Below are 72089 nucleotides of genomic sequence, written 5' to 3'. Positions count from 1 at the left end.
TTTTGATAATATAGGCGGGAAATAAGTCGGAGGGTTGCTGAAGAGTTGCCACGTGTCATTAAAGGTACTATTTTATTATAATAGGGGATTATATTCAATCTTTCATAATGTGTTGTCTTGAAGAGACGATGTACACAGAAGTTATAGAGATATGGTAATATAACTTTAGTCGTATATAAAGATAAGATAAATGACTTAAAGTTAATTGACATTTGGTTAATTTGTTTTTGCTTTTTAATACAAAATATAAAACAAATATAAATTTATAATGGTTAATAACTAAATAATAAGCTATGAAAATCTTAGTAACTAATCAATAAATTTATATATAAAATGTTTATATATATTAAATAACTTATTCGGTTTTAACCAAAACAATTAAAATTTAACCAAAAATCAAACAAAATAAGTATATTTATTCGGTTAACCAAACCGAATTAAAACCAAATAACCCAAACAAAATAAACCAAACATCATTTGGTTTGTTTTGGTTTTTTATCATGCCCCTGATTGCCATCATTGCTTACTACCTAACTTATACCTTGTCCATCATGACATTCACTAGTCACTCGATGATCTATATCGAGTTATCAAAATACAACCCTTACTCAAACCCCTTAGTGATGAAAGGTTTTTATCAAAATCATTCCAAATATTTAGTTTTGGTAATTACAAATTTACAATGATTTATAATTTGTTAAGTTTATTGACACAATTCTAAATGAAACAAAAAATGTTTTAAATTCTAGCCACACCAAATGATTACATCAACAATCTTGTAACATCCACAAAATTTCAAAAATTTTAAACTTTTCAAAACAACCCTTTTTCTAAAGAAGTGTTTACAAAAACCAATGTTTCCAGAACATTATTTAAAAATCAGAATGTGTTTCGACATAGTTTTCAAAACATTCACATTATCAGAGTTTTCCATAAAATCATAAGTCCAAAACGCGAGGATGTGTACGGTCACGCCTTCACCTTGACATGGTCCACTGAAGTACATGAAAACATAAAACCAAAACTGTAAGCACGAAGCTTGGTGAGTTTCCCCAAAAATACCAACACCTAAACAAATAACAGCATGCAATAGGTCCACAGCTAAAAGACAGGATTACCCCTGAGCCCACAATATGAGTCTAGCTTGCCTATCGGCCACACAGCTTATATCTGGCTTGCTCCTGAGCCCATAGCATAAGTTTGGCTTGCCCTCAGGACCCACGACTTATGTCTAGCTTGCTCCCTATACCGATCAGTCATCAAACTGAAATGTTAATGTCCAGCCTTCAATATGAGTCTGGCATACCAACCGGGTCCTCAGCTCATATCTAGAATGCTATTAAGCCCTCAGTATGAGTCCGGTATGTCCTACCCGACTCTCAGCTCATATCTGGATTGCTCCAATACCCCTAAGCCCTCAGTACGATCCTAGCATACCAACCGGGTCCTCAGCTCATATCTAGAATGCTATTGAGCCCTCAGTATGAGTCTGGCATGACCTACCCCGCCCTCGGCTCATATCTTGAATGCCCCATGGTTTGTTGGCTACAACACAAAGCAATACAGCCTCAACCCAACACAATATGCTGATAGATAACCATATGCACAGAGAATCATGTAGAAGGAATCATAGGTAATCCTACAGATCTACCAGACTAACATATCAAGAACTAGCATACTCATGCATATATTTTCCATACTAGGCATATCAGCAAATAGCAGAATATCAAGCCAATGGGCCAGCCCTGGTGCCTTCAACCTGAAAGTACCGTGAGGAAAACTCACCTCGAATGCAGAAGCTCCCTGAACGAAAATCCTTAGTTGTTGCCCTATCGGCTTCCCGAGCTATCAATACCAACAACACACCCAGTTAGCAATTGGGTTACATGCTATAATCCATAATCCATACTTGGGGTAAAATGATCATTTTACCCCTGACCCAACATGAACTAAAACTGAGTCCCAAAACTAAAAGATCCACAAAGGCCCGCTAATGGCCAAATTTTCCAAATTGAACCCAAACCCATATGGACCTTATCCTAAGCCCATAATTTTCCTTGTTACAATCCAGATTATTTCAAGTACCCCTTGGGAAATACTTGGTCAAATACGTCAATCAAAAGCCAAAGTCAACGGTCCAAGTTGACCCAACTCACCGATTTGTCCTTCAACTGGTCAAGTTTCTCCATAAATCCGCACAGATCGGGAAACACCAAGTCAACTCGCCGAGTTGACCAACTAACTTGTCGAGTTCCTTTATCAATCTGAAAATGTCGGTGAAAACCGAGCCAACTCGTCGAGTTTATCCAACAAACTCGCAGAGTTCGCCAGAAACCCACCTCTTAACACATTAGGCACTTAATCTATGAGGACATGAATCCAAAACATATATATGAGTTCCTTGAGCTAGAAAACCACGTAAAGTTTCCAACTTTACATTCATACATGTCTAAATGAAGCTCTTAAGCTTCGAATGGACTTAATAATTGACTTAATGCATGCATGACACCAAAATCCTCATAAAGTTTGCACCTTAAGCTCAAGGGTACCAAAACCAACTCAGATCTGAAGGAACAACCCCTAAAATGACTTTACTCCATCATCATCCCCAAAAAGAGGCCAAAACACAACAAACCCTAAAATAAGGAGATCTAATCATCCAAAAGTCAAGGTATGAACTTGATACCATAAAGTGACTGCAAGAAATAAAGTGATTCTGGATCCAAGACTTCCTTCTCCAAGCGTTCCCAACAATGTCATCAACACGACCTGGCTTAGAAACAACTTCATTGCACTTAATACCTAGACAAACGTCGACATCCAAACGATCGCCAAAACCACCACCGACATCACTCTCATTAACAAATCCCTCGCCACCACCAATAGTGCTCTTACCATGATCAATCCCATTGTTGCCATTCACCACATCTTCAGGAGTACCATCGGAACCAGAGAAAGCACAAAGATAACGAACCCCTTGTATGTCGAATTCGCCTAAAGCTAGCAATGAAGCGTGATCCATGCTAGTAAAGGCTAATAAGAGAGCCTCGTTGAAACTAGTAACGAGGCCAGCAACAGGGGTATCCACAATACCTGGGTGACCAGCAGCAACCAGAGTAGCACACACAGATTCCGCTCGAGCAACAAAGGTGGCGTGACGAATAAGACCCACCGCCCCCGTAAACTTCGGATGCTCGATTATCTTATCAACAACTCGCACAAGCCCCACCTGTAATAACCAGTTCAGGTCGCATTGCGTAGCGGTCACATTTGATTGCAAGTCAACAACCACCCTATCATGATCAACTGCGTCGCGTTCAAGACTCTCGACCTGAATCATTAAACCATCGTTAAACTGAGTAAAGGAATCAACTTTGGCTTCCAAACCGGACCTGAGTTCCTCCATCGCAGCCTTCTCAGAGGCCAGAAGTTGATACCTTTGCTCTGCATACTGCAGATCACCAGTAAGTTCTGAAATACACCGCTCTAACTCGGTTACGCGAGCCCCATAACCGGCATGCGAAACTTCCATCTTATTAAGCATCTAAATACGTCGAGCCCCGACAACAAGATAAAACATGGATTGCGCATCACCGCAGGTCATGTTATGGGACAGGGTAGGACTACCCATAGCCTCCATATCAGCAGCAGTGGCATGAGTAAAGGCATGTCGGGCGAAATCTAAAGCATTAGCACGAACGGAGAGATGAGACTCGTTGTGAAGATTCCAAGTGGGAACAAAGGGAGAGGGTCCTGAAGAGCCTCCACATAAGTTTTTGATGGCAGAAACAGGGGTGGGGTCTGGGTCACGAATATCCTTTGAAGGAGAAGAACGGACAGAAACAGGGTGAACAACTGAAGCAGGAACTATGGGCTGTTTACACGCCCCATCAATCCATTCAGACTGTTGAGTGTCATCATCAGGGATAACAACCACGGGTGCCGTCAGCAAGGAGATTAAGCTTAGAAGGCACGAGAAACTACGTTGGGTTTGAACTCGCTTGGCGACGTTAGGTGCACTACTCATAGTCTCCCCCATGGCCAGAACGGCCTTCTGCTTGGCCTGCAATCGCCGAACATCGGCAATGACGCCATATTTTCTGTCTTTGTCACTCTCGGTGAGAGTAGTATGAACGCCACCTAAAGGAATGACAGAATAAAGTGGGCGGACAACAAGGGGATCCACCCCGACAGACGGCGGATCCACGCTTGTCGTCCGAGGAGTAGGAATAGTGGTAGTAATAGCAAGCTGGTCCAAATGGCGAGGGGGGGGGGATAATCAACTAAATTTGTTTCCCAATGATCCAATTTACCCATGTATTGTTTGCGAAGCACCTCATCCATAGTCAAAAAAGACTCGTTACCTGGGGAATTTAAGGTATTAAAAGAAAGGCAAAAAGGGAAGATTTCTAGATAATAAAACCCTAGCATCAATGCAAAACGATAACACAAACACTTACCATCCATGACACAAAAGAAAACCGCCATTTTACCACGACGTCTCCAAGACGGGCTCATTCCTACGCCGGAGAGAAGAGCCTCAGAGTAGTCTTCGGGAGACACTTGGATGTTCTTGAGAAAATCAGCCACACCCTGGTTATGGGGGAAGAGCTTAGGGATAGTATCAGCAAAAGTGTTGGCTCGGTAGCGTCCGCTACCCACCAAACCCTGATTAACCCAAAACCACTTATCTTGCCATTTTTTGGGCATTCGGCCGTCAGGCACTAGGGTATGTCCCCCCCGGCGAACAGAAAACGTGAACTTATCACCAGTGCAACAAAAGCAGAAGAAGTATTTAAACACAAAATAATCAGGAAGATAACCGTTAGCCCAACATATCATCTCAAAAGCAACAACCTTGTTTACAGCATCGGGTGTTAGCATTTGAATGCTACAACCGTCTCTCTGGAGCACCTCTACCTGGAAATCAGTCAAGGGGAGACGAAGGCCGACATCTAGGGTTTTCTGGTAGATTCCGACTTTTCTAGGAGGGGGGAAAGGGTAGAATAATTTGGTGAAGGAAACTCCACACCATCAAGAGAAGTAAGGCCATAAGTGGTTTCGAGAAATGAATACTTAGAAGCAGAAGGCACAATGCCTGGGGGACTCTCCATGAAAAGAAAGGAGAGAAAATACAGTTGAGGAAGAAGGATAGAAAGGAAGAGGAAATGTAGATAAGAAGGCATAACAAGTACCCTTATAAGAAAATGGAAAGGGCGGGATGTTCAAAATGACTGACACGCTGACGTAACCGCCAGCCATCATGAACGGTCACGTTTCCATTAAAACTGGAACGGCGAACGAACAGGGAAGTAATGCGTGTAAAGTAGCAACACAATGCTACGACTACTAGACTGGGGGACTTGATGACGTGCCTAAGTCAGCACGGAAGAGTCACGCCTGCCCAAGACACCTGGCGCCCTGGACGAGCCAAGAGGAGCGGGCTCAGCGCCTGCCAGCGCCCCTAAGAGCAGGGCGCCCCGGCAAAAGGCTCACACCCGCTAGAGGCGCTCCCAGCATAAGGAAAAAGTATACGGTCAAGCGACAAGGCAGAGAGTCGGAGCATTACCACTGGAGCCAATGGTAACATTCTGACATAAAGAGGCGCACAACCCTCTAATCAGCACCTCTGACCTTGTCCCCTGAAAAGCGATCATGTCCCGTACGGACAAGCAGGATCGCTAGGTATAAAAGGGCGCACTCAGGAGCCCTAAAGGTAAGCCATCTTTTCTAAGAGCAATTCCCTTAAGAAGCACCTAAAACCCCATCTAACTTGACCGTCAGAGCGTTCTTCTAGGAGCCTCCTCCTGGGAAACGGCTGGCGGCTGTTCTTTCATGTGACCTTGCAAATACCTTCTAACACCGTACCGGAGAATAAGTAGAAGATCAAGGTCAAGGTCGCATCAGTACCAGGACCTCAAATCAATCTTGGAGAACCACGATGCCCCTGCAACTGATCAGAAAGGTCGTCTATCCTTGGGAGTGGGTAACGGTTCTTCACCGTTAACTTGTTAAACTCCCTGTAGTCTATGCACATCCGGTGTGATCCATCCTTCTTCTTCACGAAGACGATCGGTGCTCCCCATGGGAAACTGCTCGGATGAAAGAAATGCTTGCCCAGCAGTTCCTGCAGCTGTAACGACAACTCCCGCATCTCCAGTGGTGCCAACCGGTACGGCGCCTTGGAGACAGGGGCCGCACCAGGCACTAAGTCAATCCTAAACTCGACTTGTCTCTCCGGGGGAACTCCGGGCAACTCCTCCGGAAACACGTTATTAAACTCCCTGACCACTGGGACCTCTGCAACTGATAGTTGATCGTCGAATCATGTATCCACCACATACGCTAGATAACCCGCACACCCATGCTGAATGTACCGCCGAGCCCTGGCAGCTGAACAAAACCCGGAACCCTGTTGGATTAGTGTCTAAGTCCATAACTATTTTGGTATGTACTTGATCCGATGGTGCATGGTCCTTTTGGGTTGCCTTCACCAAAGCAACTTGATAGGATGAATTATGGAGAGAAAGGATTAAATATAATTTATTAATATATTATGAGAATAATATATTAAAGGAGAAATCATATTGTTTAATTAATATTAGTCAAGAATTAATTGGTAATTAGTTTTGTGACTAAAAGAGATTAATTAAACTTAAGGGACTGGAATTATAATTATAAGATAATTGCAATTTGGGCCATGGATTGCCTTATATTAAGGAGTGGACGAATTCTATGGGGAAGCCCATATGAAATCGTCCAAGGCCTTAAGGAAATGGATCCATGGGTTGCTTAGGGCTTAAGCATCCAAATTAGGGGTTCCTTGTTAGATAACCCTAATAGCCTCACTATATATATGACCCTTATGACCCAAAAACGTGGTGAAGCATTCTTCTAGGGTTAGAACACGTTTTGGGCAGCCTCGATCCTCTCTCCTCTTCATCCTCTTGCTTATGGTGTTTGTGAACCATTAGAGGAGTGACAATTGTGACTCTAAGCTTTCTAAAGTCAATACAAGGAGATTTGGGATTGTTATTGCTACATAACAATCAAGGTAATATATTAAACCCATTCTTATGTTAATATGATTACTTGTATGCTAGAATTAGGGTTTATAGTCTTGGATAACTTGCATGTACAATAGAGAAACCTAGATCCAAGCATTAGGGTTTGTATGAGCACATAGGATGTTCTTAGGACCAAAACCCATTAGTGGTATCAGAGCCTAGATTGGTTTTTATTGTATTGATGCTTTGCATGATTAAAAAATTCGATTTTTGTGATTCTGGAGGTTGGACTCACCGAGTCCATAGATGAACTCGCCGAGTCCATGCTGACTCGACGAGTCCATGCCTGACTCGACGAGTCGGCTCGTCAGAAGGAGGGAAAACCGGGATTTCTTGTTGTTTTTGCTTAAGGATAGTTGCCTTATCATATTAGATCAATATAAATCCGAATTTATGATATATTTGACTATATTCTTGATCTAATTGAAGATATTTATCAATTAATAAAATTTTTGTTTCCTTATGTGATAATTGATTAATTATTTTGATTAAATTGGTAAATTGTTTTACAAGAAATCATTAAATAAATCAAATATGGATAATTATGTGATTAAATGTTAATTTAGATTATTTGTTATTTGATTCTTGTGCTTTGAAAAGTCTTCATATTTTCCCCTTTAGGTTTTATAGTTTAAATTTGAACCCAAAAGTTTTGTTGTTTTGAGTTAAAACCCTAATGTTTTGAAAAAGGTTTCAAAACTTGCCCTCAAGTTTTGGAATTTAAAAGTTGATTAAAAGTTTAATTAGGAATGTTAAATTCTAAAACCCTAGTATTGTTTTGAAAAAGTTCAAATCACACCCTTATGGTTTTATTAATTAATCAAGGTGTATAATTAAAAGAGGTTTACTAAATCCATAAAAGCTTAGGTTTACAATTTAATTGAATTAAAAGTATAATTGTTAAATTAAACCACCTAGTATTTTAAAAGTGTAAAATACACCATATACTATATATAACATTAAAAGTCTAACATTATATATATATATATATATATATATATATATATATATATATATATATATATATGTATGAGTAAAAGTCAGTCTTACCATTAGTAGGCCTCATTCACGAAGCTGGTCTATAAGGGTGTTTAAGGAAATTGCCTATAAAATGGCGATTGAATGGGTATCCACTCTTACCCACCGCACTCTTGACTAGTGGAGGATCGTTAGCCGAACGGGTTGTATAGGACGAAACCTTCCATTATAAGTATAAAGAATTACTAAAGTAACTAAATGTTTTTCAAATTCCCAATCTTAGTTACTTAGGCAAAGTGAATTGATGTAATTCCATGAAATTACACTTTGTACCCTTGCGAAGATGTTATTGGAGCGTGTGTGGTTTACCGACACACTAAATGGTTCTAAGCAAAGGTAGCAAAGGGTGACTCAATGTTTGTCATAGTTCGGTGGAGCGTGTGTGGTTTACTGGCACATCGAATAGGTGACTGTAACATGTGAGGGCACCATGTAAGTTTGCATGGTTATTCACACCCGCTTTGTGATCCTCGGCATCCCAGTCACAAACTAGAGGGGCATATCGAGATTAAACATGCCATTGAAAGTTCAATGAATCTCAAAGGATCTAGGAGTTTTCATAGATTTAAAACTTAAATGTCTTTTTCGTTTTTCATGGTGGAAATTAGTGAATCGTCATTCACTTACCTTCAAATGTTCTGCAATTTGGGTTACAACATCCCTCTCCCGAGTTGTAGAATATTGTGTTGGGTCCTAGCCTTAGTAGTTCATTTGGGTGATTTACTAAGGACTCAATCAATCAACTAACTTGAGTTTGTTTTCTCCCATTTTGTAGATGTCAAAGTTCGACAACTATGGTCTTCCTAAATCCCGTGGAACAAGCATTCCACATGAAAATGGTATTCCACGATTCGATCAAGGAACAAGAAATCATGCTTCACTTCCTCCACCTCCTCCAATTATTCTCCCTAACCCACAAGTTCAAAGGCTTGAAAAGTTCAAGATCACTCAAGCCCTTTTGGCAAGTAAACATAAAGAAGGAAAGCCGGTGTGTGCACACGTCCTAGGGATGAAGTCACACATTGATAGGTTAATAATGTTGGGATCCGTCGTCTGTGAGAAAATGGCTGTTGATTGGGTTCTTCAGTCACTTCCTAACTCATATAGTGAGTTCGTAAGAGAGTACTATATGATGAACTGCGACGTGACCCTTATAGATCTCACCTATATGCTTATTGCTGCTGAATCAGCAATGGTTTAGCGCAATAGAAAAGCAAAGTTGATTGGTGAATCTGCCTTCAAGATCTCTATGGATATAGACAATGGCAACGAAAGACATGCTATCATCGAAAAGTTTGATCATAAGAGAAAGACAATGTCTGAAGTAGTTCCATGTCATGTTCCAAAAGAGTCAATTTGCTTTTATTGCCAAGAGAAAGGGCATTGGAGACGAAGCTGCCCCATTTACCTAAGAGATCTAAGAGATGGGAGAGTCGAAACGTATGGCTCTAATATAGGTAAAATCCATTAACTAACTCTTCTAAGCTTCTATTCTAGATTCTTAATATATAATGTGATAAGATTGCAATTGATGTTTTGTAGGATCGAAGAAAAGAAAGGAAGCTTAAGGGAATAAGTAAGCAGAATCTAACCGTGAAGGAATGGATTTTGATCGCATTTCTCGAAGATTAGATTATTGAGCTACTACTTAGAGTTAGAATTAGATAGCTAAGAAAGATGTATTATCATAGTTTTTCAATGAATTGCATTGTAAGGACAAAATTTTTCCGCAATAAAATAAATTTTGATTTTATATTATTTATTTATCCTTGCAATGGCGTATATGAAAAAAATTGATGTTTGAATTATTAGCAATAATGGATTTGGTTCTTATTATGTTATTTATGGAAAGTCGAGAGTTTATCAAATAGGGAGAGTTTCTCATCGCCCAAGTTTGAATTGGACAGAAACTTGGAATCATGCAACTTGGTTTCACGATGAATGAGAAATTTCATATTTGGAAATTAGACTAATTCATTGACAAAGTGTCAAGTGAAGGACTAGGAGATCGAGCACACAAAGTTGCGTGTTAATCAAATCCCACATAAGAGTAACAATGATATTCGTCATGATTTACTTAAGGTTTAGTAAATATGATTATACTTACAAGATTAAGTGTAATTATGAATTGATTAAAAAAAAGTTTAAATCAATAGCAAAACGAATAAGAAGAATCATGTAAGCAGAAAGATAAAAGTTTCTCCATTATAAGAAGGGAGAGTAGTTTTTATGCTTTATGATAGGTCTTAATGATTAAGAACCATATCTCAATTGATCCTCTAAGTGAGTCTTATGGTTAAGAAGAGGAATCAAGAATTGAAGAAATGGTTAAATCAAGAAGTCAATCATACTTCGTTCAAAAACAAGTCTTTGAGTAAAGATTATGACACTGAGTGACAAGAATTAGAAAGGTTTATAACATTCATCAAATGTGGAAAGTTGTGATGTCTTGGATAAGACAAAGACCAACTAGGACCCATTTATGAAGTGTTTTGATAAAAGCTACACTAACTCTTGAATATTTGTTTGTCAAGAAATGGTTGTTGACAAGAGATTCTTATATGTCAAGGAGTTAGTGGGAGTCTTATTGGTCTTGAAAGGTTTCAAGAACAAATCAAATAGACCTTATCGATCATCACTAGCACAAGAGTTGAGTTTTACAACCCATCGCGTTGACATTATTTTGTTTATGTGCCGATCCAATCGAGTTAATTATGCATGTGAGTCCTATGAGTTCTCATTTGAATGCATAAAAGGCAAGGACCTTGATCAATGAAAAGTACATTGATAAGAAAAGGTGAGCTGCTTAACTACTTGGAAGACGTGGTGGGCAGTTGTGCTACCATAAGGCAAGAAATCGAGATTAAGAAAGTTCGGTCCATATGAGTTTGAATTTGTCGTAAACCTTGGTTTTAACAAATTCACATGGATAGGAACACATACACCGTTTAAATCTAAGTGTCATAAGATTTCCTCCTTCATGAAAATGATTGTGAGGAAATGATTTCACTAAGAAAGATTTTAAGAAGATAGTGATTGTAAAATTGCATTCTTGAATTCGATTATGGTTACGGTATCCCTTTCCATAATTTGAATTGTGAGGTTTGGCAATTAGTCCTAATTGTTTAGACACACATATGAACTATCTAAGGCAAAGGTGTATAAGTTTAAGAGGCCTTGATAAAAGATTATCAAAGCATTAAGTATTAGAAACATGGACTTAAGAAATTCAATAGGTATTGTTTTTTCTGGAAGTTAGCTGTTTCTGAATACATGTCGAAGCTAGTGGGAGCATAAGTGTTATGTTTATAATAATCATCATGATAGTGGGAACATAAAAGTTATGATTGTATGATTATTAAGGCACGTATTGCAAGTTGTCAATATTAATTATAGAAAACAAGAGTTATACCTTGCAAAGTCGTAAGGGTTGTAAAGTTGTTTTGCTATAATTAAGGGAGAGAATATTATGCTTCATTTCAAATCTAAAGGATTAGGTTGAGAAATGTTAATAAAATTAGTCAAGGGTACATAGTGTGTTCTTAAAATTTCAATTAGTCAAGGGTACATAGTGTGTTCTTAAAATTTCAATTATGATTACGACATTCCTCTTCACAATTCGAATTTTGAGAACATAGCAAATAAAATATTATGGCAGAAGATTGATGAAGTATCAAATCTTTATGCATCGTGTCCCATACGCTTCGGGTATTGGATCGATTACAAATGCTATGATATTTGACCATTCTAAAATTTTCCAAATGTCTAGCACATTTAGAGGGAAAAAGGACAAGAATCGGTTTTGACTAAAATAATTAAACAACTATCAAAGGACAATCCAAAGTTAGCCGAGGATTGGTCGCTTGTGAGTAGTTGGAAGTATAGTATTGGAAAATATGGAAATGTTTCCATATTGGATGGATCATATCGACATTATTATGAGTAGATGAGATTCTATTAAGAATGAGTTGTCATATGGAAAATATGGAAACGTGTCCATATTGGGAATTGAATATTGAAAATCTATGTCTAGATTAGAAACTTTTATGCAAAAGGATGTTCAAAGGAATGTACTTTGAGTGAGAGACATCATATCTAAGGAATTGTCTTGTAACAATGTCCAATAGAGGACTTTGTAATATCATTGACAATAGTCTTTGTGACTTTGGTGCAGTGACATTACGAAAGGATCATTGCATAGAATGTTAGAATCTAGCATATTTTATAAGTAACAAGAATTTGATATTCTCACACTTATGAAAAAGGATTTGGAGTTGTGAAATGAGTATGATTGGAAATGTGTTCAATGTGATCTATTTCACAAAGTAAGAACCATAGGTAAACATTGTGTGCATACTAGGAGCATGGGACACGTGTAATAATTCAAGTAAGAAGTTGATTGCCTGAAACAACAAATAATGAGTAATCGATATGGTGATAAATAAAAGGTGTTTTATTTATGCTCAAAGGTTGAGGCCATATGGGATTAGTATTATTCTTGTGTTTCACTTTGCATGTTTTGACTTCCTGAATAATTTAATTGGTTAAGAACAGTCAAATTATTCGAATGGGCCACAGTCGTTCATATGTTGGAAGTAGGTATGAATAAAGACTGTCGTGAATTGGTGTGTGGATTGTCTAAAAAAGTATTAGACATAAGCAAATGTTTGCTGCAACGTTCATGAGTGCTTATGAATATGAATTTGAGCATTGGATTAAACCCACGCTCACTTGGATCACTCCATGGATTATGTCACGAGTGATTGGTGAGACGATAACATTTTATATTCTTGAAACCGAGATGTGTGAGTTGTATCTTGCAAATCGGTTGCACATTGATAATATGTAAACGCACCAGTAACTTGGTGTTATAAAACATATTGTTATGTGTAATTCGGTGAGTGAGTGCAAGCAAGCATTGAATCAAATTTTATCCGTTCCTTTTATCCAAAGAAGGATAAAAGCGATATCTTTGGGCCCCTCGATGATTTAGTGATGACAAACATAAATGCTCGGCCGGGCTAGGGCTAATTTGATTTGTTCAATTAGTCAGTCGTCATAAATCAGAAATCGAGATATAGTACAAAGAGAATGATTTGAAATCATATCTCATATGATATCTAGAATGGAGGAATATATGATCCCTTATCTAAGGACACACGTATCTTATAGGATCAGAGTTGACAGCGGCTTTGGAAAGCTACGATTGCAAATTAGGATATGAAGTCATACGCATAATAGTTATTAGACTTATCCAAGTGGGAGACTGTTGGATTAGTGTCTAAGTCCATAACTATTTTGGTATGTACTTGATCCGATGGTGCATGGTCCTTTTGGGTTGCCTTCACCAAAGCAACTTGATAGGATGAATTATGGAGAGAAAGGATTAAATATGATTTATTAATATATTATGAGAATAATATATTAAAGGAGAAATCATATTGTTTAATTAATATTAGTCAAGAATTAATTGGTAATTAGTTTTGTGACTAAAAGAGATTAATTAAACTTAAGGGACTGGAATTGTAATTATAAGATAATTGCAATTTGGGCCATGGATTGCCTTATATTAAGGAGTGGACGAATTCTATGGGGAAGCCCATATGAAATCGTCCAAGGCCTTAAGGAAAGGGATCCATGGGTTGCTTAGGGCTTAAGCATCCAAATTAGGGGTTCCTTGTTAGATAACCCTAATAGCCTCACTATATATATGACCCTTATGACCCAAAAACGTGGTGAAGCATTCTTCTAGGGTTAGAACACGTTTTGGGCAGCCTCCATCCTCTCTCCTCTTCATCCTCTTGCTTATGGTGTTTGTGAACCATTAGAGGAGTGACAATTGTGACTCTAAGCTTTCTAAAGTCAATACAAGGAGATTTGGGATTGTTATTGCTACATAACAATCAAGGTAATATATTAAACCCATTATTATGTTAATATGATTACTTGTATGCTAGAATTAGGGTTTATAGTCTTGGATAACTTGCATGTACAATAGAGAAACCTAGATCCAAGCATTAGGGTTTGTATGAGCACATAGGATGTTCTTAGGACCAAAACCCATCAAACCCGATCTGGTGCCCTCACCATAAATAACCAGTTCTCCCCCACTTGGGGTTCGAACTACAACCCGCTGGCCCTCACAGTCAATCATGGCACCGAACTGACTCAGCCAATCCATACCTACTCTCACACCAACATCCCCCATGGGGATAGGAATCAAGTCAATAGGGAAGGGTACCCCAAATATCTCTAATGTGGAACCCCGGTAAACTGAAGAAGCAGAAACCCGGAGTTCGTTGGCAATAGAAACTAGTAATTGACACTCAAGCTCCCGACCGACAAATCGAACTCTCCATCGAAAGTCTGAGAGACGAACGACCGACTCGCACCCAAGTTGAACAATACCAAAGCAAGTAAAGAGTTCACTAAAACCGTACCTAATACAGGTATACACATACATAAGCATAAAACATATACAATCAACGAGATAAAAGGATAGAAACATACCAGCCACCACATCTGGTACTGCTCTGGCCTCCTCGGCTGTGAGCTGAAAGGCGCGTCCTTGAGCCTTCGGGGGCTCTGCTCCGCCCTGCCTCCCATCAGTGATCCTCAGTGTACCTGGCGTTGGGGCCTGCGTTAGCTTGGAAGCTAACTGCGGACAATTGGTCTTCACATGACCAACCTGATGATAGTGAAAACAAATCCTCATATCTGGGGTAGGGACGGGCTGGCGACACTCTCGTGCGTAGTGCCCCTCCTTGCCACATCTGTGGCCTCCAGTACTCAATCGTCATGCTCCGGTATGAACCTTCCCACACTTCCCACAAATGCGGGCACGCTGCCCTCCCGTCCTGGAATCAGCGGCCTTGAACCGCTTCGGCACCGGCTGCGCCTTCCCCGGGGCCTGTCTCAACTCTCGTAACTGTAACTCAATCTCCAGCTCACACCGCCTCGCGGCCTCCTGAAGCTCCAACAAGTTGTCACATCTCTGTGTCGCAACAAACTGTCTGATATCAGTCTTGAGCATGCTCAGATATCGATTCATCTGAGCCTGCTTAGAAGCAAACTCCGGGCAGAACATCGCCCTCTCAGTAAACAACCTGGTGATCTCCATTACCGACTCTGTGCCCTGACGTAGATCTAAGAACTCCTGTGCCAGTCTCTCCCTCTCCACCCGTGGAACATAACGGGTACTGAACATGTCTCTAAACTGATCCCAAGAAATTGCAACTTGCTGCTCCTTAGTGTATGATCGGGTCACCAATCTCCACCAATCCTTCGCTCCAGACCGTAACAGGTTCAGAGCACACCTCACCCTCTGATCAGCAGGTCATCAACATGTGAAGAAACATCCCTCCACATCAGACAACCATCTCATAGCGACGATCGGATCCTGAACCCCATCGAAAGTAGGGGCTTCGTGTTGTCGAAGTCCCAATACTGAAATGCCCGGACAGCTCCTCCCCCTGCTGCAGTTATAGCCGATGCCGCTGCAGCGACAGCCGTCTCAGCTAGGGCTGCATAGCGCTTGTCAAAGTACTCAACCATGGCGGTCTTAATAGACCCAAACATCTCCGATAACTGCGCCCGGAACAGAGTAGCAACCTTATCATGCAAAATCTCACGAATCCTGACATCCAACTCATTCCAAACCCTATGTTGACCGCCATCGGGGTGGTTGACCTCGTACGCTGGGCGTATAGAAACTATGCGGGGCGTACGCGGGGTTTCACCAAAACCCTAATAAGTGCTTAATGGCTTAAGCACTCAAGACCAACTTCTAGATCCATCGACCAAATGTGCCCTTGAACCATAAAGTTTCAAACTTTATCACTTTGGACGTCCATAAAGTTCTTAACACATGGTCTTAATCCATTAAGAGCTTCCTACTTCATGCATGAGACAAATCTAGCTATTGGGACCTCATTTTTATCACTTAGGACATATTCTAGGGTCTTAAAGGAAAACCCATTTCGTCCAAGACATCACATGCACCATTTTGGGACTTTTGGGACAAGAAAGCTTCCATAAAACAAAATGACTAGATCTATAAGACACAAGCATAAAGTTCCAAGCTTTTTACCTTCTGGAGCTTCTTGGACACAACACAACTTCAGATCTATAGCCTTGATCTCCTTCTCCAACTCCTTTAAGCAATGACTTCACCTTCAAAGGTTCAAAATGCACACCAACTCACACTTCTCACATAAAACTAGGGTTTGGAACGTTTTTCTGAGATATAGAGGTTGAGGATAAACAGAGGAATGAGCTATAAGGTTGTCTATATAGTCCCCAACCCTAAATATTAGGGTTTTCTCTTGACATGAGTATGCCCAACGTACAAGGGCGCGCCTAGTACACTCATCGTACCCTTATGTACGCTCAGCGTACTCCTTCCGGACTCAAAGTGGCAACTTTAGTCCTCATACTTCTCATGGCCCAACTCAACCAACTCCAGGGACTTCAATTGGCAACTTATAAAAGAGGAGGGATCCAATTATACCTGTGAAAATTCGGGATGTTACATCCTTCTTGTTCAACCATGGTTTCTTCTTAGAGACAGATGTTGACTTTGAAGATTGTCCGACAGATGGATTGTTGAAATTGGGTTTTATCGGAACTAAGGTAGATTTGGAAAAAACTTTGGAATTTAGAATAAACAAATCGGAAGACTTGTCGTCATCACAAATGATACCATTATCATCGTCACTGTCTTAGGATTCGTCATTGTCTAGGGATGCCCAAAATGAACTATCATTTTTGATTGGTTTTTCAGAGTCATGTATAGACATCTCAGGAATAATTTCTTCAATAACATAATTGTGTGGAAGACTTGAGTTTGGAAAATAACTCCAGTACCCCCCCCCCTGTGCCACGTGGAATTTCTTGATGTTGATTCAGGTCCAAGGATATTAGAGGCGAAAGTTGTGTGAAATCAGGACATATGACAATGATAGGTTTGAATTCAGGAATCAAGGATTGATATCCTCCTGTTGGCTCTTGAAGAGACGACAATGGAGAGACAACAGTATCTGGATAAGTGTGATTCAAAATGTTATCCATAAAATTCAGATTCTGAAGTTCCTTCAAGGGTGTAGTAACTGGCTTCGGAAACTCGCTTCCGAGACCAGGAGCTTTTGACCAAGGGTGAAGAAAATTATGGGTCATCTGTTCATTTGCTTCAATCATGTCAATGAAATTATGCAACTTATCAATATTAGTATTAAGACAAATATTATCATTAACCAAAATATTTCTTTCATTAACATAAATATAACACTTGTCATTTAAGATTTAATTAATTAATTAATTAATCTTGAATTAATTGGAATTAATTAACAGAAATATGAAATCAATAAGAATTAATTACTTATTAATCAGAATTAATCTTAAATTAATTGGAATTAATTAAAGGTGCAAGGGTTGAATTGTGATTGTTCGTAGTTGATCAAGGAAATGCAATTCTAGATGGTTCCATATGGTGGATGGTTTTTATAGAGCTTTTAGGGTTTTCGAAAGCCTCCTGAAGCTGATAAGGATAACTAACTTGAATAGTTAAATGTGAATATTTTATTATTCAAATAAGGGTTTATCCTTCAGATCCCCTAGCTATAAATATCTTCCTTGGGCATCAAATTTCATGTTTCTCACTTTCAAGAAGGTTATACATGAAATTCTCTTGCTCATCCTCTCTCCTCTGTTGTCTTCTAGTTCTAGGGTTTAGGTATAAACCATTAGAGGTATCATCCTCTTGGTGCTAAGCTTTCCAAGATCAATAACTACAAGGGATTGAAGTGATTTGTTTATTACACAAATAAAAAGGTATGTAACCCTAACTTGGTATTTTGATTATATTAGGGTTCATGTTAGTTTTGTTGTTCAAAGTATGTTGTCTTTAAAGTATTATGACATAGATCATTCATGTTGCATATATCCTTAAGTGTTAAGTGAAATTCCGAAGCACATTGTTTTTGTAACCTATAAAACTCATCAAAAACAATACTAAACTATGATCATTCAATCTTTGCTTCACTTCAGAAAGTCCACCAGCTCGGATAACTTCATTATCTCGGATCATACCACTCTACACTTCATTGAAAAACAATTATCTTGGAACTTGGAATTTCGGATTGCCAAATGATCACTTTTTTTGAACTAACAATAACTTTGTTGCTTCAACTATTAGTTTCAATCATCGATTATCCAGTCGTTATCTGCCTTGATCCCCAAGTCACGTAGTATAGACAATTGAAAACTTGACCGTTGGCATTTGAACCTGCCGAAACCCTAATTTATCTTGAGAGCCTTCAGGTCAACTTCTAAAAAAAGTTGTCTAAATGATTTGCTAACTCATCTTATTTCAAATTTTTATTAAGTTAACACATATCAACCTAAAGTCATTTTTTTAGTTACCATTTACCAAGCCGCTCTATTTGTCAATTTCGTCAAATTTGTGTTCTAACAAAGAGTTGTCTAAAATGATTTGCTAACTCATCTTATTTCAAATTTTATTAAGTTAAACACATATCAACCCAAAGTCATATTTTTAGTTACCATTTACCAAGCCGTTCTATTTTTTCATTTTTTCAAATATGTGTTCTAACAAAAAGTTATCTAAAATGATTTGCTAACTCATCTTATTTCAAAAATTTTATTAACACATATCAATCAAAACTCATATTTTTAGTTACCATTTACCAATACGCTATATTTGTCCATTTTGTCAAATTTGTGTTCTAACAAATATATATATTAAAAAAAAACCCTACCATTTTATCCCTATTACTAAAGTTGGTTGCCCATTTGAGACTTGAGCATATATGAAAAGGTTCCCATTTGCACCCCAAATTGATGGAGGTAGGTCCCACAGAGTAACAAAGGAAACAGCATAAAGTTATTGCTTGCTACAAACACAAACTAATGTGTGGTGTATCCCATTAAGTTATAGTGCACAGCTCTTTTATGAGGTTTCCGACATGCACCTACCCTTTATGGCTAAATTTGTGATTACGAACCAACAATCCCCCGACACACATATATTGTCCCTACCTCGACCCAAGTTGCCCTTGTAACTTGAACATGATGTGAAAGCCTTGTTTGTATAGTATATACTAGCACATTAGCACCTCCTTTTTTAGTAATCTTAGTTATTAAAATTTTATATATATATATATATATATATATATATATATATATATATATATATATTACATTCCATTGTCTTTGTATAGATATACATCGGGATCATACCAGTCTTGCTTTGAATCACCCAAAACATCTGGAAATTCAATAAATAAGTACTTGGAAAACAAACAAGACAACTAAAGGTCTGTGTTTGGTTATGGTATCATGAAATGGAATCACAAAGGAATAGGATGAACACCGTAGGAATCAGCAAGGTAATGGAATGGATTATTACATTCCATTGTCATGTTTGGTTGGCTTGAAAGAACATAATGGTACAACATCTTGATCTTTCTTAATTTCCAGTTTTTCTTCATCATCTTCGACTCTCTTTAACCCCAAAATAACAAAAACAGCTTCTTTACCAATCATTTTCTTTCCTCTCCAAAGGGAACCTCTAGGTAATAGCGAGGCCTCAAACATGTATGAAACTGGTATTGGTAATGACAGATATCGTAAACAGTTTTGGTTGTGTGATTGAATGCTAATGGTGATGTAGTGCCAGAAGAATAAGAAGAGATGTAGAGTTTCAAAATGGGTATTCTGATAATCGTAGTTTTGACCTCAATAGACCTCTAATGGCTGCCATTTGATTGCTGAGCAAACCAACACCTGCTGTCCAAAAGGCAGTATTTCCCATCAGAATGGTATCTTATTTAAATTATACCAAAACAAGTAAAATATTGTTTTCAACCAAAATTATTCTGATCCTGTTCTTGTTTTACAAAAAGTAGACGCTATTTAATATAAAAAAAGTAAACCTGCCATTGCTTGAAGAACAGATGAATAAGGATGTTATACAGAACAGATGAACCATGTTATAAAGAATAGATGAATCGATGTTTTATAAAGAACAGAGGATCAATTTTGATTTGTAAAATTAAGAACGATGAAGATGCTGTACCTGAGTGAGGTGTGCACGCATAGTCGGAGATAAGGGATCGATGCTTCAAAAAGTTCAAATCTTCATTGGAGCAGGAACTTTGGGAGTTTGAATTGGGATGAGTGAACTGATGAGAGAAAATGTGACGCAATACTTTCAAGTTTCAGCCCTTGCCAAAAAGAAACCCTTTAATCATTAGAATTTACTTTCAAATCTCCATATTTCAAGAACTAAAAATACCTTTTTAATTAATAAGATAGCAGACCCGAGCGAATTGATACCCGTCGGGTTTCAAGCGGGTAATGGTTTTGTAAAAATGAGAACATGAACTGAATTCTGAAATCGTTTATTGGTGGTTCCCCACTTTTAGGAATACCCGTGCTTACCGTTATAAAAAGTATAATTTATATATTAATGATTAAAATTTAAAACATATTTATTATTGGTGTTATTAAAAGATTTGCCTTTGAAAATACTTTAATGACTTATTTTATTTATTTATGTTAGGAGGATGGACTTATCCATCATGTCATTTCAAAGAATCTTTTATCTAACCATGGTGGGATATGTAATATTTTTCGCATGGACACTTCAAGATAAAAAATAATGTTAAAAATTCTTATATAAGGTGCTAAATATGTATATTTCATGAATTTTTTTTATCAACTTTACTAATTTATTGAGATAATTCGGGGAATATGCCATAAAATAGAACCAATAGTCATGTATTTGTTCTTTTAAATAGTTAATATCTAACTTAACCTATCAATATTTTTTATTTGTTTTTATTATACTATCCACTTCGTCTTTTACCGGTGATAAATTGTTTTGTAGACTCCATGTCACTAGTTATGTTCACATAGTTGATGCTACAATAGCACCAAAAAAAATTCGTTAGTCAATTAGAAGCTTAATAATTTAAACAATAAATAAATTGTTATTGATTCATAACATTTTCTATTTACATAAATAGTTGGCCATAAAAATATTACATCTTTATCATAAAATAAAAATAAAAATCACTAGCTTGAAATTGACATAAAATGCAGAAAAAACTAACAAACATGTATCGGTTTGAGGAAAAGATGGCTATGTTTTGTTATGATGATCGGTCATAACCAACATTATGTGTTTATCAAACGGATATTTCAACACTAAAAGCAAACAATTCATAAATTTTTTTTATGAAGTGTTGGACAAAATGATGTTTTTCGCAAAAAAACATTTTAGTATCAACTTCTTTTAATCTAAATCTCAATATTCTGATACATAATAAGAGGCTACGATAGGTTTTCAAATGAGCAGTTGGTGCACTTGATGACACTTTGATACATGTTTTGTCCCTGCTAAGAAACAAAATTTATATAGAGGTAGGGAAAAGACGATTGTTACCAAATGTATTGGCAGTTAACCAATTAATAAAGATTTAATATGCACATGCAAAACTTTAGAACGTCATTGAACATGCTTTTGGTGTCTTGAAAGCACGATTTTAATTGTTTTCTACTACAGAGGGTTGTAGATGTGGTCCACAGACTTTAGCTGTTTTTGCTTCGAAAAAACAAACAACACCTAAGTTAGTTATATACATTTGGAAGAAGTTAGGACTTTAAGTCGCTAAGCTTCTAATTTTATCAAATTGGCCAACAATCTTTTTTTTTGTTTTATTATACCATTGATTACATGTATATAACATGTGAAATAGAGTCCATGTAGACAGGTAACAAGTAATCATAAGTAAAAGATGAAGTCGATGGTATAATCAAACCAAAAATATATCGTTGGTCAATCGGATACAATTAGAAGTTTAGTGACTTAGAGAGAATAAGATGTTACTAATGGCCATTTTATGATATTTTCTTGATAATTTGTCAGGTGAGTGGACAAAACATTTTTCAAGAACTTCATAGGTTATATATATATATATATATATATATATATATATATATATATATATATATATATATATATATATATATATATATATATATATAATCATACATTGTCAAATGGTAGCAGTTGAGTTTTATATCAATCAAAACTTAAGACATGTTTGGGCCACTTGCAATTGTTTTGTTAGTATAGAGGCTCACTTTCTCAAGACATAATAAACTACTATCTTGATTATACTATATTACTACTATACAAACATCTTGGCGTTGTCCAAAATAATTTTATATAGTTAAAAGTTTGGCAAATATATATATATATATATATATATATATATATATATATATATATATATATATTGATAATAATATTGATGTTGGGATTATCTATTAGATAATAATTGTTGCATTAAGTTGATATATAAAATTGTACTTATTTTGAAACATATTAGAAGATAAAATATCTAATATAACCATATCATTTAATGGTCTCTACTTCAATATTTGCTAAGGATTGAGCTTTCTGAGCTTTTCTAGCTTGTCTTTCCTTTTTGGTGTCTGTGCATTTAACAACCAAAGGTGTTCAGTTGAACCCTAATACACACAAAATACGTAACAAAATCACAACTACACAAACCAACGGCAGTTATACAATCCAAATAGAAATACAAAGAGTATATTGCAGGAAATAACAGCATTCCTAAAGTCATTTTTACCAATATGAGGAAAATACTTTATTTTTTACTCATAATAGCAACATACTTTCATTTCGCTATTAATAATGGCAATGTACTATAATCTAATTTCGGGTGCTTCAACTACTACTTTCAATAATCAGTTATCCCATCATTATCTGCCTTAATCCCCAAGAGACATAGTATAGACGATTGAAAAGTGATTTGATAAATGACAACTCATCTTATTTCAAAAATTCTACCAACGATATTATTTTCATAATAACTCACATGCTTAAGTTAACCCATATCAACCGAGACTTAATATTTACTTGTTACCATTTACCAAGCCGTTGGTGGTTATGTCATTTGTCAACTTTGTTTTCTAACAAACACTGAAAAGACCACCATTTAATCCAATATTCAAGTCGTTGCCCATTTGAAAAGGGTCCCGGACCCGGTCCCATTTGCACCTACCTCATTTGATCCCAAACATGCCAAAATAAAAATATTATATTATTATGTTTAATATGAAAACTTTCACCAAACATGCCAAAAATAAGATCATCCTTTTCCTTTATAAAAACTATTATGCAATAACACAGAAGGAAGTCATCTCGGAAGACCTTTTGTTTTTTCTCTTCAGTTCCATCCTATGGAAATAAACATTTGATCCGAAATTGAAAGATAACTAAACAAACAAGTTGTTTGCAACAGCATAAATAGGCTAATTTTCCCTTGAAGCAAGTAGAGCGATGTTAAATAAAATACTAAAATGTATACAGACAGTAACAAGATTGATTCTGGGACAACATTTGAAAGATAACCAAAAGAAGAAACCTTTCATTGCAATCAACGGTGTACTACAGAAGGGCCCACAAACGCATATCGAGAAGAAACAGCTCCACCAGATCTGCTGTATTCACCCTGACCAATGTTTTGTTGCTGCTCATTAACCGAATATAACCTTTCTACTCTATCAGATAAAATTGTTTCCTGACGAAATCGCCCCTCGCTATTTTCCACACTGATGTTGTCATATTGGTAAGAGGTGGAAGGATGAGGCGGCAGAGGCAGATAACGTTCCACCAAACTAGAAGTTGGTTCATAAAAATATGGTTCAGACTGATACAAACCGAGGGTAGGGGCAGGGGCAAGATTGGAAATTGTATCTATTTTTGGCTTTTGAGTCTCATGTTGACGTTTAAGCCCATATGTTCTATAGTCCTTTTCACTTAGAAAAAGGGTATTATCCTGATCACCTCCAGCTCCATAACTTCTACTATATTGTTGCCCGGGTAGGATCCTCCTGCCCGAATCATCTTCTCTTTCTTGACCGGTGGTTCTATTACTATATGGATCATACATAACTCCATAACCCCGATAATCATGTTCGGTCACCATATTTGGGTTTAGGAACTGCATGCTTTCTTGTTCAAGGATGACCGGATGATCATCTCGGGCAGCTTCTCTTTCTCTTTCTTGACCGGGACCAGGTCTATAAGGATCAGGTGGAGGAGCAGTGGTTAAGTTGTGGTGGTGCCTTTCGCCTCTAAGACCGTAACTTCTATACTCTTGTTCGGTCAATAAAAGTGGAGACTTTCTTTCTTGTATGAGAAGAGGAGGTTTTTGTGGAATTGAATGTAATAATGGAGCTGGCTTGAATAAGTTTGTAAGTCTCTTTACCTAACAAATACAAACCCCACCAAATTAGAAAAGCACATAACAGAGATAATGTGACAGAAATAAAAATGGAAAAAAGAGACTCACTTGATCGATAGTTAACTCGGTCTTGAACTTGCGAGTTCTTTCATCATAACTCTCCTTAATAGCCTTCTTAAAAACACTCTCAGGTAGTGGAAGACAGTCTTTATAAACCTCAAAACGAACCTGTACCAATTAAAATTTCATCAGTAAACAAAAATGAAGTAAGTTTTATTTTTTATTTTTTTAAATAGTAGAAGTGAAAAAGAACCTGAAGAGGAAAGGCCCCACCAAAAGCAGCTGGTTCAAGTTTCATGCCACCAGGTGAAGATGCAGTGTATATACCATATAAAAGCTTCACATCAAAATCAAAGAGAAACAGCTTCATACCAGGTTTGATCCCCATCACTAACTCTTTCTTGTGTGCTTGAACACCCATCACACGGTATCGATAACAATCTCCTTTTGTTTTTCCATTGCACATAAAGATAAATCCTCCAAGTTTTTTCGTGTCTTTATTTCTCTCATGATGAAACCCCTTTTTTGCACCTTCAGGTTTAGTGTTTTGGGAGTTTTGAGTTTCCTTGGTATTTTTTACTACTGGTTTAGATTCTTTATCAGGCGTCTTTTCAACATTTTCAGAGTTCTGTGCTTCCTTTGAACTAGAAGCAATAGGCTTCTCATCAGAGGCTTTATTCACAAATTTACCTTTATTCTTTTCAGAAGTTATAGTTTTCTCTTTCGAGGGTAACAAGGGTGAGCTAGATTCACCAAGTTTAGAGTTTTTATCAGAGGATTTCTTCACAATTTTGCTTTTAGCCTTCAAAGAATTTGGGGTTTTCTTTTTTATTGACAATGGTGAGCTGGATTCAACAGGTGCAGATTTTTCAGTTGAGAACTTCTTCACAAGTTTATGTCTGTGCTTAATAGACTTTTGGACTTTCTCTTTTGAGGTCAACAACGGTGAATTGCTTTCGTTCTTTTGAACGATATTATTTTCTGATGACATTGTCTTCCAGACAAAAGATCGCAGTTTATATATGAACTTTAAGGGGCCACAAAATTATTCACTAAGAAAGAATGTCATCAGCATAAAACTACATGACATAAAGAAAGAGAACCTGCAACAATGAAGATTCATCAAAATATATCAGTATATGAAGGAAAAGAAAAACAAAAACATACTACACAGAATTCCAATTTCTAACTGATGGCTAAGCAGATGCATATGCAGTTTGATGTACAGGAGGCAAGATTGTTTGAAGCATAATGACGCACGTATATTGAACTTTTGATACGATCATATTTCTAATTGACTAATCTCATTGTTCCATTAATACACTCAAATGATGATCGAAAGGGTTGACTTCAAGTTGACTAGCTGCTTATCGGAAGAGTGGAGGCCACTAAAGTCTAGATGCACATACGTCCATCTCATGCTTAAAACTTGGAACTTGGAAGCAAAGCAATTGATTTCCCCCAAATTTTGATGTTAATTTCCTAATATGTTCCGAATCGTAGGATATAATACCAAAAGACTTACCAAGGATATGCATTCAGATGATCATATACTCCATATGCTAAAACTGCAAATAACTGTTTAGATCTTTCATCTTAAGCCTACGTTCTCTCTCACTTTAACGCGCACACCTCGTCCGTCATTCAGATCATTGCAGCAGTTCAGAAAGTTACATCTACTTTTTATATCTCAAATCACAACCAACAAAAAATTTAAACGATTTCTAGCGGTCAGGAGAAGCAAATAAGAACAGAAAAACGAAACGGAGAACGAAATTGACGCGCAAATTATCTAAATTTACACATAAAACACATAATCAAATGAAGTCGCAGGATAACACGAAGAATTTAAAACAAATCAGTAGCTAAAACCTAAAATCGCTAACCTCAAGAGGACTGCTGCAACAAGGACTAAAATCCGGCGATGATGAGGCCGATCGAGATTCGCGAAGAAATTACGAACCAACAGGGTACCTTTATATATCTCCTGGTAAGGCTACCAGGTACCATTTTAGATTTTACCCTAGTTCTTATATATATAACCTGGTAAGGGTACCTTTAACATTTTTACCCGTCTCATTTTTCCTATTAGTACCTTATCAGTAAAAAAAATACTATTTTTTAGAACATGTTTTTTCTTATTGCGTTAATCATCTCATGTTTAGAATTATTATTATATATATTTTCAATTTATTACTTTTGATAAATAAACATAGTATATCGATTGTTTGAAAAAAAAAATAATAACGATCAGTTTATAATTTCTTTTAACGAGTCTTTTAGTTATACCACATCATTATTGTTTGACGAAAACAAAACAAATTTATCCAAAAATTTTAAATAATTGTCAAAAAATAGTCAATTTTTTTATGAAATGACTCAAATAATCATTAAAATTGCAGTTAGATTTTCATGAGTTACGATTTCAGCATTTGTCTAATTTACATTTTTTGTCAACTTTAAACATTTATATATGCTCATACGAACTCTGTTGACCGGATTCTTTTTTATTATGTTTTTTGTAACAAGGGTTTCAATTGATAGTATTAAAATTAATATTTGGAAATTCCCTTTCAAAGATTCAAAGTAGACATCTAAGACTACTAATTCAATTTTCTCATATTTTGACATTTTTTCTTAATTTTTATGAGTTCATAGAAACTTTTCCTAACTTTAATTATTCACAAAATTTTCATATGAACATAAATTAAGTCGATTATTTTATATACATATTTCTTAGTATATCGAACACAAAATTCATTTAGAAAGCTATTGAAATAGTCCCCAGATTTCAGGTTATAAAGCTAATAGGCTACTTAGTGATTTTTTGAAATTTCCAAATATCGTTTTTTTTTTCACATAAGCTTCATGGAAATCTCTCCATTAATTTCAAACCACGCATAAACTATTATTAATAAGAACTTATACAATTTTATCCATGCTTCATTTTTTTAAATGTAAGCCCTTAAACTTATTTCTCTTTTTCAAGATTTTGAATGAGTTTTATGCATACACCAAGTGAAAATCATATGAATGCAAATTGGTCAGAGATAGAACAGATGGGAAGACTACATCAGGATACTTCACTTTCATAGAGGGTAATTTGGTCACATTAAGAAGTAAGATGTAACGTTCGTTTTCTGGATAAGTTATTAATAGACAATTTTATGGAAATGAGAAAATGGTGTTAGACTGAAAGTGAAAAGAGTAGTACGTTTATGGAATAGCGTGGTGCATCATCTAAGTGGAAAAGCGTGTGTGCATCTATGAAAAAGCGTGGTTCTTCGTTGCAACACTCAAAACCCTAGTTCTCAAGTTTTAGACCCTTTTTAATGGCTCTAACTTTTAGGGTTTGTCACTCTCCTCAACATCCAACCCCAGAAGAGAAACCCTAGCCTCCTTCCTCCCACTCCTTGTGTTCTTGCGATTTTGTTTTTTGTGATTCTTGGTGAAGATTAAAGCATTTAGTGTATTGTGAAACTCGTTCTAATAGAAGATTCCACATTTTAGATCAACTGCAAGCTTTGTAAGTTTCAAAGTTTTATGCTTTATGTTGTTCATTCTTAGATCCATGAATTGGATGAGTTTTTGCCTTTTTGGTGTTCATTTTATGATGTTCTTGAAGTTTGGAGAACTCCAGAACATTATGATTATCCTTGGATAGTTTTTGGACATTTTCAGGTCATTTGAGTGCATTAAAGAACTCTCTTTAAGCCATGCACAAGGTTTTGATTATTTTAGACTCCTTTTTTAGTTAGGGTTTAGTATGTTGTTTGATTGAGCCATGGATATGGATAAAATTGGGAACTTTATCCATTAAGACCCTTGTTTGATTTAGATATGAGACTATGAGCCTTGGTCTTACAGGATTAAGCACTTAAGGAAGAAATGCTTCTGCCCAAAAAATATGGTGCGCCATCCCATAGAAAGCATCACATCGAGGGGCAAATTCATGACTATTTTTGTTTGTTAGTGGACGCAACACATCAGGTGTTGAACGTGGCGCTTTTGCCCGTTGATCGTTGACTTTGACTAGTTAACTAGTTGATCGTTGACCTTTTGACCAATTTGATTTTTAGTGGTGGTTAGACTAAGGTTGGACCTCTGCTTGGTTTTAGCTGGTTCATGATAGTTGTTTATCCATCAGAGGCTTGTGAGACTATAGTTGCTAGCATCGAGTGAATTTTCTCACTAGATTATTATTGGCATAAGTGTCCAAGGTCATAACTAATTGGTCAAGGTCATGACTAAATTGATATAAATTTATGGAATAAAAGTAAGGTCCTTTTGGGTTGCCTTCATAACCAGAAATAGCAAGAATTGATATTAGGAGAGCGATAAAATGATTTGTTAATATATTATATGATTAATATATTAATTGGAAGTAGTTAATAGTTAATTTTGAATGAATTATAAATAGATGGAATTAATTAATTAATAATAAAAATTAATCTAAAATTAATTCGTGATTAATTAGAATTAATTAAATGTACAATGGGTGAATTGTAATTGTTTAATAATTGAATAAAATGAGCAATTCTAGAACCTCCTATAGGTGGGATTGCTTTAAGGGAGCTTCTAGGGTTTCTAGAATCCTCATGGTTGCTGATAAGGAAAATTTTTTGAACTAGGATTAAATCTAATATTTAGTTTTTCAAATCTGGATTTATCTGCAAGTCACCTAAACTATAAATAGGACTCTTGTTTACCAAATTTCATGGTCAGTACATTTTATGATGAGAAATTTGTTTCTCATCATCTCTCATTTCTCCTCTTCAAGTTCTAGTGTTCTAGGGTTTGGGGTGTGAGCCATTAGAGGCGTTCACATTATTGGCACTTGCTTTCCATGGAATTTTGAAGATCAAAGGAGTTTAACATATTTGATTATGTTAAAGGTATGTTTTCTTACTAGAAATTTTAATTATTGTAGGATAAAACTTTTGTTTCATAAATTATGTTGCTATTAATAGTGAAAAGTCATAGATTTTTTAGGTTGCATGTACTCATAAGTGTTATGTGAAATTCCGCAAGTACATTGTTATTGTAACCTAGAAACCCCAATAATTATGCGTGACATTAGATGTCATTGATTTTTAGGTGGTCTGTATGAGTTTTATAGGAAAGGCTATTGTAATTACCCAAATTTTTCTCATCTAGTTATCTAGGGATTATTGCAGTTTTCTAAACAAATGTGGAATTCTAACTCATAAAAACACTTTACATCTCAGGGTATAATTGGGTTTACAATAAAACCTAACTAAAATCTAAATAACAAAGGATTATCAAAAGTAAAACTACTTCTAGTCCAAGTCCTTGTTGTCACACCCCGAAATCCAGGGGGAAACGTTCCAGGGCGGAGGTGACTTCATGTTAAGTATCACAACCAATGTACATAGTAAGCAAAGTAAACAACCAATACATTACATATGAAAACTTACATTTGTTTGAAAGTAAAGTGTTACAAGTGTTATACATATGTATATATGAACAAAAGTAAAGACGTGTCTTCTACGGGTTCCGTCTTCTGCAAAAAGATTGCGGGTACCTGTCTAATGTGGACCTGAGAATACAAGCAGTTTGAAAATCAGCATAAAGCTGGTGAGTTCATAAGCGATTTGTTTTCTGAAAATGAACAAGTTTCCTTTCGGTTTCGTGAAAAAGTTACGAATCCAAGAAAATCCCATATTTTCTTATATGTAAAGTTTAGTTATCTGTTTGTTACACAAGTCTGGTTATGAACAGTGGTTATCCCAGGAAAATCCCATATTTTTCCTAGAAGTTGGTTTCTGATCTGAAATGATATGTAAGAAATGTATTTTGAAGACCTGTTTATCCTTGTGAAGTGCATTAGTTTTAACACGTATATAAAACTAATAAGTAAGTTGAAAAGTTTTCATAATCTAGATTGCGAGTTTTATAACCATACTAACGACTAGATAAGGCTCGGAACGGGGCCCGTATCGTTTTATGACTTTTATCACCCTTGAACCTTTCAGTTCGGCTGTAGCTAGCAGCCAGGTGTGGGATAGTCAATCCCGTATAGATCTATACACTCAAGTCACGTTCTCCCTCCAGGAGATTCTGGTTACAGGGTTAGTCCTACACTCTCGTAACTAGGGGGAGTGTTGCTAAGGACATGACTCCAATCGTTAAGATTAATGAATTTCAAAAGTAGTAATACGGAGAACTCTGTCTATCAGTCCTTCACTCTCGTATCCAGGGGAGTGTTATCCAGGACGTGTCCTTCACTCTCGTTTCTCGGGGGAGTGTTACCAAGGACGTATCAAAGTTATAAGGTTAATGCTTTTAACATAAATAATGTGAAAATTATTTGTGAAGTATAAATTATAACATTTTATAAAAAGTTTCACAAACAGTATGGTAATTAATTCTGCAAGTTAAACGGTTGTCCGATTCGATTTCCAGTGTTAAAAGCATACGAAAATATGAACATAAAACATGAAATAATAAGTTTTGAGTACAAGAATTTCTTGTACTTATGCTTGTATTCTCCCCCTGAAAACATTGAAAAACACTGAAAAAGGGTAGGGGTATGAACTCACCAGACGGGAAACGTGTCGGTTTAGATGCTAAGTGTCAGTTTGGGGCTTGATTACGCGTGAGGTTCCTATGTAATATGAAATGATACACAATTGTATCTAATTCGACTTTGAATCTGAATCACTAATTAGATATGAATATACACTCCAAGACGCGAAAACACTTCAAATCAAGTGTTCGGAGTGACCCGGGTGGCATCTACGGGCGTATAGGGCATAGATATGGGGTTTGCTCTTCAAGAGTAAACTCCTAAGGGAGTTTTCGGCCCTAAGACCATGTCCCCATGAGTTTACGGCCGTAAACTCATGGTTGATGGGTTCTTGGTTGCTAAATGGCCTTATAACATTTGGGGAAATTAGCTAGGATCAAATCTAGGGTATAGGGAAGGATTAAACCACCAAAGAGACCATTTAATGGAGTTTACGGCCGTGAACTAGGAGTTTACGGCCGTAAGCTCCTAAGTACTCTTTCCTTTCATGTTTTGGTGGCCCTAGATTAATCACATGTGATTCTAAGCCATTATTCTAAGCCATTATACAAGCCATGGAATGAATTTAGGGCATCATTTGACTAAGATATAGGATTTTACGGCCCAAGAACCTTTCCTTGGGGGGTTTATAGCCGTGAACTCATAAGGGATTTGTTTTTATCAAGTTTAAGGCTCCTAACTTGATTGTGGTTGCTTCTAGACTTTAATCTAAGGCTTAGGAGGTGTTTAAGGGGAATCTTAACACCTTAAAAGGAGTTTACTGCCCATGAAAGGGTGTTTACGGTCCAAGCATGTTCTTGGGCCGTAAACTCATATTTACCCCCTAAATGTTGAGTTTATGGTGTTCCTAGTCCATTCCACTAAGCCCTTAAGTCATTTCCAAGCTCCATAACTGATTTGGGAGGGTTTTGGGGCTCCAAAACCCAATTTATGTGTGTTTACGGCCTAGGATTGTTCTAGGGGGCATAAAAACATGTTGATGGTTCTATTTCATAGTTTGAACACGAATTTGAAGGCTAAGGATGTTAATCTATGAGTTAGGATAGTTACCTTATCGATTTGGGGCTTGAATTGAACGATTTTGGACCAAGGATTGAATTGTAGAGAGAGAGAGAGAGAGTAGTGAGAGAGGGTGCAAAAGCTTCAAAAGTGAGGTCATTTGAACTTTATATATGATTCGAGTTTGGGACACGGCGGAATTCTACCCGATACTGACGTTAGACGAGGCTTTTGGTCGCACCCGATAAAGTTGTCGTAACCCGATATGGTCGAAACTAAAAATTCTCTGATTACTAAAATGGGGTTTTATCATGAGTTTCTAATATTGTTGGACACCCATTAAGTCATAATAGAAGACTTAAAATTAATGACTTAATTTAAAAATGTAAACGGAAACAATTCGAAAACGACAAATTTTATTGACGGAACGAACTTCGGGTTGTCACACTTGTGCTCCTACATCCTCTCGTACAACGGATATAACATGCATTTGCAAAACATGGAAGAATCTACAACATCATACCACAAGTATGGTGAGTTATACTTTAATCTATTTTCATGTATTTATACTCTATTATTCTATTCTTTTTTCCATTTTTCTTACTCTATCTCACCTCATGCCTTCTCATCTCATTCCTTCTTTTTTTGATCCACTTCATCTCATTCCTTCTTCTCATCTCATCTTTTTCCTTTTGTTCCACTCTATTTCGTATCACAATATTGTCCGCTTTGGGCTCCCATCACGAAAAGTTCCTAGGGGTCACCCATCCCTGAATTGCTCTCGCCCGGGCACGTTTAACTGCGGGGTTCTTATAGGATTTGCTGCCATCACGGATTTAAAACGCGTTGTGATAAGAAAGGTATCAACACCGCTTATAAGGAAGGAGAACGAGTCATTTTCCTATAAGGGGTGTAGATATATTCCTTGTCACAACGTTTTCTAAGGCTGTGAGGGAAACATATCCCATAAGAACTCTGTAGTTAAGCATGCATGGGCGAGAGCAATTCAGGGATGGGTGACCCTTGGGAAGTTTTCATGTCGGGAGCCTAAAGCAAACAATATTGTGGTACGTGCCAGATGGAGTGAAGGTGGGTTATAATAGGGGGTGAAGGTGGGTTATAATTTGCAGTTAAGCGTGCCCGAGCGAGGGCAATTCAGGGATGGGTGACCCCTTGGGAAGTTTTTGTGCCAGGAGCCCAAAGCGGACAATATTGTGATACGTTCCAAATGGGGATGTTACACATTCTCTCTCACATATTACTCTCATTTCAATCTAGGGCATACTTTCTATTTCCTCTTCATCCCATCTCATATTTATTCCCATCTCTTCTTACCTCACACCTCCCTTTTCTCATTTAGACCCAACCGGTCTAATCATATATGATAGATTCACCTATCATATAAACATAATTCTAACTAACCGGAGTACAACCGTCCATACTAAGTGAAGGTTCGTATTGATCGGATATACTCAAGTATGAATAATGAAGAACAAACAAGACAAGACAAAGAGTAAACAAAAACATAAGAACAAGGGATGATCACAAAGATGTTTTCACTAAGAAAAGGTTCTCACAAAGAGAACAGTCACACAAACCGAGGCACAAAGCTCTATTAGGGTTTAACCCTAATAGTATACTATGTACTATTACAGAAATGGATATCCCATTATTTTAAGGATATATTATAATCTATGTAAAGTATGAACCTAATCACTAAGATTACGAATCAAGTGTCTATTCTATAATTAAAGAGTATATCTGCCTAATATACAAAAGATTACTAAGATCATGGGGATCACATTGTCGCTAATCAAGTTGATGCCGGTGGACAACGTGTTATGTGTTTGACTCATCAGATCATAAGATGTGACCTTACAATCTCCCACTATCTAATGATGTCAAATCTAATCTCCAAAGGAGTCATCAAAATCATCATTGGAAAACTTTTCAGCTTCTTTCAAAATCTCATGTTTCAACCACTTAAAGTCATCAAGATGAAGATCAGTAAAATGCTTACTAAGTTCAAGATAGATCAACACATGATAGGCTCATTCTAGATCTTTATGACGAATGCCATCCAAACAAATATTGAACAGATGCTCGGTGGGAGCAACAATAAGATCATCAGTGAGTTGAAAGTATATTTGATTTTTACTATCAAGGTAGAAGATACCATGTTCTAGTTCCTAAATGAACATGTGTTTAACTGGCTCAACACCCACTGTCAGCTTGTTGTTTATGTATATAGTGTCATATGGAAGGAGGAAATTAGTATACTTGGACATTATGGGCTTGCTTGTTCTATCTGAGGTAGATGGTTGAGATGGACCAGCTGAAGTCACTAAGTTCAGCTTCTTGACTTTGTTAACAAATTATTGACTTACCAACTTTACCTCTTGAGTATGAACGCCTTTATGTTTTGAGATTATCTCCTGAATTTGGATCCACTCATTGTAGCCGTATTTAACTAACTCATGAGCAAAAACAACTTCAGTCTATTCATACTCTACACTCGTCCTGACCAGATGAATTTTGAGCAATTCATCCTTAGGTTTGGAGCACCTAACCTTGATGATGGGATCATGTTTTTATCTTCAAGCTAGAACATATCTAAATTTCTTCCTGTCATTTTGATCCTTCAGCTCAGAAACCATATTTCGTTTTGCAACATCGATATTGAAACATTAAATACTTGTCTTTTGATCATTAATCCTTTCACTAGCAGAGGCAAGGTCTGATAAAGTTTGATGGATCGACGTTCATCTCTTTGTCTTCGAACTGAAGCATTATGCTCCAGCATGATTTATTTGACCTCCTCAATGGTCATTTTCCAGTTCTTAGCCAATTCTTCCAAATCAACCGTTAATTTGCTTTTCTTGGAAGGAAGAGGGGTTGAAGAACTACCAGCAACTGAGGAAATTCCAACTTCAGCTTCATTTGCTCCTCTTGGTAAAGAAGCCTTTCTTTTTCTTGGATTAAGCTGATCATCATCAGACTCAATGTCATTGTAAGTTCCTTGATGAATCTCCCCCTTAGAAGATACATCTGGATAAACAATACTTAAAGGAATAACAGTCTGTGCCATGAAGTCCATATCAAGAAGCCATTCATAAGCAACATCATCAATATCGGACTAATCATTATCAGCTTCCGATATAGGTTGATCATCACTAACTATTTCAAACTGAATAACAACCATTATTCCTTGATTATCATCTCTTTGTGATTCAGATTGTCCAGGTTGAACTGGAATTGTAGTCATCCTCACCGGTTCTTGATACTCCTTCTTTTTGGCATCATCAGTTTGGGGAGGGGAGTTTCTAATATGGAGATGGAGTGTGAGGATGGGGATTTGATGATGGTGGTGGAGGATTATTATCAGATGTTGGGGTTGTGGATTATTATCAGATGGTGGTGGTGGTGGATTATTACCAGATGGTGGTGGTGGTGGTGGTTGATCATTTCTTAGAGAGCTAGGAGGAGTGTCTTCAATCATTTTGTCCTCATTATCAATCAAAGACACTATATGTTTAACGTTAGCCACATCACTCTCAACTTTGGTCGGTCTTCCGCCAAGTGACTTAGTCATTCCAACCGATATCGAGAGCCGAGAGAGCACATTCGTTTGGAAGTTGGAACAAGACCCCCTGAAAGGTAGCAATAGGTTGTAGAGGAGTTTACAGTGTAAAGACAGCTACAACTCGAGGAGGAGGAGATGCTAGTCTTGGAGAATTTACAGCTTGAATGAGTGGATCAATGTTTTCCACTAGAGGGTAGGATGATCTGCACTATGTTATAACTTCTACAGAAGGATTTGTTGATGAAGGAGAGGACGATGAAAACCAAATGTGCTTGTTTTTATGGGTTTTACATGCACTAACGCGGATAAATCCTTAACACTTAAGGGTACATGCAACCTAAGGATCTACGTCATAACTCTATTGAAGTAATATTTTATTAAAAAACAAAACTTTACAAGCCCTAGGCTAATTTCGAATTTAATAAAACAAAAGCAGGGTTTACTTACCTTTTAGTTATTGTAGTAAATAAATAAACAAAACCTTCTTGAAAGACTCTTGAAAGCAAGCGTCACAAGTGTAGCGCCTCTAATGGTTCACACCCAAACCCAAGCAACCAAGGAGCTTGAAGAGAAAGACAAGAAGAAGAAGAATTTCATCCTTATGCCTCTTGGAAGAGCATTAGACGAAAATGAAACCCTAGATGAGTTTATATAGGTGATAGGAAGGTATTGGATAAGGTAGGTATCTCCAAGATAACCCTAATATCTTAACTTCCTCCCTAAGGCATCCAAGAACCCTTAATGCCCAAGGAAACCCTAGAAAGCCTTCTAGAATTCGTCCCCCCTCTAGGAAGGTTCTAGAATTGCTCAATATCCAACTATTTAACCTTTAGTCCTACTTTTAATTAATTCAATTAATCCCAAAATTAATTCCAATTAATTTCTTATTAATTATTAATTAAATAATACTATTTTCAATTAATATATTATTCTCATAATATATTAACAAATTATTTATTTTGATTCTCAATTAATTTATTAATCATATAATAAATTATTAAATCAGTTTCTCTCTCTAAAAGCTATCATATTCAATTTTTAGGTTTAAAGGCTATCCAAAAGGACTGCGCTACTATCAATTCAAGCATATACCAATTATAGTTATGAGCTTAGATACCTAATCCAACAGTATCGCACTTGAATAAGTCTAATAACTATAATTTCCAGTATAACTCCCAAAATCGATCAACAAATTATAGCTTCCAAAATCCGCTGTCGAACTCTGACCCAGTCAATCACGTGTCCTAAGATAAGTGATCAAATATTACCATATCTATATAGTCAATAACTTTATATGAGGAACTACTAAACTCAATCACTTGTTGTCGTAACTCTTTAGTTTTCTGTTGAGGTTTATCTTGTAGAAGTACTCAAATTGGATCGGTGATTGATTTATAGGTTTCGTCATAAACCTAATTGGTTGCTTTCAATTACGTAAATCAATAGTTCAAACTGCACTTAAAGGTAGGACATTTTCCATTTTTATAGGAACTTTTGTTCCAAAAACAATGGTATCTCTAGTTATAGCCCCCTTGGTATGTAAAATATATATCTTCTGACCATCCATATAGTGTGTGAGACAAATGTATGCATTTCGATTCATGTCGGATTCTATGGTTACGATTCTACCATATATGTCTTCTTCATTTTGTCGAAAATATATTTTATGATATTGATGCTTATGACTTCCCCTCCTCTATGCCATGCGATAATGATTCCTCTAGTGTTACGAACTTTACCACAATGATGTTGTCCATAGATCAAATTATTTCGTGGATTGGATTTCACTTGACTGTCTACGACTCCATTGTGTGTGCTCGGGGTAGAAGTTTTGTATAAATGTATCGACATGCTATTAAGTATATTTGATTTAAGTTATTTTCTTTCTAATTGGTGGAATAGAATAAGTTGGTTGAAGCGTAATGATCATACGTTTGTAATGCATTGTTTGTCCCATAATAGGTCCTATTCTTCTAACCCTTCCCAAAAGTTGATGACTATTCATCGCGATTACCTTGACACCAAAGAAGAGTTCGACCCAATGCTTTATTTTTGTCTTATTGATCCTGATTCGACATTAGAAGTATATTGATTTTCCCCCAATAATTGAATACCTTTTTCTGTAAATGTTGCATACTTGATTTCATCCATAAATCGATTTGATTCCCTATGAGTTTTAGTCTCAATAAGACTACTAATTTGTACTGTTCAGATGGTATGATATGAATATACGATATCAATTCGTTATGTATGGATGGTTAGATTTCATTGATACATAGCTAATTTCAATAGACTTATTGGACGGTCCCATTGGCGTGCATCCAGTAGGGAGTTGAACCTACGAATTTGCCAATTATGAGTTAGGTGCTTTAACCATTTAGTCATGGATGCTTAGCGGGTCATAGTTAATAACCATATTCCAATTCAAATGAAATCTTTCAACTAAAGCATGAGATGCTTAAATGAAATTCTTTTAGTTCTAATAAATCAGGAGGAATTTAATGACATGACATGAATTCAAGTCATGGATTTTAGAATTGAGAGAGGTCAATTCAAAGGGCTTCTAGCCCAACGGTATCAGGTTGTGCCCTCCCTCTTTGAGGTCGAGGGTTCAAGTCCCGTCGTGGACATATGTGGAATTAGGTGTTAGTTTAGGAGTAGATTAGTATATTTGTATTTGCCGGTTCAAAAAAAAAAAAAAAAAAAAAACGAGGTCAAGAATTCTCACTATTTCTAAGATTCTTGGACACAATTCAATTCAATGGGTTCTTTCATTCACATTTTTTTCCACCAAGAACTTTTTATAAAGCTTTTTGACTCCTGAATTTGGAGTATTCTACTTTCACATAGGAGTGTCAATTTATGACACGACACGACAAAAATATATGACACGAAACGAAATCGGGACGAAATCAAAATTCGAATTCGTTTTCGTGTCGTGTTCGTGTAAAAAATAAAAAACACGATGTCGTGTCGTGTTATGTTCGTGTTTACAAATCCACACAAAATTGACACGATTGAGCATGTTTTTGTCGTGTTTGTCGTTTTTATCGTGTTATATATGATTAAATATGAATTAAATAAAATAATAGTTATGTAATATTATCTTTGTCGTGTCGTGGCGTGTTGTCGTTTTTTAATTGGTTCGTTTTTGTGTAAGTGAAAAAAAACACGACATCGTGTCGTGTCGTGTTCGTATTACAAAAAAACTTGTCGTGTCGTGTCGTGTCAGACAAAATCACGACACGACGGCCCGATTTGACAGAACTACTTTCACACAACTCATAGGGTTCAACAAGCAATCAATATTTTCACAATCAAGGGTGTAATACTCTTTGGAGTAGCGGTCCTTATATATCGTATTAAAAATAGAAATATGGTCGAAAGAAAGAATCTCTATTTGTTATGGCTTCTTCCTATACCTATGAATTCCACTGGACCCATAAATGATACATTAGAAGATCCGTTGGGTCTTCCAATATCAATAGGTTGATTGTTTCGCTCATGTATCTTCCAAAAGGTAAAAAGATCTACGAGAGTTCTTTCCTGAATCCGAAAGAGAGTACTTGGGCTCTCCCAATCACTAAAAAGTGTAGCAAGATTGAATCTAACTAGGGTTCGCGGTGGTGGAGTGATTGGATTGGGAAAAAGAGGGATTCTAGTTGTAAGATATCTAATGAAACCGTTGCTGGAATTGAGATCTTATTCAAAGAGAAAGATCTTAAATATCTGGAGTTTTTTTTTTTTTTTTTTTGTATATTATAGGAATGATCCGATCCGCAAGGACCATGATTGGTATTTGTTAGATCATATTTTTAATTTCTTTTTATGTATTTTTTATTTCAGTTAATTAAAAATTTATTTTTTATCTAAATTAAATGGTTTAAATAAAAAAATATGGCATGGCAGAACATTCTCTTGGTGTGGCAAAGAAGTAGGATGTGTGTGATAAAAATAACGTTACGCAAATGTAGAAGGAAAAAGGGAATGAGAAAAGTTGCATCGCTTCATTTAATCTAAGAAAATAATAACGTACAAACAACCAAAAAGGAAATTTGATACCTGATTGTTTTATTTACAAACCTATTTTATAGGGTCCGTATCCATTCACCCTATTAGTTTGTAAACAACCCCTATTAGTTTGTAAACAAACCAAACGTTAAGCGCACCATTTGTTAATTATTCCTTTAAAAATTCGTTTATGTCCTTTCATTTAATAAATAAACGAACGTGAACAATAATTTTTGTTCATTTAGTTAAATGAACAAACATTAATTATGGTCTTGTATGTTTAATTATTTTCATTACTCATCATTTATGTTCATTTAGCATACTATATAATATAATATTATACAACGGATGAGAGTAAAGTGACGTTTAAAGAGTAGTTCAATTTTAGCAATTAGGGATTTGGTAAATATTAATATGATTAAAATATTTGTAGCAGTGATGCCATATTTTACAATTCTTATTTTGAATGTTTATGTTCATTTATGTTTTTTTATGTTTGTTCATTTATCATTTAACGAACATAAATAAATAAACATGAACAAGGTAATTTATAAAACTGATGAACACAAACAAGAAATTTTGTTCATTTATCTGTTCATGTTCGTTTAACTTAAATGAACAAACATGAACAAGCTATTGTTCATGTTCGTTCAGTTCGTTTACAACCTGAATCATATAGATGAAAATCATTTTATATCTTTTACAAAGTCAATATACTCTTCATATAGTTAAACCATTAAACCATCAAAGGGAAAACTATTTTTTCACGGATAAATGAGTTGTATGGGTAATAATGTATTAGAATTGTAGAAAAAACATCATTAAACTTTTTTTTGTACACATATTGCCAACTAACTATAAGGTTTGTACACGTATGACTGTTAAATTTTATATTTGTTCAAAAAATATCATTACGTTATCGATAAAGTAGGTCACCAACCACGTAGCATGTCATGTGCTGATGTGAATTTTAATGTTTATTATGTATACATTATACCATTAAATTTTTTATTTGTACACATTATACCATTAAACTTTTTTATACATATTTTACCATTAAACTTTTTTGTACACATTTTACCATTAATCTTATATAATTTATTCAAAAAAATATCATTCCAAAAAATACAGATTATTAACTAAAAATGGGTTCTCCATCGCCCATTGCGGCTCCCCAATTTTGCAAAGTTTGAGGGAGAGGGTTCTCTTTTGACGATGCTCTTAAACACTCCTTTTTATAATTATACATTACATTTTAATTGATCATGTCTTGATTGAAACCAACAAAGTTTGAACCGAAGACTTCCTTCTAGAGTGCCCAAACCTTACCTGGCAAGCCACCAAGATGACAATTTAATATTGTTATATAAGTATAAAGTATTTTTACAAGTAAACACAAAGTATTTCAATATATAAATACGTATTTTTATTTACATATAAAACATATTAACAATAAATATTTGTTTTTAGGTATAAATAGATATTTCAATGTATAAATACAAATTTTGACATTTGAAGACCATATATTGTCTGTATATATTATTATATGTAAATGTATAAATACATAAATATTCAATTATCTATTATTTTAGCTAAATTTAATATATTTAAATGTATAAATATATAAATAGTCAATATTATATTTTTAATCCCACCTTTTTTTTATTACGGTTGATGATTAGAAAAGTGCATTGAAATTATATTGTTGTTTACCGATAGTAAAATGATTTTATAAGGGTAAGTTTATTAAACTTCAGCTAAAATAGTGAATAACTGAGTATTTCTTATTCTAGAGGGAAGTGTCAAGTTCAAATCTTGTAGGTTTTAATCGAAATATGACCAACATAAATATATGATGCATTTGTAAAAAATGAGTGTTTAATATCATTGTAAAAAACGAACCCTCTCTCTTCCAAACCTTGCACAATAGGGGGTCACAATAGGCAATTGAAAACTCATTTTTATGTAATAATATGTATTTATTTAAATAATATTTTTTTTTAAATAAATTATATGAGATTAATGATAAAATGTACACAAAAAAATCAATGGTAAAATGTGTAAAAAAAAATTAATGGTATAATTTGTACATAATAAACAGTAAAATCCGCGTTAGCGGCGTGACTAGTAACCTACTGATAACATAATGATATTTTGATGAACAAATGTTAGGTTTAATGGCTATACGTGTACAAACGTTATAGTTGGTTGATGATATATGTAAAAAAAAATTATTGGTATTTTTTATACAATTCATCTTTTCTTTTTTTCATTTTTTTTCCTATTAAAGTAATTATCCATCACCAGCACAATGAAACAGGTAGACAGCATTCGTGTTTCGTGATCAAAACAAAAGCATTGATAATGTATTCACTTTATACAAAAGTGGCCAAATCATACCATAGTTAACTGAAGAAAAAAAAACAGAACAAATAAGTACAAAACTGTTTATTTAAGCGCTTGTTTGCTATTCCAAATATTGATTAAAAAATATTACTTAAAGTCACAACCTCCGATAAACGGTTCAAACCGTTGAAGCACTTGCACTCCATTATTAACTCAAAAGCTGATAAGCTATATATACAATAACAATATACAATAATTCCAATTTCCAATTACTTCAACAATAATAATAATAATAATAACAATAATAATAATAATAATAATAATAATAATAATAATAATAATAATAGACCAAGTACTTGCAATTCACAAATCATCCTCTTATTTGAATCCCTTCTCTTTTTCAAGATTTATGGAATTTCTCATCTGCCAAATGTATTGTGGTTTTGTTCTCTTCCGCCAACTTGTGGGTTTGAATTTTGATAAAAAAATATATATATTATATATGGTGAGGATGGTTGAATGGTCAAAATTGTTCTAATACAACCTTGCGCATGAAATCCTCAGGTGCTGTAACAACATAAAAAAAAACAAAATTTAAATAACATCTATTCATATCTCAAGATTCTCTTGTACCAAAGACTTTCTTATTTACTCGTAGCAGTAAGTATATATATATATATATATATATATATATATATATATATATATATATATATATATATATATATATATATATATTTCTTCCAAGAAATGAACACAATACTTTCTAATTTCAATTTAACTTAAAACTAACATTGATAAAAGATGAATACCTAATCCATTGGTGAACAATCTGAACTGGCCAAGAGCTTGTCTGATGAACATCTCAACACCACTCACAACTGTAACTCCCACCTCTACAGCCTCTTGCAATAGCCGTGTGTTTCTAGGTGTATAAACCGCATCAAATACAAGATCATATGATCTCAAATTCTCCTGAACATGTCAAAAACATTTTAATTCATAATCCCATTTTCATAAATGCAACATATTCCATATTAATAAGAAAAGAGAACCTTGGAAACTGGTGTCAGGTGTACATCTGGTTCCATGCCAATAGCAGAACAATTTGCAAGAATCATTCCATTTTCAGGGCAATATGCATCCAATTGTTCGATAGGCAAAGCCTCCCCTGAAACTGCTCGTGCAAGAGACTCTGCTCTCTCTGTTTTAGGAATTTTATAAAGTCAACAGAAGAGATTCATAACATTAAGATTAAAAAAAAAACACATCTTTTAAAGTTTAATTACCAAAGTTTCGGTTAAAAATCACAACTCGTGCTCCTTTGCTTTTGGCACCAAAAGCTAATGCTCTTCCAGCACCACCTGCTCCAACTAACACAAACAATCTTCCACCAATTGGGGACACATTTGCTACATCCCCATTTGAAACTTGTCTCTCTGTTCATCAATAAACATGAATTACTGATTCAAAAATAATAAAATATATGATCATTGCATAAGTTATAATGCTAATGCTACCAACCTCGCAAAGCATCTTCTATTGCAGTAATGCAAGCATCACAATCTGTGTTGTAACCAATGAGCTTTCCATCAGTGGGCCGCCTAACAATGGTGTTTACAGCTCCAATTGACTGATAATCAGAAAAAGAATGTGTAGAATCAGCTTTAACCTTTTCATGTTTTAATTGCAGATAAATGGTTTAATTTCACTTAGATTATGTTATTCTTAGTTCTTAGTTTCTTACCTTAGCAAGGGAGTCGACTTCATCACAGCATGCTACTGCTGATTCCTTATGTGGTAGACCAATACTATTCGTTCCATCAAAGAGAATACATGAATGAATGCATTAGAAAGACCTAATCAATAACAGTGTTATATTTTTAATTGATGAACTTTGAAAACTAGTTTTGTGATTAGATCAAGTACCTGAAACCAGCAAAGTCGTTACATGAAAAAACTCTGAGAAACTCCTTGATGTTATCAACCAGGAGGGGGACATAAATTCCATTATAATTGCAGTATCTGAAAGCTGGATTATGCAGCAGAGGACCTTTGCTGTGACCTACTGGATTTGAGACAACACCAAATACTTTTGTATCTGTGTCCACATTATCGAGTTTATAAACGTTCTTGATGCTGAGAAGAGGTGGCAAGCCAGGTATAGATTTGTCTCCTAATGAACCATAAACCATGAAGGCACCATATTTTGGGCCCAACAATTGGCTGATAAGACCTCTATCTCCAACAGCTCTTACAATCACAGGGACCTACACATTCCATGCAAAGTCTAGGGTTTTACAAGTATTAGAAAGAAGCAAAGCTGTAAATTTTGCGAGAAGGCGAGTTCATACATGGGAATGAGTGAGGACATGAAAGACTGGTGCTACATCAGTAATATAAGCCACCTCTGTCACAACTTTGATTATATCTGCTCCAGTAGATTGGAGGCATACGAGCAAATTGCCTAATTTTTCTTTGCAACGAACTCCGCTTTTCACGTGGCTTGATACAATTATCTTACTATTCTCTCGTTTTTGCATAAGTTCATCAATAACATCGAAAGCCAGCTGAAATTACCACAAACGAAGAGCATCGCATCACAACTTAACCAAACCCCTTACGAAAAGCTGTTCATTCTAAGGAGCCTCCAGGCAGAATTCACTAGAATGCGCTTTCTGAAATTTGGGGAAATCAACCAATGTGATGACTTTAAAAACGATAACTGGAACTACCTCAAAGTCGATCTCGACGAATTCGACATCCAATTCGATGGCGAGCCTCAAAACTTGTAAACACTTGTTCTTCGAATCTCCTTTGTATGAGTTTTTCTGCGAATTTAACCTGTAAATTATGAACAAACTTGTCGGTTCATCAAGCAGAGTATAATATTATGATATCTCTATTTTCAACGTCTGGTTTTGTTTGGACAAGGCCCATTACGATTATGAACTGAGATCGGCCCAAAGCCCATATAATGCTTCGCCTCTATTATTAACAAACAAATCAAAGCTATCCATATTAATTTTTAATTTATTATTAACAAACGAAAAATCAATTAAAGTGAAAACTTTATAAAGTAAAGAAAATATTGTATTTTTAAACTAAATTCATTTTAATACTATTGTATTTTTTATTTTTATTGGACAATATTGAAAAAAGGAACAAAATTATTCTAAATATGGCCAGTTATTTGATATGGACTCGTGTTATGAGATTTTGCCACCTACTTCTTCAACACGAGAATAACGTTTCTTCTAATCACCAAAAAGATACATAAAACATATTTGAATTTTTAAATATCAAAGCTTACAATTTATATTATAACCAAGATATTTTTGCTGAGAGAATAAAGAGATCTGCATTGCTGTTAATGAGTTCATAAATATAATTCAATTTGGACTTCGATGTAGTTGAAACTTAAAAGGATGATGGCTTTAATATATATATATATATATATATATATATATATATATATATATATATATATATATATATATATATATATATATATATTATAATGAAAAAACATTGTAATAAGATATAACAATTTCAACTTAGTTATTTAAATATTAGTCGATTTAAATACTATGCATTCGAAATTAGAAACCTCTTAAATTATTTTTGTAGAATAGTTATAACATTATTCTACAGGCGGTATAATGTATTTCCATTAATATATATTTTTACACGAAATTATTAAATGCATATAATCTTTTATCTTTTTAATATAAACTCCACCACCAAAATTAATGACCATTAAAGACAAGGAACGAGATTGACATGGCCAGAATTAATGTGTCCCAACTTCTGCCACTGCCACACCCATGTAACATTAATGGAAGTGGTGAATTGATTTGATACCATATTTTCATTGATGGTGATATATTATTATTATTATCTGATCCACTAGGTTTATGAAATAAAAATCTATCATCATATATTATTTAAATCGAACAGATATTTCTTCTTACAAAAAATCAATATAGCTGAAAACTTAAGAGTAAACAAAGGTTCGAACAAGTGACTCAATGTATGATACCACATGTTAAAACTATGTCTTAATGCTTTCTTGTAACTTAAAAGGATCCCGACAAGATGCGGTAGATATTAATTATATATTTTTTGTTAGTTTTGTAACTTGTTTTCTGTTATCTTCTATCACGATGTAATTTATATACTATAAAATATATAGCTTGAAACTGATTGATTCCGGGTATATATTCACAAAAATGACCTATGATTTTAAAAATATAGAAAAATTAACTAATTTTTCGACATTTGCAAAAGTAACCATCCTTTCCGGTATAGGCATTTTAGATTTCCATAAATATATAATGTGTACTTTTTTTTTTTTTTTTTTTTTCTAAATAGCACAATTGTCTTTCAAAAACTCTACCAATCTCCAAAATGCACATTTCAAAATGCCTAATACCCTAATTTATCTGCTAGATGTCACATTTTGTGCTATTGTACCGTATTTACTCTGGTTTGCTATGTTTTTTTATTTTCTGTTAGATTTAAGTAAAAACAAAAAAATTTCCTACAACTTTGGGATTTATTGTCAGATTTTAGATTTGTACTTAAAATTCGGAAATACGTTTTTTTCTGTCCAAATCCGAAATCCAAAATATAAGCCTGAAAATAAGACTTTGAAATGTACTATTTTTTTGCCAGAAATGTACATTTGAGATAATAATAACTCTTTTTATACTTATATCTTATTTTTAGATATTTATTTATTAAGTTACTAAGAAGAAGAATAGTCATGGATGACATAGCCACCTACCAACCACTGGTGGCGTCCAGTTTCCATGTGCATCTGTACCTGGACTCTCGTCTTCTTCGCCTACCTTTCTATTATTTTACAAATATAACCCCACCATCACCATATTTTGTCTTGCTCTCGTCAACTTTATGGACCAAATTTGACCAAAACTCGCAGGGGCAAATTTGGAATTGATGTGAAAAGTTAAAACTGACTCAAGAATACAACACCCAGTGTGTGGATGATGGAAACAGTACAACCGATGTAAAATTACCAAAACGACCTTCTAAAATTTCCCAATGATTTGCCAACTGATGAAAAGAAAAGGTGCTTTGCTGCAATGTAGCATAATCGAAAACACATGGAAACTAGTCCTAAAGCTGACACCTTTCGTTTCTCTTATTATTTTTATTGAGTTAAAGATTTAAGGGCAAAAGAGTAACATAAAAATTTCAACTTGATTGAGTTCACGATTTAAGGATGTGATGTCGACGAAATGGGATTGGCGTAAGGGCAAAATAGTAATAAAGCATACAACTTGATACAGTAAATGACGATTTTGGGTTTCTTTTTTTCTTATTGTGTGATTAAGACATGAGATTGGTGCAAGGGCAAAAAAGGGTAATATACTAAAGAGAAGGTTACGAAAGTGTAAATAAAAGAAAGACGAGGGTACCTGAAAGAAACAATTGCAGGGAGAGTTCTTTGTTTGAGAAGAAGCTCGACTTCAGAAAGACGGAAGGGAGATATGGAATCTATACAAAGCTCAACAAGATCTGCACCTTCTTCTTTAGCTTTCTCCATTGATTTCACCATTTCTTCTCTGGTTTCACTTACTATTGTGGCGCATACTAGCAACTTGTTCCTGAAACCCATCTTTCTGAATGTGTGTGTGTGTGTAGAAGACGAAGAATTTTAGTTGAAATTGGAAGGGTTGAAATTGAGTAATAAATGGCGAATGGCAGCTAAGCTACCTACCCACTAATGTGTGATGATATATGATATGAGAAATGAGATGATGGATTGCTGTTTCGTTTTGGGTTCTTAATATTTTTGGCCCATTGGAGAACGATGAGAATCTGAATGTCTAGCTTACCACCACGTGTTTATTCACTTTCACAACAATTGTTTATAAAATACTATTATCTACAACCTTCATTTAATCATTTAAAATTATTAAAGTTGTTGCTACCAAAATTAATTTTTGTTGGATAAAAAAGCTCTCTCTAGTCACTAATAGTTAATCCACTATCTTTGTGGGATCAACTTTTTATTTATCTTAACAAAAATATCTAGTTGTGTTTTTATATCTTTTTAAAAGTTTTTCTAAAATAACAACTTTTTATATTTTTTTTTTTATGTTTAGGTGGTTTGAGGTTCTTTACGAAGGAATTGAAATATATCAAAGAAATGAAATTTGTCATGAATTGAAATTTAGTTTTATATTCTAGTTTGTAGAGATCAAATCACTTTGATTTTAAAAATATATAATATAATATATAAATTATAAAAATAATAAATGGTAGTGGTGTTTGTGGTGGCGGTTAGTGACAACTCGTAACGGTGGTGGTGGTAGTGTTGTTGTTTATGGATGGTGGAGATGATGGCAGTGACGGTGGGTGATGATGGTGACGCTAGAGTTTAGAATGAAATTTCCCTTTCTTAATAGAATTTTTATCTCCTTTAAGATTTTAATTATTTTTCAAAAATTAAAACAAACATGATGAAATTAGAATCCACCTAATTTCATAGGATTTGAGCCAAACAAACCGACTGTCACTTAGATTATTTATTTTTAAGCTCTATAATATTCAAAAATATAAATGGTTTTATTTGGAAGACTTAACCAAATAACCAATATAAAGTATTTATTATGATATAGTACTAAATGTTAATATATTTTTGGTTATTACAATAAAAGCTACAAGTTTTTACACTCCGATTCTAAATTAGCCTTAAATGGATTGTTTGTTTCTAATTGGCCATTATGTAGGTGTTGACTTTTGCCTCAAGACCTGGTAGTTGGTTTAAGCAGGTTACCCCTTTACAAATAAGGGTTTCGAATGTTAGAAATCAAAATCTCATCTCCAATTTTCCTCCACGCAACAAAATCAGCTGACACTTTATTCTTTTTCATGGCAAGTTCTTCTAAAAGGTCTACAACTATTGCTTCATCATGGCAAAATCCTCATGGCGATTTTAGGAACAAAAACAACCCCATGGTTTTGTATCAGTGTGGTGTTGAAGCTAGCTTCTTAGTTTCCTGGACAGATAAGAATCTTGGAAGGTCATTTAGGGGATGCCCCAACTACAAGGTATGTTCTTCACTCTTAGGTTCAGTATAATGTTTTCCTAAAGGACTATGGGCAAAATCGTCAAAATATTATATAAGGTCCTTTAAGATACTGTAAGTTCTTCAGGTTGGTGGACCCGCCTTTGCCTAATCAAGATTACAAACACCTGATGTTCCAAATGCATTTAGCTCTGGTTGGCATGGCTGATGGCAATGCTCAGTTGGAACTGGCGAATCATGATCAAAATAGGAGGTTGATGTTGATGATGAAGCTTGTGTTGAATCTTGGTCATGTTATTTATAGTGATGTTGGTAATTGGGATTGTAGTGCTGGTGAAGGTCTAGGAAGTTAGGAAGTTTAGGTTGTTAAGTTTAGTCTTTTGGGAAGTTTTTGGTTAGGTGAAAGATGTGTTAGATCCTTCTTTTGGAAATTTGGTGTTATAGTCCTATGGGACAGTTGTAATAGGATGTGAAATACATTTTGAAGGTTGTAATATAAAGTCATATGGGACAGTTAATATGAAAAGCATTAACAAGAAATTCACAATGTATTACACACTACAAAATGACATTATGCTTACTACAAATAATTGTCTTTATAAACAACATAGCTAAATACATACATAGAAGGTTGTAACAATCAGAACCAAACTTCCAAATTTACATAGAAGGTTGTAACAATGTTTACTGTTGTGACATGTTCGGCAGGGAATTGGTTGCTTGTAGACGGGTTTGTCTTGGAGTTTTTCCTGTGAACACAACACAGAAGAATCGTTAAAGGACGACCGGGGGTTCTTTTATACCCGTTTCTAACGGAATGAAGTGACTATCCCATATGGGAGTGAGACGTGGCGCCCTCTTATTGGGAGGAATATGCCCACGATAATCAAATGCTAGGTGACGTCAGTTCTGGGCGTTACCAAGCTCCTTGTCATGACCTGTTTGGTCGTGAGAGAATGAGAAGATCATGAGGAATATTCTTTCCTCATGAGGGGGGACGGGCTACCAGTTCAACGCTGGCCTGCTTGGGCCAAGTCCCTGGCTTGATAACGCCCAATTAGTGCTTTCCGTTAAGTTTAACGTGGCCGCATACGCTAATGTTAACAAGTCCCTTAAACCAGTAGGCTTTTGCGTTTGTGACGTAGTAGAGTCATTTTGGTCTACCTGTAGACACGTGGCGGACTGCTATTGCTTGTCTGTGCGGTTGTCAGGACAAAGTCGCCGTTCTTCGACGGTTTCATCATGACACATAGGGCTGTTAATCGGGTTAACCCGATCGGGTTTCGGGTTAAACAGGTCGGGTTAGTCGGGTTTTTTTAGAAAAAAATATTTACCCGAAACCCGACCCTAACAAGGTACGGGTTAATCGGGTTTGTAGGGTCGGGTTAATCGGGTTAGTCGGGTTGAGGTTGAAATGTAAGATGAATTTATGTTGTGCTATTTTAATACATAATCCACATGTATAGGGACTTAAATTGTAAAGTTGGTATACGATATGAATTTTTGGAGTTTCTTTTACCATATTAGTAATGTAAACAGTAAATAAAATTCGTAAAATTGTTACAACACAACCGTACTGCATTAAGAAGAGAGGAAAGTTATGTCATTTTATACATCTCTATACATAGTAATTTTACTATCTGGTTTGTTTAAATAAGAAATATGTATTAGTTGTAAAATCTCATAGGATCTTGAATTCATGTCATTCAACGCAGTAAAAACAATTTTGGTAATAAATTCTTAATCGGGTTATTCGGGTTGACCCGAAACCTGAATTGTTTTGAAAAAATCAACCCTAAACCCGACCCTAATAATAATTCGGGTTAGTCGGGTTGACCCGAAACCCGAATTGTTTTGAAAAAATCAACCCTAAACCCGACCCTAATAATAATTCGGGTTAGTCGGGTTAACCCGAATAACCCGATTAAGAGTTCTAACCCTATTAAACCCGACCCTAATTACCTTATTCGGGTTCGGGTTGGGTCAGGTTGATCGGGTTCGGGTTTTTTTGACACCCCTAATGACACGGTTCGCTGCCCCTTTAGTAGCATTTAAACCCTTGTTCCTCCAGGCGTTTCCTCCTCACTCTCCGCCTTTCTCTTTTTGCTTCCTTGCCTCAAAGACCCCTTTCGACCTTTTCTTGCATTCTTTCATGGCTACCGCTCGTCCTTTAGGAAGGGAAATTACTGTTGAGGAATGGGAGTCCTTCGAATTCCGATTCGGGTTTGTCCCCGAACATAGGGTTCAAATACCTCTTCCCGATGCATCGCTCTAAAGTCCTCCCGAGGGAAAGGCCGGTATTCTGATTTCACTGTTCAAGGCGGGTCTGCGTTTGCCCACTACAAACTTTTTCAACCTGATCATCCATTAGTGTGGGTTTTCTGTGAGGGAACTGACCCCAATCGCCATAAACAAGATAGTGGGCTTTGAGCTTCTCTGTCGTGCCCTCGGCCATCATCCGGCTATCCCGACGTTCAAGCATTTTTTCAGTGCTTCCACCCAGTCTGGGACCCGAACCTTTTCTTGTCGGTAAGGAGTCCCTACCCTCATTCATGATAAAATAAATCCAAGAAGAATTGGCAGGAGAGGTCTTTGTGGGTGAACAGCGACCTTGTGGTGCTTAGCTATCCGAGGACTAAGGCGTACGTAGACCGTGATCCAACACTCTTTGGTGCTGACAAAGAGCTGTCTGGTGCCCTAGAGAAGGTTAGCGTTAATAGTGAGGACTGGCTCAACTGCTTCTTGGCCGCTGGCGGGATGAGCGCCGCTTGGAGGGCTCGTGGGAAAATTCCCAAGTTTTTCATCGAGGAAGAAGGGTATGATGTTTCTTCTTTTGTTTTCTCTTGTCCTCCCCCTCCCCCCCCCCCCTTTACTCAGTAAAGTGCGTTAAAATCGGTAATTTTGTTAACCGTTGCTGCCTTTGTTTTGTTGTCAGGTGTGGAGGAGGTTATCTCCATAGAGAAAGCTCTTCAAGGTTTATTTAATGGTGATCTTGAGCGTCGCGACGTCGACCTTGTAGAGACTTTTCCACCCCCTTTTCTAGTCGGGGAATCGAGGCTATCGTCGGTTTAGAAAGTGTTGTTGGCGCCGACGAGGATCCGAATCTGCAGGACGTTGTTGTTACTAGTGCTTCTCAGAAGGATCCTACTCTTTCCGGGTCCCAAGGCGTCTCCTTCGTGTCAAGAGGTGATTCGCGTTTTTGGAAGCCTCTTCTGGCGGCAGCGCTGAGACGGCTAGCACCGAGCCCCCTCTTTGCAAGAAACGTAATATGAGTGGCGGTTTTAGATAGAAAGATGAGGGCCTTGCATAACAAGGTGGTATCTTTGGTCAAGGTCCAATGGCAGCATCGGAAGGGTTCCGAGTGGACTTGGGAACCTGAGGTAGAGATACAAGAGCACTGCCCTGAGTTATTCGTAACACTGGACTTCAAGGACGGAGTCTGATTCAAGTGGGGGATGATTGTAACATCCAGTCCTGAGGTAATTTAAATTTCAAAATTCTAAGTATTTAGGGTTGCCACAGCTTGGGGGAAAGTGCCACATCATGGTGTTTCAAGAAATATCGCGATCTCATTTAAGGCCGCCATGGCGTGCCAACCTATGGCCACAGTGTGGTAGCGGTTTAATGAGAAACCTTAATATTAAGGGTTTGCACCCTATTTAAGAAATATCGCGATCTCAACTTCTAAGCAAACCCTAACCTCCATTTATGCTCTTTAATCTTTTTGCGTTGATTTTGGGGATTTGAAGAACAATGTGACTTTTAAACTTGAATTCAGCAAGCAACTCTTCTCATCATCTTGTTGTGCATCTTTTGTACTCTTGTAAGTCCCCAAGTTCCAAGATTTTTGGTTTATTGTGCATAGATCTAGGTTTTCAATGCCTTATTCTCCATGTTGGGACATATTGGAGTGTTGGGATTTCATAAAGTTGTCAACTTTTTGAATCCCCAAAGGCCCTTTGTGGTTAGGAGTGTTGGATCTGGAGTTTTATAGAGTTTTGAACTCTTGCATGAGATCTTGGCCCCTTTTACTCTATTTTCACCTAATAAGAGTCCATGGCATGCATGTCTAGAAAGTATGGATTTTTATGTGATTATAAGGTGTTAGAAACGTTCTGGAATGTGGATCTAGTAAACCTTCAAGGAGAAGTGCTTAATGGGTTAATCATGTTGGGTTATAAGCAAAACATCAATCATATGGTGCACATACAAACCCTAGAGCATTAGATCTAGGTTTTTCTATTTGTACATGCAATAATCTTCCAAAGCTTATAAACCCTAGATCTAGCATATCAAAATCGAAATCCACTTTAATAAACTAGTAAAAATGTGACCTTTGATTGTAGCTTGATGATCTTGAGCTTATGAGAACCTAGCACCTCAAATGTGATGCCTCTAATGGATCACAAACACCAAAACAATTGGAGAATCTTAGAGAGAGAGGGGGGAGAGGTAATTTTCGGCTCAATGAATCCTTCTAGGGTTGTGGTAGCCGAAATTGTGAAGCCAGGGGGTTCCTTATATAGGTGAGCTGCTAGGGTTTCAGTCAAAACCCTAATTAGATTGCTTAGGCCTTAAGCAATCCACATGATCCTTCCAGAAGGCCTCATATGGATGATTTCTATGTGGGCTTCCCCATAGAATTCGTCTATCCCTTCTTTAGGGTTCATCAACTCATATTGCAATTATCACATAATTACAATATCAATCCCTTATATTTAATTAATCTCTTTTGACCACAAAATTAATTATAAATTAATTCTTGACCAATATTAATTAAATAATATGATTTCTCTTTTAATATATATTCATATAATATATTAATAAACCATAATAACCTCTTTCTCAATTATTCATCCAGTCAGTTTGCTTTGGTGAAGGCAACCCAAAAGGACCATGCTACAACCGGGTCAAGTACATACCAAATATAGTTATGGCTTAGACACCTAATCCAACAGTCTCCCACTTGGATAAGTCTAATAACTATAAATTCAAGTGCGACATCAAAATCCGATTAACAATTGTAGCTCTCAAAACCCGCTGTTGAATTCTGACACGTCCTTTAGATAAGGGATCGTATAGTCCTCCGTTCTCAAGATATCATGTGGAAAAATACATGGAGCATAGTCATACTTATTGTCCAGCAGTTTATTTCTCGATCTCTTATTCGTCTGACATAGAACTTAATTGAACACATCAATTCAGTCCTGACCGGGCCTGGCACATAATTCAAACCAAATCATCGAGGGGCCCAAGATATCGCTTTTAGCCTCGCAAGATAAAAGGAACAGATAAACTTCGACTTATATGCTTGTACTATTTACTCATCAAATCGTACACAACAATGCGTTTTATAACATCAAGTTACTGATGCATTTACGCATTATCAATGCACAACCGACTCGTAAATAACAACTCATATGTCTAGGTTTAAAGACTATATGATATTATCATCTCACAATCACTCGTGATTTAAAATTCCATGAAGTGATTCATGTGAGTGCGGGTTTAATCCAATACTTAGATCATATTTCATAAGCACTCATGAACGTTGCAACAAACTTTTGCTATGTCTAAACACTTATACAATCTACAAGCCAATTCATGACAGTCTTCTTTCATACTTACGTCCAACGTATGATCGACTGTGGATAGTTTAAATAATCTTATTATTTAGGAAATCAAAACACGCAAAGTGAAACAATAGTAAATAATTGACATAAGACAATAATGTTACTCATAAACAAAACATCATTATTTCATAATCAAAACGTCAATTACAATTTATCTATTAAAGGTTTCTAAGGCTATCTAATCATTAAAAATAATATTGTCCTTCAGCCCAATGCTCCTAGCGTGCTGTAAGTGCTTAACCTTACTCAATCCCTTCGTAAAGGGATCTGATGGGATCTCTTCTGACGATACCCTCTTCACTACGAGGAGTCCCTCTTCTACCCGATGTCTAATGAAATGATATGTTCTATCGATATGCCTGGATCTCCCATGATCCCTCGGTTCTTTGGTTAAGGCAACCGCACCTTCGTTATCGCATAAAATCTCCATAGGCTCCTTTATGGCAGGTACAACTCCAAGGTCTCTAATGAAGTTCTTTAGCCATATTGCCTCCTTTGACGCTTCGCTCGCTGCTATGTACTCTGATTCGCACGTTGAATCAGCTACGGCCTCCTGCTTGGAACTTTTCCAAGTCACTGCTCCTCCGTTTAGGGTAAAGACCCAGCCAGACTATGAGCTGAAATTGTCCCGGTCAGTCTGAAAACTAGCGTCACTATACCCTCGCACTCTCAAGTCATCACTCCCACTGAGGATAAAAAACCATTCCTTAGTCCTCTGAAGGTACTTAAAAATATTCTTCACTGCGATCCAATGTGCTCTACCAGGGTTCCCTTGATATATGCTGACCATGCTCAAAGCGAAGGCCACATCAGGGTGAGTACATGTCATAACATACATGATTGAGCCAACTGTGGAAGCATAAGGTACTCTACCCATCTCTGCTATCTCGGCATCAGTACTCGGGCTTTGGGTTTTACTCAACTTGGTATTGCTTTGGATTGGTAACTCCTCTTTCTTGGAATTCTCCATGCTAAAACGTTTCAACACTTTATCCAAGTAAGTACTTTGACTAAGTCCTATTAGTCTTTTACTCCTATTTCTCAATATCCTTATCCCAAGAAAGCAAGAATATAAACAGCTTCTCTGAGGTCCTTCATAGCGAAGCACTTCCTAAGCCATGACTTAACCTCCTATAAGGTTGGGACGTCGTTTCCTATGAGTAGTGTGTCGTCCACATACAAAATGAGAAAGTTAACTATAATCCCACTGGCTTTGACATATACACATGACTCATCCTCACTTCTCGAAAAGCCAAACTCTTTGACTTTCTCATCGAAACAAAGATTCCATCTGCGAGATGCTTGTTTCAATCCATAAATGTATTTCTCAAGCTTACACACTCTATTAGCGTGCTCTGCACTGACACAACCCTCTGGCTGACTCATGTAAACATCTTCGGCTAACTTCCCATTAAGGAAAGCGGTTTTGACATCCATTTGCCATATTTCATAGTCATGAAATGCATCTATGGCTAACATAACCCTTATAGATTTAATTTTCACAACTGGTGAGAAGGTCTCATCATAGTCAACTCTGGGAGTTTGAGTAAATCCCTATGCAACCAATCACGCCTTATATGTGTTTACTTTCCCATCAATGTCGGTCTTCTTCTTGAAGATCCATTTGAACCCGACCGTCTTACGACCTGGCACAATGTCAACCAAGTTCCAAACTTGATTGTCATACATGGACTGAATCTCGCTGTCCATAGCCTCTTTCCATTTTGCAGACTCCGGGCCTGCCATGGATTCCTTGTAGTTGTTAGGTTCATCCAAATTTATCAGTGTACTATCACTAACTCTACTGGAACATCTAAGAGGTAAGGACTCGTCAATTGGTTCAACAAAAGTTTTCTCCTCGGGTTGATCGCCAGTGTTAGTGGTCCCTTCAACGCTTGATTCTTGAAGCTCTTCAAGATCAATTTGCCTCCCACTGTCCTCTTGGCATATGATTTATCGTTCTCGGAAAACCCCTCTTCTCACAATGAAGACAATATTGTCACTCAGTCTATAGAAGAGACATCCAAAGGACTTCTGCAGATAGCCGATGAAAATACACCACTCACTACGAGGTTCGAGCTTGTTGTGAGTCTCTCATCTTACGAAATCCAGTCAACCCCAAACCTTGATATGTGCCAACGAGGGAGTTTTCCATGTCCATATATCGTGAGGTGTTTTGGAAACCTTCTTATTCAGGACTAGATTAAGGATATGGGCGGCAGTCTCTAAGGCATACCCCCAAAATGAGATAGGTAACGAAGCTCGACTCATCAGGGAACGAACCGTGTCCAACAAGGTTCGATTGTGCCTCTCAACTAAACCATTCAACTGTGGTGTCCTGGGTGGTGTCAATTGCAAAACAATTTCGCATTCCTTGAGGTAGTCGTGGAATTCCATACTAAGGTACTCACCTCCTCAATCGGATCGAAGCATCTTAATTTTCCTGCCCAGCTGATTCTCCACTTCTTGCTTAAACTCTTTGAACTTTTCAAAGGTTTCTGACTTGTGCTTGATTAAGTAGATATACCCATATCTGCTATAATCATTTGTGTAAGTCAGATAGAAGCGGTTCACATCCCTTGTGGTGGATCTAAAGGGCCCACATATATCGGTATGTATGAGATCCAATAAACCCTCACTCCTTTCACAAGTACCAGTGAAGCGCGACATGGTCATCTTTCCAAGTAAACAAGACTCGCACGTGTCATCGTCCCTAAGGTCGAATGACTCCAACACTCCATCCTTTTGAATTTGGGCTATGCGCTTCTTGTTGACATGTCCAAGACGACAATGCCACAAGCATGCTTTATCCAATCCATTGGAAGAATCGATATGCAATACATCATTTCCTAAGTTGTCTACAAACATCACAGTTTCATATATTCCATTACAAGGCAATGATTCAAAGCAGAAAGTACCATTAAAGAAAGCATTAATGTTTCGTGTCATTTCTAACAAGTAGCAACAATTATTCAAATCTAGACCTAACCCACTACTAAGCACTAAAGAGTAAACTCCAATCTTTGTGACATTCGACGCTTTTCTATTTCCCTTGATCAAGTTTATCTTCCCATGTTCCACATCCCTACTTCTTCTTAGACCCTACAAATCAGAACAGATATGAAAACCACATCCTGTATCGAGGACCCAAGACATAGCATGTGATGATTTATTAGATTGAATAGTATATATACCTGCGAAGGTGGGATTTATCTTCCCATCCTTGATGTCCTGCAGGTATTTCGGGCAACTTCGTTTCCAATTCCCTTTGTCGTGGCAGTGGAAGCACTCTGCATCCTTCGGGTTGGAAGAGGGAGCAACAGGACCAACTTTGGTTCCACTAGGAGAGGTACCATCGTGAGACTTTCCCTTGTGGCTCTTAGAAGGAGCCTTCCTTTTCTTTCATTTTCCTTGCACAATAGCCAAAACAGGGGAAGCAGTAGTAGGAGTAGATGCAATAAATTTGCCTTTCAAACTACTCTCAACAGTCCTTAGCAGGCCTTGAAGTTTGTTTAGAGTGACCTCCTCCTTGTTCATGTGATAGGTCATATGAAACTGGTCGTAGCAAGGAGGCAAGGAGTGTAGAATGATATTTATGGCCAGGTCCTCATTGAAGTTGACATTCAACTCCAGCAAGTGGTCCACATATCTCTACATTATCTGCAAGTGGGCCATGATGGACTCTCCATCCTTCATTTTGGTAGTGAACATCACAACGATGATCTCATATTGTTCCTGCCTGGCACTTTGATGGTACATTTCCATCAAATCTTGGTGTATCTTGTATGGATAGTAGTCCTCGTAGGACTTTTGGAGTTCAACAGTCATTGTTGCGAGCATGATGCAATGAACCTTCATAGCATCTCACTCATGAGTTTCATAGGCAACAATTTCTTCGGGAGTGGCAGTGTTTGATGGGTTTTAGCCATAAGAACATCCTATATGCTCAAGCAAATCTTAATGCTTGGATCTAGGTTTCTTTATTTACATGCATTCATCCAAGACTTTAAACCCTAGATCTAGCATGTGATAATCGAAATTAACATAAGAATATGGTTTAGAAATTACCTTTGATTGTTATGTAGGAATAACAATCTCAATTCCTCCTTGTAATTGGCTTCTGAAAGCTTAGTGTCACAAATGACACACCTCTAATGGCTCACAAACACCAAGAGCAAGAGGATGAATTAGGAGAAGAGAAGGAGGCACCAAAAGACATCCAAGAAACCCTAAGGAACACTTAGCCACGTTTTTGGGTGCCCTAAGGGTCATTATATAAAGAGTCCATTAGGGTTTTGAACTAGGAAACCCTAATCTGGCTGCTTAGGTCCTAAGCAGCCCATGGAATCCCTCCTTAGAGGCCTTGGACGAATTCTCATGGGTTTACCCATAGATTTCGTCCACTCCATCCTTTATGGAGTCCATTACCCCAATATCCAACTATCACACAATTGACAGTTCTAGTCCCCTTTATTTAATTAATGTATTTTAGCCACAAAATTAATTCTTATTAATTCTTGACTAATATTAATTAAACAATATGATTTCTCTTATAGTATATTATTCACATAATATATTAATAAATCATAATTAATCTCTTTCTCCACAAATCATCCTATCAAGTTGCTTTGGTAAAGGCAACCCAAAAGAACCATGCTCAATTTCGGGTCAAGTACATACCAAAATAGTTATGGACTTAGACACTAATCCAACAGTGTTCGCATTAGCCTCCTCCAACTCCTTGTCGAGAACATACTTTTTGTCCTCGTAACGGGTGACCATGAGTATGTTGTAGATCCAATCATTAAAATTGGACCCATTGAATATCACCATCCCACACAAGTTCATGAGTGAGAATGAGCCAGAAGGGGTCGAGCCGGAAGCGTTGTGGTTGTTTTGAGTAGACATCTGAAATAGAAAAAGAACAAAGTTTAGATTAGATAAGAATCCCCAATTAAACACCCAAATGAGAAATTAGGGCTAGGACCCAACACAATTATTTACAATTCAGAAGAGGGATGTCGTAATCTAATTGCAAATAATTTGAAGGTAGGTAAATGACGATTTACCAATTTCCACCATTAAACGAAAAAGAAAAATTAAGTTTTAAACGAGATGAAATTCCTACATCTTTTGAGATTCATTGAACTTTTCAATGACATGTTTAAATCTCGATATGCCCTTCAAGTTTGTGATTGGGATACCGAAGATCACAAACAAGGTGTGAATAACCATGCAAATGTACTTGGTACACTCGATGTCATTTACCACCTAATCAATGTGCCGGTTAGCCACACACGCTCCATTGATCTATGATAAACATCGAGCTACCCTTTTCCACCATTTTTAGTCCCAAATTAGTGTGTCGGTTATCCACACACGCTCCACTAATGACTTGGCAGGGTGCAAAGTGTAATTTCGTGGAATAACATCATTTCACATTTTTTTCTAAAGTAACTAAGATTGAGAATTTTATAAAAAAAAACATTTTGTTACCTTTTTAATAATTATACTTATTAATGAGGAATTAGTTTCCCTATCCTACCCATTCGGCTAACGACCCTCCACCAATCAAGGAAGCGACGGTGAGAGTGGACACCCATTAAACTGTCATTTTATAGGCAGCAATCTTATACCCCCCCTATAGATTGACTTTGTGAATGAGACCTACTAACGGTAAGACTAGCTTTATCTTATACATATATATATAATTATTAATCTTATAATATTATAATAGTATAAGGGTTGAATTTTAAATTTATAAAATTATAGGATTTAGATTTTAAATATTTCAAAATTAATACTTTTAATTAAAAATTTAAATCCCAAAACTTGAGGGCAAGTTTTGAAACTTTTCAAAACATCTTTTAGACCAAATTTGAAAAATAATTAATTAATCATATTATGAATATTTATCACATAATTTGACCTAATCTATTTTTCTTGACAAGATAATTCAAATCAAAATACAAATAATTAATCTTTATCAAATAAACAAGTGATTATCTTATTTATGACAATTATGTTTGAATTGCATTAGGATAATCCATACCATATTGAAAAAAATTGGACTTTATCTGCCAAAAACATTTTGGTAATTATCCTAATTCAATTTCAGTCAAAATTACGAAAATTGCACTCTGACCCGCCACCACGTCGTGGTCACCAGGCAGAAGCAAAAAAACGAAGAACTTTTTGCTTTGAACGATTAACTTATGCATCAAATACAAAAGAAAACCAACCTATGCTCTGATACCACTGTTGGGTTATAAGCAAAAAATCAATCCTATGGTGCACATGCAAACCCTAAAGCTTTGGATCTAGGTTTTTCTATTTGAACATGCAATAATCTTCCAAAGCTTATAAACCCTTGATCTAGCATATCAAAATCGAAATCCACATAAATAAACTAGTAAGAAGGTTACCTTTGATTGTAGCTTGATGATCTTGAGCTTATGAGAACCTACCACCTCAAATGTGATGCCTCTAATGGATCACAAACACCAAAACAATTGGAGAATCTTAGAGAGAGAGGGAAGAGAGGTAATTTTCAGCTCAATGAATCCTTATAGGGTTGTGGTAGCGGAAATTATGAAGCCAGGGGGTTCCTTATATAGATGAGCTGCTAGGGTTTCAGTCAAAACCCTAATTAGATTGCTTAGGCCTTAAGCAGTCCACAGGATCCTTCCAGAAGGCCTCCTATGGATGATTTCTATGTAGGCTTCCCCATATAATTCGTCCATCCCTTCTTTAGGGCTCCTCAGCCCATATTGAAATTATCACATAATTACAATATCAGCCCCTTATATTTAATTAATCTCTTTTGACCATAAAATTAATTCTAAATTAATTCATGACCAATATTAATCAAATAATATGATTTCTATTTTAATATATTATTCATATAATATATTAATAAACCATAATAACCTCTTTCTCTATTATTCATCCAGTTAACTTGCTTTGGTGAAGGCAACCCAAAAGGACAATGCTACAACCGAGTCAAGTACATACCAAATATAATTATGGATTAGATACCCAATCCAACAAATCCAAGTCATGTTTTTACCCTATTTAGACCTAGAAGTGTAATCTCTATCTCTTAGAGGGTCTAAAAGGATAAAGTTGAAAACTTTATCCACTTGGACCTTAGAAAGGACCAAATCTGAGTTTTGGAGCCCTTGAAGTTGTAAAGGAAAGTGACTTAATGGTTTGAGATGCCCAGACTAGTCCCCACGGTGTGGCTCAGGTTGCCACAAGTGACGGGTAGGTCAAGGCCCGTTTGTTTTGTCGTTTAGTGGCCACGGCGTGGCCAATGATGGCCACGATGTGGCAACCTACTACAGTTGACTTTGACTTTGATTTTGACCAACCATCCAAACCTATCAGATGACCGAAACCCATATTCCAACCATCCTTAAAAGCCTTTAAACACATGTAAAACCTTTTGAAATAGTTCACGCCACTTGGATTAGATTCTACTCCCACTTTGCATGTGATCCTTAGGTTAGACTTGAGGATTTATGCAACATAGTCCCATACATTTGCTTAATGTTCTTCTAACTTACCTTCTATCATCTCTCTTGCCTTTTTCCTAGCCCTGTGACATTGCACCTTAGATACTTCTAATGAAAACATCCTAAGTGAATCTTCCCTCATCTCAGTCAATGTCATCTTTGGCTTCATAATTTCATTGTCATCTTTGGCTTCATAATTATATCCTTCAGGTAATGTTTGGCTAACCAGTTGCAGCTAACCAAACATCCAAAATTATAATTCCTAGTACATAGATTTATGTCACATATGGATTTAATCTGAAATGTTTGTTCATTTGACTTCCAAGCAACATAAACTCTAACACTCTTCATAAACCAAAACTAATATCCATTAGCTACTGCATAGTTAGTTAATGCAAACCTGAGTAGAGCAGGGGACTCATAACACTATCCTACTACAGGCCTCATCTATTTCCAATGGATGTGTGGATCATGAACCTTATACTCTACACCCACTTCACAATCATTTTGATCATCAATATGATCATGCTCCGGCTCCTTAACACCAACTTCATTATCATCATCTACCATTCCATCAAGAGTCATCCTTAACATATTATCATCTCATAATATATTAAGGAATGGGTCAATCAGACAAGTTTGAGGTTGGTTTAAAGGTCTCTGTTGCAAAATCCAAGAAGGAGAAATCTATAAGATCATTTGTAGGATTAGTTGTCTAAGCCAATAACTAAATTAGTATAATTTTGAGTTATTAGTGAAGTCCTTTTGGGTTGCCCTCAAACCTAGTAATCGACAAAGATGACCTTTAGAGAGAGAGACTGATTTATTAATTTATTATGTGATTTATAAATTAATTAGAAATAAAAAATAAATAATTTATTAATATATTATGAGAATAATATATTATTTAGAAATTATATTATTTAATTATAAATTAATTGGAATTAATTTTGGGATTAATTGGAATAACTAAAAGTGGAAGGGCTAAAGGTGATAATGTTCAAAAGATTGAACATTGACCAATTCTAGAATCTCCCTAGGAGAGGGAACGAATTCTAGAGGTCTTCTAGGGTTTCATTGGGCATTAAAGATGCTTTGGATGCCTTAGGGAGGAAGTTAAGGGATTATGACTTATCTTAGGAAACTGTCTTATCCCTAGCTCCTTTGATCACCTATATAAACCCTCCATAGGGTTCTAAATTTCAGCCATCCCTATTTCTCAAGAAAAAGATAAAATTTTACTTCCCCCTCTTTTTTCTCTTCAAGTCTCCTAGTTGCTAGGGTTGGGTGCGAACCATTAGAGGCACAAGATTTCTGGTGCTAGCTTCCAAGTGATTGCAAGAAAGATTGTTTGATTGTTTGCTACAACAATCACAAATGTATTTAATTCTTATAATTTCGAAATTACCTAGGGTTATAGAGTTCTTGTTGTTCAACAGAATGTTACTTCAATAGAGTTATGACTAGATCTAATAGGTTGCATGTACCCTTAAGTGTATAAGGATTTATCTGCATTATTGCATGTAAAACCCATCATCATCATCAGAGTCCTCGTCCCTTACGTAAACCTATTCAGGCCCTTTGACCTTTTTAATTCCAGATGATGAAGCCATATGTTCAAGATGAAAAACCAAAGTTGTTAATAATACTATGGAACTCGATTATGGAAGATAAAAACACACTTACACATCAATTTCTCATTGGCATCTACATACCTTTCTAGTTCAGTGTATTTCAATGGTGTTGGAAACACTTTTCAAACACTTCTTTTTCTCAAGATCAACTGCATGAAAACCCTTTTGATGCAAACGTTTTTTGCTCAAAGGTGATGTTAAGAGTGTACGGACATATTTTAGAAAGATCGAGTAGTATAAGAAAGTGGTGACCGGTTGAGGAGCTTAACCTGTTGTTGATAAGATTTTAAAACTTCGTCTCAATTATTTAGGCTAATTAGAAACAAAAAATTCATTAAGGGCTAATTTAGAATCGGGGTGTAAAACTTGTGGCTTTCATGGTAATAACTCATATATTTTTTGTCGATGCTTTAAGTAACGACAAAACCAAAATGTAAAATTATTACTATTACTATTCCTAATTTTATAGTATATAATATTTTGAAAATTCAACCCCATACCTTTTACGATTAGAGCCCACTATCATGACACACCTTCGGGTGCATCTTCGGGTATTAATCATTAAATAATAAATTTATAAAAAACATTTCATTAAAGATGTTTTATGTAAATTATTGTATTAAAATTTAAATATTCTTTGTAAAAGTCTTGATTATTTCATTTTGGCTCAAATTAAAAAAAAATAACAGGAAAAATGACATATTATTGTGTAAAATCAAATAATCAGGACTTTTCTGTTCAAAAAAAAAAAACAAAACAAAAAAACAAAAGTATGAACGAAATAAAACTTTTTCAAAAATATTTGTAATTTTGTGACAATTTCTGGTTAACAAAAGACAGTAAGCAATGAAAAGTCAATAACAAATGTCCATAAATAAAAGTTTTTTCTATCAAAAATCTTTTGATTATAAATAAATACATAGAGTATACTTCGCGTTTTCGGTATGACAACCATAAGAAGTTTCCTATTATTACAACAAGCAAATATTTAATGATACCTTGAATTTTAAAAAAATGATAATATTAATATAACTGATGCAAAACATTCTTATATATAAATTGATACAATCTTGAAGGGATATGGAGTTATGGACCCATGAGAGGTCGTTGTTCATGCACACAAAAGGGATGTGACAGCACTTTAAGCTAATAAAAAATAAGAAAATTAAACTACACAAAATACACTTATTTTTGGTAAATATTATTTGGAAAAGTATTTTCAAAGCTGAACACCTTTGATGTATGTTTATAATCATATCAGAAACATATATCAAATAACTACTCGGTAAGTCAATCACCAATAGATTAAGTTTTATTTTATGTAATTTAATGTTTTTTTAATTGAATGTGGAATTTTTTTTAAAAAGAAAGTCTTAAAAATACGAATAACTAATGAAAAGATCTTGTGGCAATCGATAGTTAATCATAGAAGAGAGAGAGAAAGAAAAAGTAATTGATTATGGATTAACAAAAAATCTTGAAACGACTGAATTCATTTTGTGTCACGTGAATCCAAAAGCATCTTTCATATTAGAAATTAATATTTTATGTTATTTTATTTATTTATGCTTTCCAATGTTATAAACAACTAAAAATCTCATAAAAGAATCGTACATCGGGTGCGTACAATTTTTGTCAAAACCTTGCACCAACTCCGCCTTTTTGACACACCTATTTATAGCTTATTTTTCAAAAAATTTAAATCGTAATGGAAACTAGTTTTTTAAAATTTCATTAAATTAGCTTAAAAATTAATTTATTGAAATTCAATGTTTGATAAAATAATAAAAATAGTTTATTTTAGCTTATAAATTAGTTTATAAGCTATAGCTCTCTTTTCAACTAAAAACTAATTTTTGAAGCTAATGTGCCTAATAATGCTTTAGACCAAAGCCTGGTGTTTTTTGAGTTGGGGATTGTCAAACAATTGTAAACTTACACTAGCCAAAACAATTGTAAAATTACACTAGCCCTAAAGAAAAACATTATCAGAAAAAGAAATTGATTATATATTTATCTGATATAAATATTCATATTGTTCTAATATTGAGGAGGATCCAGGGGTTTTAAGGAGGCTATGGAGTCCCAAGATGTAGCTTTTTGGAAGAAAAAAAAATGTATTAATGACATGTCATGAATTTTGGAAAATAACACTTTGGTAACATATTTCCTACTGGAACTAAAAAGCTCTTGGATGCAAGTAGTCCATCAAGAAAAAGAAGCGGGAACTAAAAAATGTATATACTCATGACAAGCTGTATAAATATGTTACTGGGCAAAATAATATAAAACTTGGAGTGATAATTGCAAGTTGAAGGTCAGGTCGTTACCCACCATATCATGAGACAGATTCACTTCAACCAACAAATGTCATACTTTTGTTTTGTACCCTTTTTAAGAATCACGTCACATGATGTGTTGGAACTGATCTCCTTTGGGTTATTTATTTATTTATTTTTGTGTCCTGTTTGTAATCTTTTATTGATTTGTATATTATTTAATTATATAAATTCTTATTTCAACACCAAAAGAAAAGGCAAAATATGGTTTGTTAGTATCACACTTTCAAGAATGATCAGTATCCCAAAACTACAAATTACAAAGGATACAAGTATTGTTTAATGGAAACATTATGCGACATATACCCTTCCTTTCAAACACTTGTCTATCTAATATGGCATAATGTGAGCGATATGACTGATAACCGACAATAAATATTTCACATTTGTCAACTTAACTCCACAAAGTTCCTATCATTACTATCAAAATACGAACCACCTCACCAACATCACAACATGTACTTTTTATATTTATTATTTTCATGGACCAGTGTGAAACACGTTTTATTCGGGTGTATGGGCTGTGAATTGACACCCTCCATTATTTAGGATGGTGAAAGGTAAATACAACTGACACAATATATATATATATATATATATATATATATATATATATATATATATATATATATATATATATATATATATATAGAGAGAGAGAGAGAGAGAGAGAGAGAGAGAGAGAGATGGCTTTATGTATAGGTTTTAAGCTAGGGTTTAGGGCCCCCAATTCTAAGAGGCCTCATATTCTCCAAAGTCCAAAAGTTTAGTCCATTAAAAAATTTAATCTAGTAACCACAAAATGAATCAAGTGGAAGAATATATCAACGACCGCTACACTCATGAAACTAAAACGACACCGCATTCTTCTATCGATTTTAATTTATGTGACATATTCATGTCATCCGTTTCTAATCTACGAGTGAACGAGTCCAACGCAATACATTTTCATCTTTTATTATTCTGACTTCTATCTTGATTCTCGATTCAAATCCTCATTGGTATGCATTTCACTTTCGTATTCTGTTACTATTAGATTGTTTTCCTTTCCTTAATCTATTATTGTATTCTTTCTCGATTCTCTATTAGAAGACTTCTATATGTATTATCATTTGTTGAAATGGATACGACTAAAATCACATCTTATAACAATTTATTTATGGATCTTATGACTCAATACAGGTCTTTGCATTGTTTTTCTGTTATTTTATGGCGTCCATAGTGATGGAATGTTGAAACTATATGAGAATTTGATGCATACCAACTTTAGAACATACGATGTCGATTTGGGAAATAGTTTAAGAATCAATTAAGGACTTCAAGTTGTTCACCTAGAGTAACCAGGAACCCTTGAGCATACTCAATGTTATAGAAAGCACAATATAGGGTGATTTGATTTGTTAGTCAGATCACTTTCAATTACTTTATTCGATTAGAATATAGCTATGTGATTGAGCTGTCTAGTCTTAAATACCATAAATTCTTCACAGTGAATGATAGGTTTTATTAACAAGTTTGTTATGTACTTTTGTTATATTAGGTATTATAAGAATCGTATATTTTTTTTTTCAAATGCTTGTTGATTTAGGTTATTACAACAGCAAAAGTCCTTTATACCATACTAAAATTGTCCATAATGAAAACATAAAGAGTGAAGTTGTTTGTGAATACAATTGGGAGTATAGTAAATGTCAAAGGGCCAACAAATTTTAGTTCGCTTAAAGCCCTTAAAAAGGTTGAGCCGCCTGTGTGTGTGTGTGTGTGTATATATATATATATATATATATATATATATATATATATATATATATATATATATATATATATATATGCTCCTACTCTAATCCTAAACAGCACTTATATCTCCTAATCTCCTAGTGAGACTTGAACTCATGACCTCTCATTTGAGTGAATCACTCCTTACCGCTAGGCCAAAGGTCATTTAATTTCTTAATTACAAGCAAGGGGGAAAGTAATAACAAATGTCTTTTTTAGTTTTTTGGTTAAGTGTTATGTGAAAAGAAACAAATGAGACTAAGAAGTTGTAAGGCAGTAATCAATGTATGAAATTTAGTGAGTGGACGATTCAAATTAACCATGCCTCAACAAATTAGTAAAGTTAACACACAAAGTTGAACAAACAGCTCAGTAGTATATAAGTTTTTTTTCACAAAATAAGTAAATTCACAGATCTGGTGAGGCAAAGAATCCCTTTTTTTTCACAAAATAAGTAAATTCACAGATCTGGTGAGGCAAAGAATCCCATAGACTAAATGTATACCACAGTTTGTCATCCTATATAAATCATAACTAACATTTTTATATGAATATTATTAGTTGATAGTGTTTTGAGTTCCAGTAAGAATTACAACTTATTCAAAATATGACAAATTTTAAGAAAAAAAAAAAGTGTATACATACATACATACATACTTCAGTCACATTATAGAGAAAAAACGCGTAGGTGTTTCATATCCCAAAAAATTTAAAATCATTTTTAAATTTTAACCTTCTATGTTTGTCATATTTGGCAGGTAACAGGTTCATCAACATATCCCACGGAAATATTTGAAAGTTTTGTTTAAACGTGAAGCCAAGAAATAAAGTTATTGGAAAGTTGAGTGATGGTTTGAGGTTAGCTTTTTGCATATTAAGTGTGTATATCACTTACATATCTGTTGTGGATTCCAGGGTTTTGGTGTATTTGACGTAGAACCAATATGGATATTTGTCAGGTTTATTTGTAAAACTGTAACATAATTTAGGGTATATGAAGGATTTACTAAGCCAAAGCCAGTGGGTATCTAACCATTAGTGATTATATGAGCCAATGCGGTAGCCATACATTGGAGAGTTGTACCTTATGCATTGGAAAGATATTATAGAATGTCTTATGTGTGAAAGAAAGAGACCATTTCAAGGAAACTATAATATGCTTATATGAAGAGAACTGGTGTTGACGTGATCTAAGTTAAATAATGGAATTATTTAAATGTCCATGTCTTAACTATCTCATTCTCATTTAGGTTACTTCAACTCATGGACTCACTAAGCTTTAAGTTTACATTTATAGTCAAACACATTGATTCAAGATAGCAATGGTGGAGGGTACTCAGGGTAGGGTCACACCACCCAACCATCCGGATCTAGTTATCACAACAAACTTAAATGAATTATTAATTACAAAACAACAAAAAAATTAAAAAAATCAAACCTGGCACTGGAAAAGGCTAAGCATTAAGCTCCTCTTGCTGCAGTATTCGCTGGAGTATGAGGTGTACAGCTGCATTTGCTGAGGAGAAGGCTCCATGAAAACTCTCTTTGTAAGATATGCTTTCCAACTCCATAGCCATCCTTAGCAGTATATCCCCAAGTTCAGTTTGGTTCTCAGTTAAAGAGTTGTAGTATGAGCGTGCAGCGACGTTACTGATGTCTACATTAGTTGGCTCTGGACAATATTCATCATCCAACCACTTGTGAAGACTTACTCGTAACCATTCTGATTCCTGCAATACACTTGAAAAAACTTTCAGCATAACATGCACACACATTAACCCTTACACCAGACTTTATTATTAACTAACTGTAAGTGTAAACAATATGCCCAGGGACACATTTACTTGTATCCAAAGTCCAAACAAACTTATTTGGTTAAGCTACTATTTTCTGGTGTTCGCATGAATGGTTTACAGGTTGCATTTGGTTAGGCGTTTAATGTTGTTGGCAGTTTTTACTTCTTAGTTTTTGTCGCTTTGGGCATCAGGTGTTTTGAGGTTCAGTTTTGAGTTTTGACATATCAAAGTATCAAAGTTTTAAATGGATGGGGATTTCTTGGGCGAGTTATTGCATCAAAGTGCTACCCCTAAACCACATAGGGACTCTGTTGCATACCACAAAATATCCTTTGCCTTTGAACAAAGGATCATCTTAAATGATGTTCACATGTTCATCATAAGCCTCTAATCTCTATCATATGCTACAGAAGGGAAACACTTCGAACCAAAGTACATACTGACCTCTGTCATTTCCGAAGTCCGCACTCACTGGTAAATGTATTGTAACAAAAGTAATTATATCAATGGGTGTTATTCTAACCAAAATTACCAAATTCATGTTACTAAAGCATTATGACCCATGATAAATTGAAACTTCATATGATAGATAGGTATCCGTCGATACTGATTCGACTTAACACGCCCGATATCAAACAAATGCACGTTGTGCCATCGATCTATATAACAAAATATAGCAAAGAGATCACATGAATCGTCCGATTATAACAGTTAAAAAGGTATTGGTCAATGTACCTCCAATGCCTTCGAAGAGTTCAACCAAGCTTTTGGAATTCTAATTTCTTCAACTGATCCTTCCACTTCTTCTTCTTCTTCCTCTTGTCCATCACTTTGCGGGTTTGAAAACGCGCCACGCGTTTGAACAGATATAAGATAACGGTTGTTTAGCTGAGAAGTGACATACACATTACGAAAAGGAGCATCGCCGATTGTTAGAGGTCTACAACCTCTACTCTGAATTTTTGAAAGGCGATCTGAATAGAGATTTGAGGCAACTACAGTTTGAAACATAAACGATAACGAATCCATGAGCTACAAAATTAGGGTTTGTAATTTCGTAATTTGGAATATCCGATGGCGGGAAAATTAGGGTCCGCTTCACGATTCCATCGTTGAAGTTGTGCGGTGACGGACCGAATGTATATATGGATAAGGTTTAATAGATGGCAAACTTGCTGCTTTTGCTTTTGGTCCTCACTCTACCATTAAATACCATGTTTAGTCCTTATACTTACTATTTTTATTTATAACCACAAAATGTTCTTTATTTTGGTGTTTTTTCAAAGGGTCTTGATATTGCCACTTAATTTTTTTATGCTTCCATTGAAAAAAATACACATTGACAATTATGTCCCTATTTATTTAAGAGAGAAATAGCCATCTTTGTTTCAAAAAACGCAAGATCATGACATGATATACAATTACTCTTATTATGTAGGTCGTGATTCAAGCTAGAATATTGACCGTAAGAGTCGACAACTGCGCCTCTGATACCCTTGGAGGCTCCCGACACAATGTTTGAGGTGACTGGTGGCGGTAATGGCTGCTACAGTCGTGTGGAGTGTGACATCCCCAAATTCACGGCCAGAAAATGTCGATTTATTTATGCTTTATTTGAAAATCAGAGTATATTTTTAAAGAAATATAATGCGGAATTTGTTTCCAAAAAAATATGAAAAAAAAACTATCAAAGCATTTCCGTATAAATGTATTATATTAAAAACTCTGGGATGTCATTGTTAATACATATCAAAAACATAAACATAAACAACATAGGCATTATAATATCTACTATTTATTCTAGTAGCCTGTAACGCCCGGGTTTTCAGGGCTAAGCATTTTTGTCAATGTAATAGTCTAGGTCAACTATTGTAACTCTTTTTGAAGTAATAAATATAAAATATTTGAGTATTATGTGAATTATGTGTGTTTATGTGTTTATTATTTAATTATAAATGTATAATTAATAAAGAATAAAAATGAGCGTCAAAATTAAAGTGTGAGATAATCCTGATATCTCTACATAAAGTTGTAGAATACGTCTCAAGGTTTCCGTACATATAAAGAATGCCGAAATCCGAGCTATAACGAAGAAGTTATGGCCCGCCGAAGTTTTACGGCAAAACCGGCACGACACCGGGAGACGTAAATAGTGAATTTACGATAGAAGACTTTTTAGCCTTATCAATCTAAACAAAAGTCGTAGAATATGTTAAACTAAGAACATCGATAAAAAGAACGCCCAAATCTGACTTCGTATGAAGAAGTTATGATTTTTCTAAGATTCGGCTTAGCAGTGCACGGCCTGAAACTCGAATTTTAGTTCGAGCGGTTTTTGGCTTACGCAACGTAAATGAGAGTTGAAGATCTCATTAATAGGA

General features: G+C 35.6%; 3 protein-coding genes and 1 long non-coding RNA gene across 9 annotated transcripts; all 4 read right to left on the bottom strand.

The window, feature by feature from the left end:
• Window positions 1-19345: 19345 nt before the first annotated feature.
• On the bottom strand, window positions 19346-20508 carry LOC145068846 (uncharacterized). 2 transcript variants are annotated; one of them, XR_013689154.1, is made up of 3 exons: window positions 20419-20508; window positions 20200-20347; window positions 19346-19907 (listed from the first exon to the last, which is right to left on the bottom strand). It is a non-coding gene; the product is annotated as an uncharacterized LOC145068846 (long non-coding RNA). The 2 variants fall into 2 exon arrangements; XR_013689153.1 differs by lacking the exon at window positions 20419-20508 and having other exon boundaries at window positions 20200-20408.
• A 2956-nt stretch (window positions 20509-23464) lies between these two features.
• Window positions 23465-26477, bottom strand: LOC145067805 (DCD (Development and Cell Death) domain protein). Of its 4 annotated transcripts, none has more exons than XM_079014848.1 (5): window positions 26350-26475; window positions 25989-26152; window positions 24717-25566; window positions 24512-24631; window positions 23465-24427 (listed from the first exon to the last, which is right to left on the bottom strand). In XM_079014848.1, exons 3-5 carry the CDS (start codon window positions 25452-25454, stop codon window positions 23594-23596), a joined length of 1692 nt encoding a protein of 563 aa, XP_078870974.1. In that variant the 5' UTR covers window positions 25455-25566; window positions 25989-26152; window positions 26350-26475; the 3' UTR covers window positions 23465-23593. The 4 variants fall into 4 exon arrangements, with proteins under 4 accessions (XP_078870974.1, XP_078870975.1, XP_078870976.1 ...); XM_079014849.1 differs by having other exon boundaries at window positions 25989-26142; XM_079014850.1 differs by lacking the exon at window positions 25989-26152 and having other exon boundaries at window positions 26350-26477.
• Window positions 26478-42053: 15576 nt separating this feature from the next.
• On the bottom strand, window positions 42054-47789 carry LOC145066543 (bifunctional 3-dehydroquinate dehydratase/shikimate dehydrogenase, chloroplastic-like). The gene is made up of 10 exons (XM_079013828.1): window positions 47397-47789; window positions 44688-44796; window positions 44307-44522; window positions 43882-44222; window positions 43700-43763; window positions 43477-43585; window positions 43242-43391; window positions 43008-43156; window positions 42765-42927; window positions 42054-42519 (listed from the first exon to the last, which is right to left on the bottom strand). Exons 1-10 carry the CDS (start codon window positions 47594-47596, stop codon window positions 42476-42478), a joined length of 1545 nt encoding a protein of 514 aa, XP_078869954.1. The 5' UTR covers window positions 47597-47789; the 3' UTR covers window positions 42054-42475.
• Window positions 47790-69163: 21374 nt separating this feature from the next.
• LOC145070178 (plant/protein) lies at window positions 69164-70853 on the bottom strand. Of its 2 annotated transcripts, XM_079017122.1 has the most exons (3): window positions 70444-70853; window positions 69351-69642; window positions 69164-69282 (listed from the first exon to the last, which is right to left on the bottom strand). In XM_079017122.1, the coding sequence occupies exons 1-2, from the start codon at window positions 70735-70737 to the stop codon at window positions 69367-69369; spliced, it is 570 nt and encodes a 189-aa protein (XP_078873248.1). In that variant the 5' UTR covers window positions 70738-70853; the 3' UTR covers window positions 69164-69282; window positions 69351-69366. The 2 variants fall into 2 exon arrangements, with proteins under 2 accessions (XP_078873248.1, XP_078873247.1); XM_079017121.1 differs by having other exon boundaries at window positions 69164-69642.
• Between the last annotated feature and the right edge of the window lie 1236 nt (window positions 70854-72089).

Source organism: Lactuca serriola, chromosome 8 (assembly GCF_051521515.1).
Source record: "Lactuca serriola cultivar US96UC23 chromosome 8, Lser_US96UC23_V15, whole genome shotgun sequence".
NCBI lineage: Eukaryota > Viridiplantae > Streptophyta > Magnoliopsida > Asterales > Asteraceae > Lactuca > Lactuca serriola.
The sequence above is the reverse complement of the archived record's forward strand: the minus strand, read 5'-3'. Positions and strand labels throughout refer to the sequence as shown.

What these genes read in the sequence shown, in the direction of transcription:
- LOC145070178 (XM_079017121.1), bottom strand. Translation starts at nt 70,737, where the DNA reads ATGGATTCGTTATCGTTTATGTTTCAAACTGTAGTTGCCTCAAATCTC. An exon ending in ACTCTTCGAAGGCATTGGAG is followed by an intron (nt 69,643 to 70,443) that starts GTACATTGACCA and finishes AGTGTATTGCAG; the next exon opens with GAATCAGAATGGTTACGAGT.
- LOC145066543 (XM_079013828.1), bottom strand. Translation starts at nt 47,596, where the DNA reads ATGGGTTTCAGGAACAAGTTGCTAGTATGCGCCACAATAGTAAGTGAA. An exon ending in ATGTCCTCACTCATTCCCAT is followed by an intron (nt 44,223 to 44,306) that starts GTATGAACTCGC and finishes TGGAATGTGTAG; the next exon opens with GTCCCTGTGATTGTAAGAGC. An exon ending in ATTGTTCACCAATGGATTAG is followed by an intron (nt 42,520 to 42,764) that starts GTATTCATCTTT and finishes ATGTTGTTACAG; the next exon opens with CACCTGAGGATTTCATGCGC.
- LOC145067805 (XM_079014850.1), bottom strand. Translation starts at nt 25,454, where the DNA reads ATGTCATCAGAAAATAATATCGTTCAAAAGAACGAAAGCAATTCACCG. An exon ending in GTGGGGCCTTTCCTCTTCAG is followed by an intron (nt 24,632 to 24,716) that starts GTTCTTTTTCAC and finishes TAATTGGTACAG; the next exon opens with GTTCGTTTTGAGGTTTATAA. An exon ending in CCGAGTTAACTATCGATCAA is followed by an intron (nt 24,428 to 24,511) that starts GTGAGTCTCTTT and finishes TGTATTTGTTAG; the next exon opens with GTAAAGAGACTTACAAACTT.